Source organism: Podarcis bocagei (genome assembly GCF_964188305.1).
Source record: "Podarcis bocagei genome assembly, chromosome: 8".
Classification (NCBI taxonomy): Eukaryota; Metazoa; Chordata; class Lepidosauria; order Squamata; family Lacertidae; genus Podarcis; species Podarcis bocagei.
In genome coordinates, this window is record NC_138133.1 from 32,091,017 (window position 1) to 32,162,564 (window position 71,548).

Below are 71,548 nucleotides of genomic sequence, written 5' to 3' on the forward strand. Positions count from 1 at the left end.
AAGATCTGCTTGCATAGTGCTCCCTTCGGTCTCCAAGTACATGCCACAGTTCTGTATACATTAGCCTTGCATTTAGGCAAAAAAAAAAAGGCATTATCCATTTGTGCTTTTGCATTCTCATGCACACATAAAAACCAGTTTGACTATGTTGACACATAGGTCAATTCCATTACTGGGGTTAAGTGGAAGTATTTCCCACTCATTATATATATATATATATATATTCTGCAGTTCAATATGTTGGTCCCCCCAATTTTCTTCAGATTTGAAGGGGACATAAATTGTTGGCTAGGGTAACAAAGGCATCGTCTTCCATATTTTTTCTTCACTTTACAGTAGCATGGGATAGCATTTACGAATGCACACGTAGTACAGAGTTTTGTATTTGTCTTTGAAGTTTTCAATTCAAATCCCTGCTTTCAATTCAGCTCCTCCCAGAGTTGTTGTGAACAGAAAAGGGAAAGCTCCACATGCACCTTTGGAAGAAGACCGGGAGACAAATGTGATGAATAAATAAAACCAGGTGAAGTGCAAATGCTTGCCTAGTTTGGCAATTTGGGCTGCAACCCTATGCACTGTTACCTGAAAGCAAGCCCCACTGATCTGAACTAGCCTTGTGTCTGAGTAAGCATGCATACAACCAGGCTGCGTAAAATCACATGGCATTCACTGTATACATCAATGAAAGCAGCAACAGAAACAAGAAAGTCAACATAACTCACAATGGAAACCTTCCTTAATGGCAGATCTCATGCATGTGGTTTTATATACTTTTGCTGCTGGACCTGTCAAGGCTTTTATGTTTGTGTCGTGGCTGCTTACTACCTTAAAGGAAAGTCCGTAAAACAAATCCCCCATGAAGCAAGTGAAAATATAGCTTCTTTGACAACTGACGAGGTTATTGTCTCGAGGATGATCTGTGTCCGTCAGAGCTCTGCAGGTTTTGTTTGGTGTGTGTCTGTATTCGTTTTAACAGAGTAGCCTGTCAGAGCCCCATTTTTCAATGATGCAAGTCTCTCCCCACACAGACACACACACACAAAAGCAAAAAAAAAGCACCTGATAACGCTCTAAATAACAGGTGAGTGACTTCTGGTAGGAAGGAGATTGTCTGACCTCATTGTTTGCCTTTTCTCTCTCCCTCTTTGTTCTTCACAAATAAAGGTTTTTTAATAAACTGAAAGGTCCTCCGCTCCTGGCTGATGATAAAATGAAAGGAACCAGTGAGGTATGGTACAACGTGGCAGCAAAAAAAGAGAAGCTCATCAGAAAATAACAAAGGTGCAAGTTAAAGATAAGGCAGCTGTCAGAGATTAATCCTGCTGGCCTGATTGTTTTCTTTAATACCAAGGCCTGCAATAGCAAGCGATAAGTTTGCTGAGTAATTTGGTTTTGGGTGAGGAAATAAAATTCAGGTAAGACTCATAATTGATTTCCTTTTCTTTAGTTTTCTAAACATTAAACAAAAAAACCCCCCCATCCTCAACCTGCTTTGACTATCCCTTCATCCGTTGGCTTCCCAGCTGCACACCCATGGACAGGTTTTCTCGCTCTCATCTTCCAAAGACCCTGCTGAAGGTGAGAGAAGGTATCTTCCATAGAACTGGCACCCCAGTCACACCACACAAACAGCCAGAGACATTGAACCGCAGCTTCAAGGAAAGAACAATGCATCTCCTTGCTTGTTTTCTCCATGTTCATTTTCACAGATTTGGGGAGAAGACTATTGCAAGGTGACAAAATGAAGAGGGAAGTGAAAGGCGTTTCACAACACAACTACAGAGAAGATGCTGAGTGCTGTGGAAGTGACCAATAACTAGAAGTTACAAGGCCTCAAAGATAACGCCGACCTGCATCTATGACATGTGGGTGAAATTCAACTCGCATTTTAATCAGAGTAGACCTAATGAATGGGCCCAACTTGGTAATGTTCAATCAGCTACCACCCTACGTCTCCCTGGCATCATCCAGTAAAACTGGCCCATGACTTGGTAAAAGTTTATTCAGAGTCCCATCCCTCATAAGAACTTAGGATGAGTCCATCTGAACCAGTCTAGCATTTTCATCTCACATTGTCCAACCAGATACTTTTGGGAAACCTGTGAGGGCTTGAATGCAGAGGCACTCTTTTCACATGTGACTCCTAGTGACTAGTATTTAGAGGCATGTGGCTTCTGACAGTGGAGGCACAGCATAGCTATCATAGACCTCTCCAGAGTCCAGGTTGGCTCTTAGCTATGTCAATTCCTAATCTCACCCTCCCTTTCTCTCCTTAGCACACACTCATGCCCATAATTGCACCAGTAGACTGTTCCCATGGGGTTCCAACCTAGCACTGCCACCAGCAGTGCATTCTGATTGCCATATTCCAGGACCTACCTGTGTCCACACTGGAGACCCGAGACCTGATGAGACCTCCTCTGAAGATGGAGAAGCAGAACTTTGCCGCAGTCTCCAGCTCAGACTATGACATTGGCTTCACTATCCTGGAATAATTGTGATGGAAACAGATCATTCTGTGTAGCAAAAACACCCCTTTCATATAAGACATGCAAAACCTAGAAACAAAACTTGGCAATGAGAAAGTGGAGCTATATTTGTGGCAAAACTCTCTCTGTGTCTGTGGGTGGGTGGGTGTGTGTGTGTGTGGGTGGGTGTGTAGCAGGCTGTGTACACACACACGCGCACACACACAGCTTCAGCATCAGCCAAACCTTATTTATTGTGACAAAACGAACAGCCCCCAGGATGCTCATCCAGCAGCTAATTTCTCATCTTATCTATTATGTGAATGAGATAGGAAAACAGTTTCCTGTTTCTCACAGATATCGCAAACATGAAAGATACAGAATGAATTCCCTTGAAAGCCATGCAGTCAGATCCATCCAGACTCATTTGTTTCAATGGGAGGAATTAATGCCGTCAGGGCTGCTCGTTGATGGGAAATAAGTCTATAAACCTCTCTATAGAAGCAACCTCTAAAATGCTGAGGAGGTTGACAGACACTTTGTTATCTGTTTATTAAATACGGTGCCTGAAGATATTGTTACCATGTCACACGGCGGTAGGAGAGATACCTTTCTGCTGCTGCAACTCACTCGTACCTGCGCCGTAAGGCTCTGGTGCTAGCATTGGAATACACATGTGGCTTAGATTGTGGTTCCTTCTTCTCTTTCCTTCTGGTCCAGGCACAGTAATAAAGAAGGGATTGCACACTGTATGTACCCAGGTAAAAACTAAGAATTTAGAGAAATAGTCACATGCAACAGCAACAAAAAGAAAATGTGTGCTATGATCCTCTCTTCTCTTTAAGAACTAGACCTCTGTGATCAATACTTCAGCATCATTAGTTTGGAAAGCCGTTAGCCTGTTGGCGATGTATTTGGACACCTCTTAATAAATTGTAACCCAATTTGGCATGATGGTTCCTGAGATCAAGGAATAAGTTTTTCGTCTATATCTGGATCTAATTTTGAATCAAGATGGTGGGCTGAACAACACTTATTTTATTCACTGATTCCAAAACTATGCTATTTTTGTGTGTGTTTCATAACATGCCTGAGGCTGCTAGTAAGATATAAAGATAACACAACACAAAAGCGTGAGTGTTTTGTGGGGGAAGGTGGCCACACACTTTAAACGTGTTTTGTTTTTTTCCTGCCAGGTAAATTGATATCTCCCCTCCACGTTGTGCTTATATCTCTGAGAACCCAGCTGTCAAACTGTATGGTGGTGGCACTTTTCAAAGGCAGTTCTCCCAGCCACTGTTATTGAGTCTGCTGCTGTGTGTGTTGTTGTTGTTGTACGGCCGTCATAGGCACCTACTGGTTCTACTTAGACACTATTAACAGCAAGAGAGGCTTCTTCTCTTCCACTATGGCTGCGCAACCTTGGTAGTGGCTGTAAAGGGTTGGGGGGGTAGCTGTAATTGTGTTTAAAACTCTATTTAAAGATTCAGTTTGTAATATTTCTGAACAATTAGTTTACACACACAAACAAAAAATATTTCACAGAGGTGTGTCTCCTCTATAATAAAAACATACCTAAAGCATATATCCACATCTCTTCAAACATTCCCCCCCCCAAAAAATACAGAAATTCATTAAATCAAATACTCACAAAGTATGAAAACAGAGACCAAATGTTGGGGTTGGGGAGTATGTTCCTTTATTTAATGGCTAATTGCGTATATAACCACTTACAGAGGAAGAAGAATTCCAATGCGTTGAAGAGTCTTTTAAGGATGACCACATATGTCCGGATTCCCATATGGCGGGGAAGTAAACATTGTGCCCTTCAGATGATGTTAAACTCCAATACCCTTTACCCTAAACCAGTATGACAAGAGTTACAGAAGGCATTCGTCTGTGATAGCCTTTTAAAAAGGCAAATAAATAAATGTAAAAATCCAAATAAACAGGTGAATAAGTGTAAGGATAACTCCCTATCCATCCCAGCCAAGTCTCACCCAATAAAGAACTTCCCGTTCTTTTTGTAAGTGGCAAACAGGCATTCCCCTGCAGAAAAGCAATCCTGCTGTAAGAAGGCTGCACCAGCCCCACAATGTTATGTATGACCTGTGACCAGACTAGTGCTTCAGTCTGCAATCCAACCCCTTCTTGTGCCAAGTGAGGAGGAAGGGTTCCACAGAGCAGCAGACAATTTGTATTATTGTTCTTCCTGATTCCTGGCTAGGAGCTACCATAAAGCACAAGTTATAAGGAGGAAGACACGAGGTAGAGGAGAAATTTGCTCCAAATGCAATCTTATTAGCTGGTCCTCAACATATATTAAAGCCCTATACGGCCTAGGACCCTCGTACCTACGGGACCGCCTCTCCTGGTATGCCCCACAGAGAAACCTACGGTCTGCAAATAATAACATCCTCAAGGTCCCAGGCCTCAGAGAGGTTAGGCTGGCCTCAACTAGAGCCATGGCCTTCTCGGCTGCGGCTCCAATCTGGTGGAATGCTCTGTCACAAGAGACTAGGGCCCTGCAGGACCTGACATCTTTCCGCAGGGCCTGCAAGACAGAGTTGTTCCGCCAGGCCTTTGGTCAGGGCGCAGCCTGACTCCCTCCTCTGGCAACCTGCACAGAATTTTGCTTAATTGGTTGCCTTCAATTTGATTTAATTAATTTTTATAATGAAATATTTTTAGATTGTGTAACTATTTTACTGTTTGATTATTTGATTGTTGTTAGCCGCCCTGAGCCCGGCTTTGGCTGGGGAGGGCGGGATATAAATAAAATTTATTATTATTATTATTATTATTATTATTATTATTATTATTATTATTATTATTATTATGTGTGTGGATTAGAATGCTACTATCTCTGGGTGCGTATGTGGTTTTTTGTTTTTGCAATGCAGCATTTGTTTTAAAATGCATACAATGATGTGTCTTTTCTTTATTATTTTATTATAATACAGCCCACCCTTCACCAAATGGTACCAGGGTGGGCTACAAAAATAGAATAATTCAATTAAGCACAATGCACAATTAAAATCATAAAAATTAAAAACAACCCACAAAATAACCAGAACCAGAATAACAAATCAGCTGTGCAGAACAGTGCACAGCAATGCAGGAATGATGTGTTTTCTTTCATGGCTAAATGCATACAGGAAGGAATATTTTAAGGAAAGAGTGTGTACAAAATACATACAATTTAAATGCATTTCCCCCTATTTTTGCACAGCAAAAAACACACACCCAACAACAGACTGGAGCATGTATGTGATTTAGCACATGCAATACTGACAAGCGATGGAAATAGATGGATCTGCCCATTGCTAGAAGGTACTCGCATTGCACCAAACAACAGTGCAATTCTATACATGCCTACTTGGAAGCAGACCCCATGGCATTCATTATATTACAGCCTTAAATGCTTGGACAAGCCCCAACAGCTAACAGTTCTCAGCTTTTTAGGCTAGGATTATTGTCTCCCCAAAATGACTTATCATTGCCTTTGGGGATCTCTGAGCTCCTTATTTTAAAATTTTCTCTTTTAGATGCTTTCGACAACTGTGAAAACATAAAGGAAATGGGAGCCACAGTTCTGCCTACTCCAAATATGGGCATCTCTAATGAGACTGTTGTTGCTTCTCACAGATTTCTTAAGAGGCAACAGAGTGAAAAGTGAACGGGGTCTGGCCAATCTTCAGGCAGCAACAAAAATGAGAAATGCAGACGGGGCTGATTCTGGTGTTGCATTTGTCATCAAAGACAATTATGTGCAAAAACTGTTGTGTTGCAATGCAAAATGTGTGTGGAGCTTGTCAGAAAACAAGCAACTAGGCTTCTGCCCTACTCTGCAAAATGTGCATGGATTTGAGCCAAAATACTGCAAAGATAGTTGATTTTACCAGTGTAGAGGTTTTTCCCCCAGCCGGAACCCGCCAGAACTCACTTCATGCACCTCTCAGGTGGGTGCCATTGCCATTATAAGACAGCAATGGGAGTGTTCATGGTGAGTTTCGACACCTCTTTTTCTAAAAACAAAACGAAAACAGCACTGGGAGATATAACTTCCCTATGCAAGATTTACATACCCTCCAAGAGTCCCGATTTCCCAGGGACAGAACCGGAATTAAAAAAAGCCATCCTGGCTTCTGATTTGATCCTGGATTGTCCCTTTTCTCCCCCTAACATGCTTTTTCCATTCAAAAGGTTGCAATCACATACCATCAGCACTTGAAGTGTTTAAAGCTAAACTCCTAGCACAGTTATTATACGGGGCTCAGATTTGGACTGGTGCTCACCTTGGATCTACAGAAGCTGTTCAGTCTAAGTTCCTAAGGCAATTTTTTTGTCTGTTCCATCCTGTGTTCCCAATGCTTCATTGCGCTTGGAGGCTAATCTCCCCTCTGTTGAATTACAGATTTGGTGTAGGACATTTAATTATTGGCTTTGGCTAAATTCAAACCCCACCGGTCTACTGCCCTTAGTATTGCAAGATTGTCATGAGAGCGCTTGGACTAAAATTGTCAACCAAAAGCTTTACTTTTCTGGTTTATCACCACAACCGTTATTAACACTAGGCTTCAGTAAAGCAAATAATTTAATTACACAGCGCCTATATGATATGAAGCGACAGAATAATTTGGCAACAATAAGAAAATTTTGTCCATAGTATGATTATTTTCCCTCTAGCCATTTTGATACGTTGGCACCCTATTTGCAAAATTTAACAATTCCAAAATACAGACGTGGTTTCACTTTCGCAAGATTAAATATACTGCCTTAAGCTACACTTGAGGGTCGATTTCAAAAAATTCCGCTAGAAAAAAACGCTTATGTCCATGTGGAGATGGCAGTACTGGCAGTGTGCTTCTAGTTTGTACTGTTTTAAAGATTTGAGGAGTGAGGTTATCACCCCTCTACTACTATTAATACTAGGTTGCTCAACCATTGCTACTGTGTCCTTTCTTCTAGCAGATCAAGATAATCAGGTGACAGCAAAAACTGCAAACCTTTTAGCAGGGGCAATTAGAATAAGATCTATTATTTGATTCTTGATGTAAACCTCCAGAATGTATTTTGTATAGTTAAGTTTTTATCTCTATCTTCAGTACATTGTATTTTATTTTATTGCTATGGCTAGTGCCTGGTGTAAATAAATATTATTCTGATTCTGATCCTGCTCTCTATTTCCCCTTGTCCCTATTTCTTCACTGTAGTAACCTTGGCAGTGACTACATCATCTGGGAGTAGTATTGCATTTGCCCAAGGCCAAAGCATAGCAAACCTGGCACAATACTTAGAGCACTGATGCAATATTCACCAGCATACCACGAGGAAAGATGTGCAGACTGTATCAAAATCCATGTGCTCTTAATGCACACACACACAACCACAACCCACCCCATCCTGATTTGACAGGCCTTCAGGATATAGTATTTGAGGTATGCAAGACTCCATTCCATTCATGGACAATGTTGAATGAAAACCAAAGTGTTATTTTGAAATGCTTTTATAATATTCTGTGGTCACAAGAGCATTTAAAAAAGAACATTGGATTGTATCCAAAGTTGTTCAAGAGCAAGTGGAAAGGATTTCCACACACACAAAGGGACTCCAGCTCCCGGCTGCAGACCTCTGTGAACCCTCAAAATCTCATTTGATGTGAGGTGGGCTGCGGGGGGGGGGGGGGCAGCGGGGAGAAATAGAGGAAAACAGAGCCTGGTTGCCTGGTCACATAACATTGGATTCCACCCTATGCATATGTGCAGTTCATGCACCAACCTCTACCTTGTAGGACAACATCAATGTGGGAGATACTAATGAGAAATAAATGTTATCAGCTAGAAAAATCTGCTTCATTTAACAATCATTTAAGTGTCATTCAACCAATTGTTCACCCTTCTCTGCTTCTGTAATCCACCAGGGCTTTGCGGATGAAACTGAGGACTGCTGAGCAAAATCAAAGCCAGAGAAGCTTATAACTGGCTGATAACTTCAGCCAGGAAATGTTTCATAAACTCTTTTGATAGAGTGAGATATTCATTTTAAAACTGCTGGCTTTATAAATTTTACATCTACTTGTTTTTAAAATTTGAGTGTATCTATATTTTTTAATGAACATTTTCTATGGTTTTATGTAAGCCACTTAGCTGAGGTTTTTGTCAATTGAGTGGTATATAAATCCTGTCAATTCGTCAATTAAATCTCGACTTTTGCACTGCGCATAAAAAGTGAACCATGTTCACTTTAAGGACTTTGCCCCACAGAATACTGCAACCACCAGAACCCAAACAATGTGATACCAATATGATCTCATGTTATATTTCCAGTATGGGGGAAAGAAGGGGTAGAGGACCCCGTAATTTTTGATGGTTTACAAAATATATCTGGCAAAACATTTGGGGGAAAAGGTGAATTGCAGACAGTGGTAATAACTAATGAGTGAATGGTAAATAATACTTTTCTCACACTTTGTCACTTTAATGCTTTCCTGATCATTAAGGAAAGTTGATGGCTTCAACTTTCACTAATTATTAGTGTGCAAGTAAGTGACTGTTTATATAGTTATTATATTTGTATTCTGAGCTTCCTCCAAAGAGATTTGGCACATAACTGTTATCTGATTTTCACCTCAAAACGACCCTAAGAACTTCATGGCAGAGCAGAAATATAAGCTCAAATCTCCTTGCTCCAAGTACAAAATTGTTCCACTAGCACAATTACCTTTCTTATTGCAAAAATCAGAGCAAGGAAAGGATAGGAAGGAAGGCTATGCTATTGTTTTCCTACTATATGTAGTCTTTGAGGAGCAGGATTAGAACCATATTTGTCAGCAGGCACAAAGTAGCTCTCGAAATCCTGCTCTGCTGTTTTTGTGACTAATATGTGTCGTAGACTAATATGTGTGGATGAACATGCAAAGGAAAGATCAGCTCTGAAGCTCTTCTTGAACTTGTAAATTCACCAGCTGAGTTCACAGATGAAATTATTCTACAAATTTGTTGTCCAATATTTATTATGCGCAATGAATGATTGTATTACGCATGTGTGTTACTCACTGTTTATAATAAAGGTGGGAAGATTTCCTCCACTGGAACATTTTTTAATGATTCCTGTTAAGAAATATATAATATGCAGAAGTTGTAAATCTTTGTCAAAGTTTTAAAATCCACATGGATTTTCTTGGAAGGACGTTGAGCAAGAACCAGAAATTGGCTCATGCTACTCAGCACTTATTTACATGACTATCCCTGAATAAGTAATACCTGTGGAAAAAATCCTTCAAGTGCTACCTCACTAGGTGACCTTAGGCAAGTGTCTCAGATGCAGCCCCTGTCTGCACTACAGGGTTCATAATGCTTCCTGTCTCTTTTCTGCGCAATATAAAAGTGCTTTAGTCTATTTCAGCATCCTGACTGATATACCTACATCATGCAAACAAAATACCCAAATTTTGGTAGGCAGACTGACTACTTGTGGTTTTTACAGACAGGTGTAATGTCCTTCTACTGTTTTAACTATCTGCTTTGTTTTTATTTGTTGTTTTTGTTTTTAAATACCGCCACTATCATTTTTTGAAAGATGGATGGCTTATATATTATTTAAATAAACAATGAAGCGAATACCACCCAGTATTAGGATGGTTGGTTTTTAGGGGGACTTTCTTGTAAACCAAAAGCAAGTGCACAAAACTCGGTGGTTTGAAAAGATCTGAAAAGTGTTTGCAGGCTGCTTAAAAAGCAAGTATATTAGAAAAAGAACATTGTAACACATCTTTGCTTTATTTGTATCTATTTAATGATTTCTACCCTGCCATACAGTACTATAGACCCCTCTGAGAGAATAAACACACACACCCCTCCGTGGGAAGTGAAGTATGGTAAGACTCGCAAAGGACTACAATACTGTTCATATGCAGCTCTGAGATATTTTCATTAAAAAAATTGTTCCAACTTTTTCTTGCTCCAAACCAAAGAACAAGAGCAAGATATTGTGTTATGCTAGGGCTGCCATACGTCCGGATTTTCCCAGACATCACCGGGATTTCAAATGTGGAATTTCCAAAAGGCAGCGCTTTGTCCTGGATCTTAGGCAAGTCAATTAAAAAACTGAGATTTTTTGGCATTTTGGGGTATCCTGGCAACCCTATTTTATGCACTTATTAATTTGTATCTATTTATTTTAAAACTACACCCACAGAGAAATTCTGCTTTCTGTACCAGTCATGCAAAGTTTGTGGAGAGACTGCCATCCTGTGTCGGAGCCACAACATAACAGTAGATTTCTGCATTGGAGCAGATCCACAACATTTATTTAGAGGACATGACTTCCCCAAAGAATCCAGGGAAATGCAGTTTTACCTTCACAGAGCGACAATTCCCAGGATATCTGGGGGAAAGTCATCTGCTTTAAATGTGTGCTGACTGTGCTTTAAATCTGTGGAGCGGATCTCAGATGAGAGTCTGCAGATGCATCTGAGAACTTCTGAAAGGGTTGGCCTTAAAATAAATAATGCCCCGGCCTAGAAGCACATTTGGTCCGTCCCCGTCCCCCCCAAAAAATGGTGGTCAGTTTTGCAGAGCTGCCAGGTTTTGTGGCTTGTTTGCAAAACCTAGCAATATAACAGGCCCAACGGGTCCCATAATATGCCCTTGACCTCACTCCAAAGGCAGACTCCACCATTGTCTTCCGACACAGATGGATGCCATGACACTCTCAAAGTGTCAAAGGAGTCTCAAAGTGGCTAACAATCTCCTTTTCCTTCCTCCCCCACAACAAACACTCTGTGAGGTGAGTGGGGCTGAGAGACTTCAAAGAAGTGTGAGTGGCCCAAGGTCACCCAGCAGCTGCATGTGGAGGAGCGGAGACACGAACCTGGTTCACCAGATTACGAACCTACTGCTCTTAACCACTACACCACACTGGCTCTACGCTACACCACAGTGGCATATGTGGTTTTCCCCTCTCTCCATTTTATCCTCGCAGCAACCCTGTGATGTAGGTTAGGCTGAGAGATCCCAGCAGGCCCAAGGTCACCTAGTGAGGTTCATGGCTAAGTGGGAATTTGAATCGTAGCCTCTCAGGTCCCGGTCTGACGCAGCAACCACTACGCCATACTGGCTCTCTTGTGATTTATCACAGCAGATCAAAAACTCACATCACTTGTTGCCCTATCCACAGAGAACAACATTGCTTGAAACCCCCATCTCTCAGTCACTGTCCTAAAGCTGGCACAAGCCAAAGCTTGCAAGGCCATATTATGAACAGCAACAGTGCACTATGGCAAAATGGCAGAACTACCACAGGTTTTACTTCAATATTTTGGTATTGTCAGGGAACTGCCATTGGAGCCAGAGGGAGAGGGAGGAGTCCAGAGGGATTCCGGAGAGCGTCCCAGGAGGGAGAGAAGCAGCCCATCTTATGGGGAAGGAAATCAGCGTAGCACCAGTAGAGAAGGGGGGCAGATGGGGGAATCGGCGAGGTGGCTCCATGACTCTTCGCTGGAGACCAGTGGGGAGAGCACTGGCCCTCCGCTGCCCACACCCTCCTTGCGCAGAAGGCTTCCGTGCAGGGAGAGTAGGCGGCGACTAGGCGTCAAAGAACTTTTATGCTGGAAGAAGTTCAAGAAACGCCCACTGACGGATTCTGCCAGCGATTGAGACAGCCACAGGTGAATGGCTGTCCAGACAGTGAGAGTTCACCCAGGTAACCCAGCCAGTGGTGGTGCCGATTTACGCACGAGCAACCCCTAGAACCATTACAGGTATGTTTTTGGTTAGTAGCAATTCTTATATCCATTGTCCACTTGACCTGCTTGGCTAAAGAGGAAGTGTTGGAAAAAGTCCACACACAAAAATGTCTCCAACACACACACACACACACACACACACACACACACACTTGCCATCTGTAAAAGGGATGGTGAATGGGTGCTTTAATATACCTTTACTAAAAAAACACCTTGCTTTTCTGCAACAACATTTTTATTAACTTCAATTTCCAATCTGAAAAGTAAAGGCACAATATGACAGGGACTGATTGGATAAGATCAAATGGGCAGTAGTTGCTTGCGTCTGATTTTTCTTCTTTCTTAATGTGTTTGGACTATTATAGTGACTATTTATTCATTTACAGTTATTTATATCCTGCTTGTCAGGATACAGATGCTTCAAAGACAGTTTGAAAGTAATGTGAAGAGGCATTAATAAAATCATTAACAGTTTCAAATTATAACGGTTCATTTGGACTCTTCTGTCACAGGAACAGGGTCTCCATTCCCTCAGAGTTCATACAGCTGTCCTTGCTTCTTGCAGCAGCTGACTGTGTTTCTTTGTCAGTCCAGAGAAGTCATCCTGTAAAGGTAAAGGTACCCCTGCCCGTACGGGCCAGTCGTGTCCGACTCTGGGGTTGTGCGCCCATCTCACTTAAGAGGCCGGGGGCCAGCACTGTCCGGAGACACTTCCGGGTCACGTGGCCAGCGTGACGAAGCTGCTCTGGCGAGCCAGCACCAGCGCCGCACACGGAAACGCCGTTTACCTTCCTGCTATAAAGCGGTACCTATTTATCTACTTGCACCCGGGGTGCTTTCGAACTGCTAGGTTGGCAGGAGCTGGGACCGAAAGATGGGAGCTCACCCCGCCGCGGAGATTTGAACCGCCGACCATGCGATCGGCAAGCCCTAGGCGCTGAGGTTTTACCCACAGCGCCACCTGCGTCCCAACTAGCTCATCCTGAGGGGACAGCAAACACCTCACACTCATAACAATCTCCACCTTCTGGAGTCAGGGCTTATCCACACCGTGTCAAAGTTTGTCTTGTACGCTAGCCATTCCAGCATTTCACCGGTATGAACCACATGGCATTTTCACTGTCCAGGCGACATCTCAGTTTACTTAGAGCTTAAAACCCACTTTTCCTTAATCACTAGTAGTGTAAAGGGGTTTTCTAAAACAATTATATTCCACTAAGCCATGTGGCATGCGTTTGGCACATCATGGTTTAAGGATTATAGCAGATTTCCTTAGTTTCACACCCCACAACCACCTCACATATTACTTGCTGCTCCCTGCATCAATTCTTTTAAGAAAAAGCTCTTTCATGCCTTTCCCTTGGACTTATAAATAAAGTCTCACACTGGAGGGTTTCTGCTTCTTAACCCTGCCCTTACTCAGCAGCAACCTGTACACACACACACACACACACACACACACACACACACACACACAATTTTTTTATTTATTTTCCATTTAATATTATACATTCACATCATCATTATCCACTTTACGGCTTTGCCTCTTTAGAGCCTATCGACTTCCTTCCCTCCCGCCTCATGGCTTTCAAAATTAACCTTTGTATCATTGCATTTTGTACGTTTTCCAATTCTAATTGCACTCATTACAAAATAGCTCAAAATTTAAATAAAAATAGGAAGATAGAAAATTTCTCATTACAAGTCTTCAGACAACCCTGCTAGTAATGTTAACTGCTTACAATAATCTTTCAGATATCGTATAAATTTACTCCAGTCCTTTTGGAATACTTGATCATGCTGGTTTCGGGTTTCTCCTGTCAGCTTTGCCAGTTCTGCAAAGTCCATCATCTTCATCTGCTTGTTGTTTCCATTTTGGGGCTAAAAGAATTCTTGCCGCAGTTGTTGCATACATAAACAGTCTTTTATCTTCCCTTCACCCACTATAACCAGTAAAAAGGCTTCTGGTTTTTTAACAAAAGTATTTTTAAACATTTTCTTTTGCTTATTATATACCATTTCCCAGAAAGCCTTTACGTCTTTACAAGTCCACCACATGTGGTAGAAGGTATCTTCAGCAACAACCTGTTCTGACTGATTGCTTGTTGGGCTGCTGACGAGACAGCAGCCATTTTAACTGCCTCTGGCCCACGCCTTCCCACAGGGTAGTTGGGGGCAGAGGAGAGAGTCTAGCAGGAGGAGACCCTGAGATTATATTTTCCTGTCTCTCCTGGACTCGTTCCCATAGGACAATGATCAATGGCCCTATGAGGGGAGGCAACGGATCACCGGCAGCATGCTCTGAGGAGAATTTTGCCTGCCTATCTCTTGCTCTCTTGAAAATTTTCCTCACAGGGAAGTTGGCGGAAGAAGGCCCTGGTGTCATTTTCACCTGCCAACCTGCATGAATATTTCTGAGTGTGTTCATGTAAGAAAAGAGCTGAATGAATGTCCTAGAATGATGTGGCCTCTAAGATGGCTGCCTCTGGATACACTGAATGGTGGAAGAAAAGCAACTAAAGACAGAAACTGTTGGGCAGATTATGCAAGTGTCCCTATTTTCCAGGGAAAGTCCTGGATTTACTGAAGCCATCTCAGTTTCTGATTTGATCCCAGTGATGCCCATAAAGACCTATAAGCACAGCTAACTAGCCAAGCTAGAGGCCTTGTGCCTTATCTTGTGCTAGGAGCAGCTTTAGCCCCAATGTTGTAAACAACATCCCTAAGTGTCTACATTTGACAAGAGAGTCCTTTGTTTCCTTGCCTAATGAATAGATAATGAAGGAAAGACCATACATGGTATAATTAGTATTGTGTTGTAACTGTAGATTGGAGGAAGTTTGTGCATATTGCTTTAACAGATAACAGCTATGTATATAAAGCAGGCCCCACCCTTTTGGGCTTGGGTCAGCTTTTGGAGAGTGATCCCACTGAGCCATTATTGCTCGCAATAAACATCCTTTGTTTTTTCTCCACCATGTGGAGATTTACATCAGCCTCAAATGTTAATTTTGCTACACCAGAATGTCCAGCTTGTCCTTAGGATGTCCCTGTTTTCATCAAAGAAATGTTGGAGGGTATGAAGTTACACAACCCCTGAGCCAAGGAAATAAGTAACTATATAACCTTTAGAAGGCATCTGAAGGCAACCCTGTATAGGGATGTTTTTTAATGTTTAATGCATAATAATAATAATAATAATAATAATAATAATAATAATAATAATAAATAAATTTAAAAATGCAGAAGGTGTAGAAGAAGTAGAGGTTTAGCTCCATAGCCTGCAGAGAAGGAGGACGTAAGGATGACTTTATATGTGAGCAAAATTGCCTACCCTCTTTTGTTCACCAGAGGTGTTAACTTCATCTGAGCCTGGAGGGGGAGCCAGGGCTGGGGATTAGAGAAGGGGGCCATTTTGTTGGGATGGTGAGCCAAGCAAGTGAAGAGCTGTGGAGTGGCATGAGTCTAAGGACCTGGCAGAAGAGAGGAGGTGGGGCAATGCAGTTTTGTTTTTTTTTAATCAGGGCCTTTCTTGGAAGTAAGTCACAGAAAAGGAAGAGGAAGCAGAGCCTGGAGGAACTGGGCTGTGTGCAATGATGAAGGAGAAGAAACAAATTACAGGAAACAAACTAACAAATTAAACATTTCTGATACCGCTTGCTGACCTGCTTAAAAGTAACCTGATCAGCAGAGCAAATCATTCTTTACAGAGTGGCCAGCTTTTTATCTGCATCTTTAGCATGCAGTCTGTGATCTTGTCCTGGTCAGTTGGCAACCCTAATTCCACTCCTTTTCATTGACCCTACATACCATGTAATCTTAGTTATGGGGAGCCCTATGGAAGGAATAATTATAAATGGATCTTCACAGCAGTGCAACCATGTGTGTGTGTGTGTGTGTGTGCGCGCACACACACATGCACACACATTCAGAGAGAAACAGAAAATAATGCTTTGCAATTACAGTCCACAGCTGCTGCAGTTCCAATATGCTTGCTCCACACAGGTGCAGCTATTATGACAATGAATAGTACACATTAAAGGTGCCATCTATAGGGGTAATAATACTAGGGTTGAAGAGGTATTTTCATTTTCAGCCTAATGTTAGGAAGGAGAGAGAGAGAATAATGTAAAATAAAAGAAGGCAATTCACAACCATCCCTGATGGTTCAGCTGCTGCTTAGAAACATTCTGGTTTCAAAGAATTTGCAGGTAATGAGTATTAGGCCAGCATGTGAAAATCAAAGCACTAAATGGTTTAGAGGTGATTCCCTTTTAGCATCCAAAGGAGAAGGCAACATCAGGATTCATACCAAAGAAATGCCATCCTGTAAAATACCTTGGCAGAGTGCAGACCAGGTAACACTGTAGTCAGAGTGAATAAATTATTTCCACAGCTCCACCAAAGGATAAATGCCGTATTTACTAGAATGTAATGTGCACCTTTTTCTGCTAAATTACATCACGAAAATAAGCGTGTGCATCAGATTCGATGGCACATTACATTCAAGTAAATATGGTAAGTGAAGAGTCTGCAGAGCTTAATTATTAGCAGAGGTCACCAGGGCTCACCTGTTTTCAATGCCAGGAATTAACCCTGGGGCATTTGTTTTGTATTACATTTATGTCCCAAGTTTCCTCTAACGATCTTGGGGCAACTTACAAGGTCCTACTCCTCTTTGCTGCATTTGAGTTATTCACAGTTTATTCATTTGTTGTCCAAACTGCCCTTCTTCAGTTATGATTACTGGGCCATTTACCATCTAGACAACAGTACAGCAAAGCAAGAAATAATATTAAACCAATATTAAAATGCAACCATAATTTTTAAAATGCAGCTGATCTCAGTCAGAATAATATTTTCTGAAAGTCCAGCTGAAGAGATAAATTGGGAACTGGTGCCAGAAACCAAGTATTGAAGGAGGAGGAGGGCAACCAAAATGGTCAAAGGCCTGGAAACGATGCCTTATGAGGAACGGCTAAGGGAGCTGGGCATGTTTAGCCTGGAGAAGAGGAGGTTAAGGGGTGATATGATAGCCATGTTCAAATATATAAAAGGATGTCACATAGAGGAGGGAGAAAGGTTGTTTTCTGCTGTTCCAGAGAAGCGGACACAGAGCAATGGATCCAAACTACAAGAAAGAAGATTCCACCTAAACATTAGGAAGAACTTCCTGACCCCTCCCCACCTTCTCACTATATAGAAGGATCTGGCAACTTCTGTTTCAGTGTATCTGAAGAAGTGTGCATGCACACGAAAGCTCATACCAAGAACTAACTTAGTTGGTCTTTAAGGTGCTACTGGAAGGAATTTTTTTATTTTGACTATGGCAGACCAACACGGCTACCTATCTGCAACTTCCTGACAGTAAGAGCTGTTCGACAGTGGAATTTGCTGCCAAGGAGTGTGGTGGAGTCTCCTTCTTTGGAGGTCTTTAAGCAGAGGCTTGACAACCATATGTCAGGAGTGCTCTGATGGTGTTTCCTACTTGGCAGGGGGTTGGACTCGATGGCCCTTGTGGTCTCTTCCAACTCTATGATTCTATGATTCTATTCTATGATTCTAAGGTGCCAGTTGTACTTCCAAGGAAAGGAAGTTCCATAGATGGGGCACCAACTCAGAAGAGGCCCCATTGGGTTTCACTGTACAAGAGCCTTCACATAATTAATAATAATAATAATAATTTTATTATTTATACCCCACCCATCTGGCTGGGTTTCCCCAGCCACTTTAGGCAGCTCCCAACAGAATATTAAAAACATGATAAAACATAAAATATTCAAAACTTCCCTAAACAAGGCTGCCTTCTAAAAGTCAAATGGTTGTTTTATTCCTTGACATCTGATGGGATGTTCCACAAGGCAACAAGAAGGGCCTCCTCTGCAGACAGATCTCCATACATAAGCAGGCTGATATAGGAAGTATTCCAGTTTTTGGCTTCTAAGCTGTTTAGGGCATTATAAGTTAATACACATTGTATTGGGCTCAATAGTATACTGTATTGGTAATCTGTGCATACCAACTGCCAGTGTTGTTGAAATCTGGTAAACTGTGGCTAATCTTAACTATAATTTGTTTAAACCAAGCCAACTTCAAACCAACAAAGTATAAAGATGGCTTGTTTAGGATTAAAACCACACTTTAAGGTTTGAATGTACTGTAACTCTAAACTGCAGTTGATCAAAAAACAGAAGCAAAAGTGCCGGGGGGTGGGGAGCATGAAAGCCCAAGATTCACACAGGGCTCATTCTTATTATGATAGGAAAAGCCATGGTTTAGAAGGTCATCTGAAGAAAGCCATTTTCTCACTGATCTTTACAGTGGTCTGATAAAGGCAAATCTCTAAAGGAGCAAGCCTGAGGTAGTAGCTTGCCAAATAGTATCTAGTGAATTCGTGACTGAGGGGATGTTTTAAATGCTATTGCCCATAATAATCTCTAACGGCTTCTGAACGTCAGAAACCATTTGTGATAATTCCCCAACTCTCCAGCCAAAATCCATAGCTTTTAATAAAATACCACTTTATTTCATGTATCCGGAAGAGTTTGCCACCTCAGATTATGAGCATACTTGTCGTTATGAGAGCTTCTAGCCCTCATTTTAGAAATCGGTGGTCCAGAAATGTTAAGCAGTTTATTAAAGTGTTCATAGGCCACCTTTCAGGATACGTATCCTCACTCACAAGATAGCATAAAAAGCATGAAATGAAGAACAAGCATAAAATGCATGAAATGAAGAAGCATAAAAACAGATAAGATAAAATCAAAACAACTATCTAAAAGTCAACAAATGTACAGCAGTTAAAGCCATATTGTTATAACTCAGCTAAGCATCACAAAATAATTAAAAAATATTTTAGGCTACAAGTATTGGGCGGTGGAGGGGAACTGAATATGGCTAATTCACCTTATCCTCCTCCTCTGCTGGGATCTTGAGGACAGGGTAGAAATTGGGACAGAGGAACAGTTTTGCTCTCCTGTCCTTTTTCCAGTGGTTTTAAAACTGTTTACCTCTTATCGGATAGGGGTAGGGACAGCTGAAACGAAACCAGCTCTAGAGTTGGTGTGATTTATTTTGTGGTTTGGGTGTGTGACAGGGAATTGGGAAGGTTATAGATCCTTACGTTCCATTTCTTCCCTGGTCCACTCCCTACCTCTTGGTATTGCGAGGGTCCAGGTTGCAGAAGGTGTCACAGCACTGGGGAGGGGGAATATAACACTGGATCCTCTCAGAGGTCAAAGCACCTCAGAGACAGTGTTCAGAAGCATCCTATGGCCCCTGGGATACCATCCCAGGCAGGGCCATAGGATAGCAGGGTCAACTAGAAAGTTTGCTGGTTGTTGCTTTTTAACACATTCACAGAAACAAAGCAGGTGGTGGATGAGAACACTAAAACCGACAGCAGACTAAGACCACATTAGAGCACTATGGTACTACTTTAAACAATCATGGCTTCTCCCAAATAATTCTGGGAGCGGTAGTTTAAGGATGTTGAGAGTCATAAGGAGGCCACTATTCCCCTTAACAGTTTTCGGAGTTCTCCGTAAAGGGGGACCCATTGTTAAACCACTCTGTAAACCAGAGCTTTCCAAACTTTTCATGTTGGCAGCACACTTTTTAGACATGCATCATTTCGCAACACAGTAATTCAGTTTTACTAGCAAACCAGTTTAAACTAACCCCTTTCCAGTCCTGTGAGGAGCATGGGGAGCGTTTGCGTGACACACCTACACATTGCAGGCGACACACTAACGTGTCGCGACACACGGTTTGGAAAACTCTGCTGTAAACGGTAGTTCTGGGAGGAGAACAGGGGACTTCTAACCATGCTACAGCTCCCATAATTCTTTGGGGGAACCAGTGATGTTTAAAGTGGTATCATAGCGCTTTACATGAATGGTATGAATGTGGCCTAAAAAGCAGTTAACTGCATGCCATTACACATTCGCTAAAACTGTTCTCTGGATTCACAGCACACGCCAGTTTACCAGAGTTGGCAGAGCAAAAGTGCCTTAAAGGGGCCTAAAACTGAGGGGAGGGAACATTACACTCAATTTGAAACACCATAGGACATCAGCATAATGAAAACAAAACTGAATGGATAAGCTGGCTGGTATACTAGGAATGGGAAAAGGCAGCTGAACTCAAGAAAAGCCACTGGATAGAAGTAAACAGAAAGCCTGGGAAGCAACCTGGCAATAACCAGGGTTGCCAACTGGCTAGAAAAATGTGGGCCGCCCTGATAACCTGCTGGTGCCTGCACACTAAGCTACAGTTAAAAACACAGCTACAGAAAAGTTGCCAACCCAGCGACAACAGGGCAGCTGTGTCACATACAAGGTTTAGAAGGAACAGAGTTTGCAGGCTCTGTTCCTTATTTCCGAATGTCTTTGCACACCCTTGAACAGCAATACAAATGCACAGTATATCCCCCCCCCCCAATGGCACATGCTGGAATCTTTACTGTAGAGCAGCCTTCTCCAATGTTGGGCCCTCCAGTTGTTGTACAACAACTCCTATAATTCCTGATCAATGGCCGAGCTGACTGGTGTTGATGAGAATTGCAAGCAAACTATATCTAAAGCCAGTTTAGGGCACCTTGGGCCTAGAGGCCAATCCTTAAGTTTCCATAGTAACTTCTCAAGGGAGGAGGGTGGAGACACAACAAGAATAACAAGGCCGTACCTGCTCATTGGCCGCATCCCCACAGACTCCCAACAACCCCACCAGTTCTGGTGGGCATTAGCCGCCATTGTTAAAAGGAAAAGAGGCTATTCCGTTTTTGTCCTCTCCTTATGTGTCATTATCTTGCGAATGCAGTGGTTTCCCCCCTCCGAATAATTAAATCATATTCACGAGGACAGCAGATTAATTGAATTTAAATTCTGAACGACTACAGAAGCAGAGAGGCATGAGTCACTAGTCCATTCTAATGAGAAGATTTATTAAGGACCTTTCTCTGATAGACATATAGAGCAGGGTTATAAATATTTCATATTCAATTAATTGAATTTTGCCCTCCGCCTGTGATGCTGCCCTGAAACGTTAATCCACTGGGAAATAAAATCTCAAAGTAGGAAAATTTGATCATTGCAGCAGAAATGTTCTGCTACCTCAACCCCACCCCACCCCTGGCAGATAACCACAGTGCCTACCTAGGACAGAAGCCCAAGTGTCAACTGCTTCTGGATTTCTACAGAGATTGAAAAGATGACTGTTCATTAATTGAGCCGTGGCTGTATGAAATGGATGCATGTATAAGATCATAGGAGTCCTGCCTGATGCAAAGCAGATTTATAGACGCAGTTGCGATGTTGAACAACCCTCAATAAATAGGTCACATAAACCTAAGAATCCTTGGGGTGGCTAATGTTTTTGGACAACAGAAATGTTTTGGACTACAACTCCCATCAGCCCTGGCCACGGGCTATGCTGCCTGTGGCTGACAGAAGCTGAAGTTCAACAAGAACTGGTAGGCCATATATTTCTCCCTTCCTGCTTCCAACATTTCAGCGTCATGGTGATCGTTCACATATGAAATAAGGTGCTCAAGTTTAAATGGATTTGATGCTTTCTAAGGGCATGTCAACAAGACAATGCAGCAGGTCTTGCACTGTGCAATGGAACTCATTGCTTTTCACCAAGACAAGCCCTTCTCTGTAATGCTTAGGGTCGATTTGTTCTCCTCTCCCACAGACCGCCTTTAATGCAACATCAGAGCCTGTGTGTGTCCTCTGCCCATCGCCGCCATGGCACTCTTCTTTGGGCCTGCCCATATTTACATCCAGCTGAGTCAACAGAGCAATGCCACAGAGACCAGCAATCACCATCTCTGAGCCCACCCCACAAACACCATGATGTGTCAAAAAGGTAGGTTGCTGCCAGGGGCAAACTTGTTACTATGGCGCCTTGAGCGAGGCCAAAATTTGCCCACTATCCTTTGTACTGTGCTGCACTTTGGGAAGAAGGTGTGAGTGCTCTAGCAGGGTCTCAGAGCTCCTCCACCTCCTTCCCAAAGCTGGGCAAGTGCTAACTAGATTTTGGGAAGGAGGAGGGAGGACTCTAGGACCCTGTCCTTTGCCTCTTTCCCATAGCTGGGCAGGTGCCTACCCTCTCTGCTCGGTGCCCAGTAGGGGGGAATTGGTTGCGCTGCCCTAAAGCCACCTCTGTTGCCACATTTTGGGCTGGGTTCAGCTAATGAGTCCTGCCAGCAGAAGCAAGCACAAAGCACACTAGCACAAAGGGGTTGCCTGCTGCCCTCCCACTCAGGAGGCATAGGCAAACTCGGCCCTCCAGATGTTTTAGGACTACAGTTCCCATCATCTCTGGCCACTGGTCCTGTTGGCTCAGGGTAGGTTTGAGAAACCATAGAACAGCACACAGGGGGAAGAGAGGGCAGGATGTGCTGGCAGAACCTCCTTAGCACCACGGTAAATTCCTACAATAAGCTAACTTACGGAAGTTCACAGAAGGAAAAGCTTCCCATCTCTTCCCCTCACCCCACACACTCCCCTTAAAAAAACTTATCTAGAAGATCTGGGAGGGTCTCCTGAACAATGGGGGATGGGGTACAAGGGGGCTTCTATAGGAGAGGTTAATCGCCCAAAATTTGACTGAGAGGCTGGGAAACTTTCCTTCCAGTTAACTTCCTCACATTAACCTATTTTATGATCCAAGCCATTAGGCTGATTATAAGCAACCAATTATGGTTCCAAGTTCTCCAACAAAAAGCTCAACGGGAGAAACAAAAGCAATTCCACCCTCCAGGCAGCTGTGCTCTTTGCACTCCATGCTCTTTGGGGAGAATATGTCAAGTTGCTTTCAGCCATATGCTTTATTCTTTAGGAAAACAGCTACTATTCATTCTTCTGCAATGTTTTAGCAAGGATGAAGCAAGCATTTATCTGAAGTAGCTGCTGAGACACCGTTTTAATCTCATAGCAACATCATAATCACTTCCCATAAAATAAATCTCTATCCACACACAAGGATTTTTGGAAGATGTCCCAGAGTGTATTATAAAGTTCCTTGAAACCATAGCAGTGGTTTCACATCTTAAAATATTCTAGTAAATATTTCTACTTCACCATGACTGATCCGAGATAAAACAAAACATGGTGGAATCTATTTTTTTTTTTTAAAGAAGGAGGAGGGATGCACATAGTTGGCCCCAATAAATTAATGCAGAGTTGGGGGGGTAAGTAAACTTCAGAGAGTTTGGGAGTTGCCGTTATCACAAGAGGTCCTTGAAAACTCCAGGAATTGTAGCCAAGGATGGGAGAGAAACTTAGTTTGGTTTATATTTCAGTGTGATCCTCCATTAAGTCACACTTCCCAAAACAATACACAAACCAAAATGTAGCTATTTATGAAATTCACACTTCTCTGAATATTGTGGTACAATTCTCCACCAAAAAACCTGTACAAAAAAAAAGTTATGTTGGGGAAAGTGTCTTTACAAATCATCACTACCACTTGTTATACTTATTAGTCACCTTCATGAGGATTTTTTTTTCTTTTAAAAAAATTGCAAACACATGCAAAAATACAGAGAAAATGAAACAGGAAAAATGAGGAACAGAGACAAATGAGAACTGACAGATTCGTCCATTCCTAACTCAAAGCTGGCTACCTTGTAGAAAGTTGTGCTGCAGTCAGCAAGATTATGACAAGGAGACTGAAAAGATCACTTTACCTTTCATGTACCTGTCTGTATCCGGAGGTCTTCTTCAGCAGGTCCCAATCTGCCAAATGGGTGCCTCTGCCAAGTGAAATAAGGGAAAGGATGACCAGGGAGAGGGCCCTTTTGATGGTGGCACCCCAGTTGCAGAGTGCCTGCCACAAGTCTTGCTCACTTTTCAATGTTGCTTTTGATGATAGTGCACTTTATATTTTCAGTTGTCTCCCTTTCTGCTTTGGTTGGGGGAAAAACCCCAATTATGCAGCAAATTGTTATTTTCTGGTATTGTATTTTTAATTGCATGCCACCATTTTCTTTGAAAGCCACCCAGAGAACTGTGCTATATAAATACTGCAAATAAAACAAAAAATGGTATGAGAGCCACTCCCCTCCAGGCACCCACCCAGGCTCCTGCTGAACGAACACACTGCATTGCAGTTTTATATATACCAAGCCTTGGGCACAAAACAAAACAGCATTCCAGAGATGAGTTTCCACCCATAAACTCAGCATTGTTTACCATCCTGTCATGGAAGGGTCTGAAAAACAGAGAAGTGTCAAGTTCTCCCCTTGCTGTTCCAGCTCTTGGAAGAGCTCCTAGGATTCCTTCTTTCTCCAATTCATCTCCTACAACCAAGACTGGTAATAGAATCATAGAATTGTAAAGTTGGAAGGGACCCTAGTCTAACCCCCCTGCAATGCAGGAACACACAGCTGTCCCATACAGGGAGCACACCTGCGTCCTTGGTGTTATCAGCATCATGCTCTAACCAACTAAGCTGTCCACTGCTAGATGGATAGCTGCACAGGGAACCTACCTTTACACACCACCTCAGAACCTGAAGATGCTCCTCTCCCTTGACCAGACTTTGGAATGAGATTGCTTGATGATAACATTCACGTGAAGGTCTGCATTGGACACACTCTGCCTTGCACATAGCAATGGTTTACCCGGCAGAAGTCAACTCTTTCTTCATAAGCAGGGCAACCTCTTTTCTGATGTTTTGGGTGGTCATTCTCAATTCATGCAGGTAACACAGACTCAGGCATCTTCACATTCATGCATCATAAGGTAACCAGGCAAAGGGATGCAACCCATAAGAGAGAGTATATGGCTTTGCAAGCATAAGGTCTGAGGTTCAATCCCTGGCATTTCCAGGTAGGGCTGACCTCTGCCTGGAAACTTGAAGAGCTGCTGCCAGTGTTGACAAGACTAGGCTAGACAGACCAGCTGTCTCAGTAAATGGCAATTTCCTAGGTTCCTCTGGCATTGTGCTGCCAGTATCACAAAGTGAGAGCAAGAGCAAAAGCTAGACAAGTTTCTCTCTGTCCCTTCTTTTCCGACTCTGCTAATAATGTTATGAACTTCTAGCATAGAATCATAGAATTTTAGAGCTAGAAGGGACCCTGAGAGTCATCTAGTCCAAATGCAGGAATCTCAGCTAGATCATATCACATCCCAGCCTTCAGTTACCTTTTTCTCCAAACTTAAAAAACCCCAAACGCTTTCACCTTTCTGTGTTTGAAAGGTGCTCAAATCCAAACAGGGTAAAAGGGTAAAGCCTGAAACTACCCCTTGCCAAGAATGATTTTGAGTCCTTCAATTTCGTTTTAGGGGTCAGCAACTAGCAACTCCTGGGGATGAATCCAGTCTTTCCCCCTGAGATTTGTAGATCCAAAGTGGGAAAAAAGAGCAGAGACTCTTGACAATAGGATTTGCTGGCTGACAATCAGAAAGTTGTGTTCCTTTACTGCTTTTCCACACCCTTCTCCCAACCACACAAAAACAGAAGTATTTCCTTAATCCATGGCAGGGAAATCTGTGGGCCAAGGATGATGGGAGACCAGGCCCAATAGAAGCTCAGTTAGTAGAGCATGAGACACTTAATCTCGGGTCATGAGTTCAAGCCCTGCGATGGCGAAAGGTTCCTGCATTGCAGGGGGTTGGACTAGATGACCCTTGTGATCCCTTCCAACTCTACAATTCTATGAATCTCAACATCTGGAAGGTTGCCAGTTTCCTGCCCTCTCGCACAATTAAAATCAGCTCAAAAACTAAACGTAGATTGGACAAGTGTACAGCAGTGGCCACTAGATGTCACCAGTACTATATGCCATTTTTAAGCCTGCTCTTTTTCCCAATATGTGAGAAGTCACATTTTTGAAAGGGAAGCTTTTTAAACTTGTGGCATTTAGATAGATCCCTTTTTAAAAGGATCTGACAAATCAAATAAATTTGCTGTCTATCAACAGCAAATAGCCAGGAGACCTAAATGGAACTGGCGAGTTCAAAGGCGGACTGCAGCTGAAGCAGAAAGGAAGCATAGACCAGGGCATGGTGGGGTGGGGTGGGGGGTGGGGAGTCAACTAAGTTTTGCTGAGAGTAGATTCACTGAAATTAATAAGCATGGCTAAGTTTGGTCCACTGATTTCAGTGAGACTACTCTTGAGGAAATTTAGCTTGAGTAAATAAAATTTGACGATAAGGTAGTCAAACAGAGGTTGTAGCCAGACAAAAACACATGAACATAAGTAATACATAAGAATCATACATAAAAATAAAAACTTAATAAACAATCAATAAAGCATACCTATAAAACAGAATCTTAGATCTCCAGGAAGGTCACGTGGTTTTACTAATTATTCTGTTGCTACCTTTTCAATTATTTTTCATGTATTGTGATCCACCTTGAGTGTTCTTATAATGGAAGGATGGGGTATAAATACTCAAATAAATAATTATTAAAAAAATGCTCTTTGGATTTAAAAAAAAAATATTTATTTTAAAAAGCTTTACAAAGATTTGCGCTTAGAATCCCTGGATTGCAGAACAGGGTGAAAATGTCCAAAATAAATACATAATATGACCATACAGCAATTAAGTGATAACAGACAGCAGCAGTTCCCAAGGCATTCTGCTTCACTTGCACCTTCTAAAAGGTGATTTAATGCTACTCTCACATTGATCATTTGATTTGGAAAAGTCCAGCTCATTAAGATCAGAGCTTCCCCTCGCCTTTCCAAGCAGAAACTGGAAAACGTTTTTTCATCCCTCAACTTTATACAGAATTTTAATACCTTTCCCACTGTAAAACAAACCAAAAAAACTATCAAAGCAAATTCAGCTCTGAAGCATCTAGCCAAACCGGACTTTAAAAGAACAGAAGTGTGGATTGAATGTGGAACCCACTTGGGCAAAAAGATTATCATTGTGCCTAAGTAGTAGACAGGTGCAACACCCATGTCTTTCACTACCAGGGCACTCCATCCTTGAGGCTCAGTAGGCTGTCTGAATTGGGATAGGTTATAGGTGACAAGTTGGGCAGACAGAGGGAAACACTTATGAGCTAAGAGTAGGCAGGGGACAAGGAAGCAAACTTACAGGGCAAGAGGTTTGCATCAGTTCCATTAATTTTAAATTTATCCCATTCCCTTTATAAAGAAAACATATTATTTAAAAATGGAAAGAACAGGGATTAACCCTTTACGTTTTAAAAACCTACAAGCATTGTTTTGAATATTAGGAAGCATATTCTGAAACGGTTTAGTCAAGTGCTTCGCACCAAGTTCCCTGAGTTATTTTCCAAGTGCCAAAGTAATTTATCTTTGTTCGGCTATCATGAAATAATGAATGCAGGCAACATTTGAAAGGTTTGTAGTATCAGGAAAAGATTATGGAGTACAGTGGCAGTGGTGGTGGTGGGGAGAAATCACCAAAGCTCAGCATAGAAAACAGGTCTAACAGGAAGAGTTCTGGAAAAGCCTGTAGTTCTCTTTCAAACCCTGTCTAGCCCACATTTCTCACCTTGGTCTATACCTGATTTTATATCTGTATGGGCAACCACAGCAAGCCTGCTCCATGGTCTTCCCTTTCCTAATGCCTATTTCCAGTCACTCAGCATGCACTTTGTTTGTTCTAGGTTAATGGTTCTTATGGTAATTTTACCAAAGAGGACCCACCCATGTAAGTTTCCTTTTTGCAGGGAGGTACTGCCTATGTGGGCCCAATGGTCCCCACACCTGTTGACCATGAATCACAAATTCTTTGCAGCTTTTGTTGCATCCAGGAAACCCACCCATGAAATTCCTTGCAACCCACCATTTGGGAATTACAGGTACACACTACAAGTTATTTTTCACCTTTAATCATTTTATGTGGGGGTGGGGGAAGAAAAACATTTTGATGCTTAGGGCACCCATCTGCTAATGTCAAGGTGGGCGTCCGGGTCAGGTCAGCCATAACTCACAAGATGTCAGTGAAGTCAACGCTTTATACAAAGAAATAAAAAACAGCTCAGGCTGAGTCAGCACGGCAACTCTTCCCAGTAGATCCTGCCTGAATGAGGCAGTTGTGGGGAGTGAAGGTCTTCCCACATTTGCCTATGTATCCTCCTCCCCTGGGACCTTCCCAAGCAACCTGAGACTCCTTCATCTTGTCTCTCTTTGCTCTGGCCTCTTCATTCCTCCTTGTGTTCTGGGAGACTGGGGGGGGGGTGAGACTCCCTGGCTTCTTCAGCAGCCTGCCTGATCACTGCCTCTTGCCCCCCCCTCTTGAGCCTCCTTTCCTGCCTCTGACTCAGGACTTGTCTCTGCCACGGCCTCTCCCTGCTCACTAAACCCTGTTGCCTCTTCAGTTCCCGACACCTCCTCCCCGCAGTCTGCTCCCTCTTCTCCCTCTGACCACTCACTGTCATCCCACCACCAGTCCCCTCACTCTGAGCCTTCTTCCCCTGGGGGTTCCCTTGGGGGTTCCCCAGCTAGTGCCCCCCCACTTCTCTGCATCTAGCCAGTCCATGAGAGCCAACCCCCAATGTTTATCTTTCCCCTACATCTCAAAAGCACTGGATAATTAAGATTAACTTTAAGAGATGATAGACGTGTGCAAGAATTTAAATGCATTAAAGACACTCCATTATTCTCTTTAGTTTACAAAAAAATATATTATCTTCGCCCATCAAGGATGTAAACATTACTCAGTAACAAGTCTTAACTGGTAATCAGTCCATATCCTTTCTGTCCATTTAAAAAGTTTCTTAAATTAAGCCACTGCAATGGTGTATTGCTCGTACCCATTTTTCCAACGTCTCACAGAAGAAGAGCGACAATTCCCTTTTGAGGTATCATTTTGCTTTCTCGTTTATGTCAGAGTTGTGCGTGCCTTGAAGGGGAAGCTGCTGCCTTTTCATGTGTTTTTGAGATCTGATTGGAAGTACCAGCAACACAAGTACACATAAAATGTGCATATGAAAGTACAGTGACCTGTAGGGGACAAAGAAAGAAGTAGCAAGGAATATGAAGCAAGTGGAAGTCAGGTTAAAACAACCTATAATGATGACTAGTGATTGTTTTTCACTGAGATGCAACATACTGGGTTGTAGCTCTTCCTGGTCTACTAAAGCAAAGTATTTTGAAAAGGGGAACAGACCATTATGCCTCTCAAAGCAACAACTCACGATTTCTAGAAAGTGCCCTGGTCTATCTGCCAAACCTAACCTTGTATGTTTGGGCCCTGAGTTGGAGATTTACACTGCATCAAGAGTTCAGTTTTAAATTTTCACCACATCCTACTAACAAACATTCACATGGAACTTCCCTCAGTGTTGTTCTGCACCCTTCTTCCATCTACACAACAACCTGCCATCGCCATACACTATGAATTTTAAGGGAAGCAACAGATATAAAAATAAAATTGCTGAGTGCACTTTCCAACTTGGAATGAAACAAATGCATTGCCCCTTCTTATTCCTTTCAAAGTTCCGCATCAAAGGCCCAAGTATACATTTCAAATATTAACTGAGCTTCCAAAGGTGACACAGCTAGCAAATATATCCAGTTTAGCTTTCCTTCAAACCATGGTGAAACATCACCCAACATGGACCACAGGCTGGCAAATCTGAAAAAGTTATGGCCTGATGCAACCCCAAGATTTTTTAAAAAACAGCTATAATAATAGGTGGTGGCTTACTTGTATAATTTAATTGTAGGCTCAACAGCTAGCAGAACAAATGGTGCAACGGTATAGCAGACAGAGAGCTGAGTTACCAACCAGGTCACAATGTCATAGCCCATTTTGAGAGGCTTTGGGGAGACGAAGAAATGCCGGAAATTGTTCCTGACCTTTAAAAAGGCAAAAAAAAAAAAAAGTTTAAAGGCAATCTTCACATAATGGCTGCTGTCCTATCCACTTAATCATGGTGTGGTCTGGTATACCAATAAGGAATATTTGGTTTCTTCTTTCCTCTTACTAAATAAGAAAGAAGTGTCTCAGCAAGAAACTGAGGAGAACAGCAGCTGAACAGACCTGGAAGAAGTGGCTTGGGCTGCAGTCCTATACACACATATTTCCTAGCAGGCATGCATAGGATTGCATTGTAAAGTACAAAGATTCAGTAAAAGATATCTCAAAAGGCCAAAGCCAATGCAATAATTAGCATACAAACAAATGCACACCCACCACCCCAAATTGTACAGTCAAAGCAGAATACCAAGCTTACATAAATGTCTGGGAGCAGTCACAGGAGAGATGACAAAGAGAGGGGAACCATCTAAGCTACCACAACTACCAGGAACTGCAGTCAAATCCTTCTCTAGTTTCTGATTCTTTAGCAAACACTGTTGTCAGGTTTTTTTGGTAGGAACATGTTGATGATATATGATTTCCAAGAAGTGAATTTCCTTTTCCTTTTGGACATCTTCCCATCAAGCAATTACAGTGGTACCTCTGGATGCGAACGGGATCCGTTCCGGAGCCCCGTTCGGATCCTGAAGCGAACATAACACGCGACTGCACGTCTGCGCATGTGCGGGTCACATTTCGGCGCTTCCGCACATACGAGTGACCATCTGCGCATGCGCGAGTGGCGAAACCTGGAAGTAACGCGTTCTGTTACTTCCAGGTCGCCGCGGAGCACAACCTGAAAACGCTTAACCTGAAGCGTATTCATCCCGAGGTATGACTGTACAATCATGCCTTTGCACCCTGACTGGTCCTGCCATGTACTATGTGTAGGCATGGGGTCTGAAGCAGGGAGTCTCTGTACACATATTTATAACCAGGCACAATAAGCCTACATGAATGCAGCGGGCTCCTTGCTTGAGATCTCCACCCCACCCAACACACGGAGAGTGGTGGGAGGTTGACAATGGGGGCAGGGATAGCAAGCATGGCCCATAAATAGGTCAGTGTGAGATAGCTCAGAAAGCGTGGGGTTTCAGACAGAGGCAGGTTGGTATATTCAAGAAAGCACTCTGAAAACCAATAGGACTCATGCCCACAACCATGTTCCAATGACCTGAAGAGAACTGAGTGTGAATAGTTACATTTCAGATTGCACCCATTTAAAAAAAATAAAATGGAAAGGAGATACATACTGCTCTGGCTGCTAGTGTCATAAAGATCCCAGTGACAAATGTAAAATAATATCCAGGGTAGACGCCATGCCAAACAGCTGACAGAAGAAACGTTAAAGCTGTAGGGTACTGAGGAGCTCTATCATAGCAGATGCTGGGAAGAAAAGCAAAACCAAAATAATAGCATGTGCAGACAATACATGGATTGCATCTCAAATGCTTTTGAAGCTGACTTCGTAACTACGCCAGAAGGCAGGCGTTTCAAAAGCATACTTATACGAGAGGACAAAATTGGTTTCCCCAGAATGGCGAAGCAGCAACCTTGGTTTCCTGGCAGAGGGGTCGCTGCTGCTTATTGGGAGGCGGCCAGAGGTGAGGCGGCAGGGAGGTCAACTTGGTGTGGGAGCGCTGGCAGGGACAATGCAACACTTCTGCCTGGCACTGTGCCAGGCAGACCTCCCTGCCACCTTGGCCCTCCTAGTAACTAGCAGCAGGAGCCCCACTGCTGGGAAGCATCTTGCTACAGCCCCACCCCAATGGGCAAGTTGCTTCTGAATAAGGACAAGACAAGCTTCAACTAGCATAACCTGCTTTCATGGCAGTAAATGTTCAGATTTTATAATGCTGTCTTTTCTCTACCCCAGATTTTCATACCTAGAGACATCTTAAAGGATATCTTACAATTTTAAAGTGTTAGTCCATAGGCACCCAGAACATATACTTTCCAGACACAAAACTCCTATTTGAATTCCTTATAGTTTGGCCCATTTTCCTTCCTTTAACTCAATGGAGTGTTTTGAAAAAAAAAGAAATTCAAAAGAAGTATTTATGACAAGTTTCTAGATTTTTGGCATGTATAGATTTTTAATTTTTTGTAGCAGAAAAACACACACACACACACACACACACACACACTCTTTCTGATTATGTTTTTAAATGTAAGTCATGAGTGTGACTTGTAGAAATCCAAACAGGTTTTATACATGGCAAACCAATACTGTATTATACATTACTGAACAGAGCTATTTTCCATGGGAAGGAATTTTGCTGTGCGTCTGTAGGCATGTGGAAACAGAATTAATCACTTTCCAAATTAACAAAATCACTCTGACACTCTCTTGCGCAATGAGAGAGGGGGGAAATAAAGGCTTTGTTGTGGGGGAGGAATTGATGTAAAAATTCAACCTATTTAACTCAGGCACACAGAAGGCAGTGGTGACAGCAGCCCAAGCTGATATAAACAAAGCATTAATTTTAATTTTATATCTTGCCTACCATATCTGAAAATGCACCCCGGGGTATCTTAAATATAAAATCACAACATGAAAATTAAAATCTTAAGCCACCACATAAGCAACCAGTTGAGATAGCAGCAAAATCAAATGCCTGACCAGACAAGGAAGTATTCCAATAGTATAACAATATTCCAGTTTCCAATAATGGCAAGTGAGCAGGCCTGCTAGGACTCCTTGAAGAAGCCATTTCACATGCAGGGTGGCACTAGCAGGAAAGACCTGATGGTTGTAGCTTCCTACCCGACCTAGGAATACCCAGTGAAGAACACACGTCTTACCTAACATTATTGGAGTCCTAGAAAAACATACAAGGGAAGGTCCACCTAGTGGAACAGCATTGTCTCTTTTTCTTCCCCCTGTAGCCCTTCCCCAATCAGCTCTGAAGCTTGGGGGACCCCCTGGAGCCGATTATGAGGGTGTACAGCAGGGAGAAAGAGAAGCTGAAAGTCCATTGCACGTGTAGATGAAGATCACTGGATGTCTCCCACAGCTGACTGAAAGATTTAGGGCTTATTTACAGTTGCTCTTGTCCCGCTGCTTTTCCCCGGGGGAAACTGCTCTTTCTTTAATGCTTAATTGGAGTAAACAGCAATTCAGGCTTCTCCCAGATCGACATTTGCACTGATTTAGCGCTAAAGAGTGAATTTTTCCCTAGGAAAGGAATGGGGTAAGGGGGAAACTGCTCGGCCCTATGCTAGAGGGACGAGCCCTTAGTGTAGAAATAGGCTTCAGTGACAAATGTTAAAAGCCCTGTTAAATGTATGGGCAGATGAGGAGGATCATCAAAGCAGTGTAAAAGCACCTCGAGTACATTGCTCTTACCGTTTGAGCCAGGCAGTGGTTTGGATATTCCAGTTTTCTACATACATTTTAAAACTCGTTGCCATCTAGGAGAGAGGAAAGCCCCGCACATTACTGGTCTGCGTTCACGTTAAAAATGTCAGTCCAACTCATCCTCACCTATTGGATTCAAATGCTTTGCCTGTGCTTCTTTCACTACCCTAGAACTTTGAAGTCTGTAATTTATCTTAAGTAGTACACAGAGATGAGGTTTGCAATTTATTTTAAAAGATAAGAAGCATAACCTTTTTACACCAGCAAAACCCTAAATGGTAAATCCAGAGGCTAATGTTTGTTTTACAGCACAATTCTAACCATGCCTATTCACATATAAGCCAAATTAAATTCAGTGGGCTTTACTACTAAGTTGGGATCAAAGTCCATCCTTAAATTGTTTGGATTCTCACAATCCATATTTCATTTAATATAATAATCCCTTGTAGAGAATTTATCAGTATAATTTTTTATGTGAAGGGTAAGATTACTGCTTTTTACAACAGAACTGTGCATAACAAGAGGCCCTTGCTGAAAATGTCAGATATTTGAGTTCAAATTCTTCAAGTTAACAAGCCAAGGGTGAGACATGGTCATGAGGTTCTATTTAAAAGCAGCAGCAGCCGCCGCTTTTTGTGGTTTTACATTTTTAAAATTTAATACACACACCAAAAAATGTTTCTAATAATCTAAAATACAAAATAACTTTTGTTTGCACGCATATCTGTGTAGCAATAAGAATTTTTCTCTGGGTGTAATGATCTTATCAGGCTCATGCTATTCCTTTCTCATGATGTTTTCTTTTAAACTTACCTCAATGTTCCTGATATTCAAATTAGACAGAAGGTCCCAGTGGAAATTGCCTGTCTTGTCAACACCACTGAACCCATAGCCAGCTGCATTGTTGACTGCATCTGCTATAATTGCAAAAAAACAAGAGTCTTAGGCTGAAATCCAAAGACCTGCTTTATGCATGCCCAAGGACTTTGGCGTGCCCAGTGGGACCAGCACATACACATACACTCACACACACCACAAAGAGACTACAATGCCATATTAAATTTCTCCTGGTTTAAAAGAGCCTTCCTTTGTGGCATGGAGAGCTGCTGCTTGAGCTCTCCATGCCACACACTAAGATTTATTTTTAAAAACAACAGGAGCTTCAAAGCCCCTTTGGGTATTTGGAACTAGTCGCAGAACCACAGAACTGTAGAGTCGGAAAGGACCATGAGGGCCATCTAGTCCAACCCCCTACAGTGCATGAATATTTTGCTCAGTGTGGGGCTTGAACCCATGGACCTGAGATGAAGAGTCTCATGCTCTACCAACTGAGAGCAGAAACAGTGTTCACTGGAGCAGAAGCCACAATTTCATAAGAGTAATGCATAAAATGTCAGTTAACAAAATGACTACCTGTGTAAGAACATCATAATGAGTTGAATCCAGAATAAATAAGTTGGAACTTGGGTCCCACTGAAATCAATGAGAAAAGTTAACAATCATGAAGTTGAGTGGAATCATAGAATCATAGAGTTGGAATAGACCACAAGGGCCATCGAGTCCAACCCCCTGCCAAGCAGGAAACACCATCAGAGCACTCCTGACATATGGTTGTCAAGCCTCTGCTTAAAGACCTCCAAAGCAGGAGACTCCACCACACTCCTTGGCAGCAAATTCCACTGTCAAACAGCTCTTACTGTCAGGAAGTTCTTCCTAATGTTTAGGTGGAATCTTCTTTCTTGTAGTTTGGATCCATTGCTCCGTGTCCGCTTCTCTGGAACAGCAGAAAACAACCTTTCTCCCTCCTCTATGTGACATCCTTTTATATATTTGAACATGGCTATCATATCACCCCTTAACCTCCTCTTCTCCAGGCTAAACATGCCCAGCTCCCTTAGCCGTTCCTCATAAGGCATCGTTTCCAGGCCTTTGACCATTTTGGTTGCCCTCCTCTGGACACGTTCCAGTTTGTCAGTGTCCTTCTTGAACTGTGGTGCCCAGAACTGGACACAGTACTCCAGTTGAGGTCTGACCAGAGCAGAACACAGTGGCACTATTACCTCCCTTGATCTAGATGCTGTACTCCTATTGATGCAGCCCAGAATTGCATTGCCTTTTTTAGCTGCCGCGTCACACTGTTGGCTCATGTCAAGTCTGTGGTCAACCAAGACTCCTAGATCCTTTTCACATGTACTGCTCTCAAGCCAGGTGTCACCCATCTTGTATTTGTGCCTCTCATTTTTTTTGCCCAAGTGCAATACTTTACATTTCTCCCTGTTAAAGTTCATCTTGTTTGTTTTGTGTGGCTTTGATTGCAAACAAAAGTTCAAGTCACTTAGTCTGGACCAGTGACATTTTATTTAGAAACTCATCCCACTTTATTTAGAAATTAAGAAAGTAATGCAAGAACATATGACAAGCCTCCTGGATCAGGACAATGGCCAATCTTGTGCAGCATCCTGTCTGCATATTGGCCAACCAGATGCCTGTGGGAAAACTGCAAGCAGGACCTGTTCCCCACACCCCTCTGTGGTTTCCAGCAGCTGGTGTTCAGAAGCATTACTTCTTCAACTGTGGAGGCAATTGCAGAACCATTATAACTAGTAGCCATCGACAGCCTTACCCTCCATGAATTTGGCACTACAGTCATGAACCCAATATTACAGACTTCTTTTTTTGGAAGACGCCTGCGCATAAATTTGTTTTATGTGTGTAGATCAGTGCACGCTGATCAATGCACAGTCTTCACAGTAAGGCCCTACAGTGGTACCTCGGGATACATACGCTTCAGGTTACAGACGCTTCAGGTTACAGACTCTGCTAACCCAGAAATAGTACCTCGGGTTAAGAACTTTGCTTCAGGATGAGAACAGAAATCGTGCAGCGGCAGCGGGAGGCCCCATTAGCTAAAGTGGTGCTTCAGGTTAAGAACAGTTTCAGGCCCCATTAGCTAAAGTGGTGCTTCAGGTTAAGAACAGTTTCAGGTTAAGAACAGACCTCCAGAATGAATTAAGTACTTAACCCGAGGTACCACTGTATTCTGATGGCATGAGTATCACGACGACCGGTAGATTCTTATCTGCTGCAGCCTTCACAGCTGTTGTAACATACTGCTTGTTATCATCCGCCTGTTCTGCCATTGAGGACTTCTTGGATCATTCTTTGTCTATCTCCTCCCCTTTGACCTTACTGCCTTGGGTGACCCTGCTGGGAGTATGAGACTCCCAACGGCTTCGCTCATAGGGTCATAGGAACGTGCAAGCCTATTCACCACAACAAGGTGATGATGAAGTGAGTGACCTTCTCTCACTGTTCAAACCCTGTTTACGGAAGACAATCTTATTCGGCTACAAGTGATTGCCAAGAAAAAGAAGATTATCGACTTCTGCTACAGCATCTCTGCCTCTGAAGAAGCAACTTCAAAGCTCTGATCGCCCACTGATTAAAGCCACTTCACTGCAGCTTGTGTTAGCAGAGCACTTTTGAAGACTGGCTTCTTAGTTTCGATTCCAACTAAAGTTCAGCAGTTAACATTAGGACAAAAATGAACTTATCTCTCCCGCCCCCCTTTCATGAGCAGAGAATTCAGTAATTGACTCTCGCACAAAAGCATGCCTGTCCTACTTCACAAGCAAGAACTGCTTAGCAGCAGCTATATTTGATCAACAGGCTATTCTGTGTCACTAGATAAAATTTGTTGAGAAAGCGAGGAAAGGCCACTGCTGCCCAAATGATATTTTGGTGTCCAGGACGAAGAACAATGAGAAGTCTTGCCCACTGCTATGCAGAAGAGGACGCTGCTGTCCCCAAAAAACCTCAATGCAAAGCAAAATGTTGTTTACAGCCCTGGTTGTTCCAGACACCCAATTCTACATTTTTGTTTCCAATTTAAGCAGCTATTCTCCAATGTCTTCTCTTCTTTGCACAAACCTTTCTGTGCTGCACTGCACCCTGCCTGTGGGATTGCTCAGATGTGGACTGCACAGGTGGAATTGTGGGTGGGAAGCGGCAGGCGTCCCTGGCTTTAGAAAGTAGGGTGGACTGGGGGACTGCTGATCCTTTCCAATACACACTTGGAATTAGGGAGGGGTGTCAATTTGTCAGTTTCAGTCTCTCTCAGTTACCCCTTTCCCCAGTCTTTAAATTGGTTCTCCACATTATCCCATCAACTTGCAAATTTAATTGAAAGAAGTCCTTATGAAAATTCAACAGTATTTTACTGCACATTTCTCTTAATACATACATTTCTGCAGATCAATGTTTCCTAAAGTAATGCATTTTGTATGCTATTTTTACTATGAAAGGCCTTTTTTATGCACACTTTGCCCTAGCGCATGAGTTTTTTGATACACATTACTTGAAGGGAGAACAGTATTGCAGAATTCAGAGAAGTGATGATTTCAAAGGATGGCTGTGTTTTGGTTCATGAGTTGTCCCAGAAAGTGCAAATTCACCAAGTGTGAATTTAATCTAAGTCCCCCGCCATCCTTACCTGGAATAGTGATATATGACATTCTAGTGAACTGAAAAAGGAAGGGACAGTCTAAAGAATGTAAGCATGCCTAAAGAACAATAGGGTAATTCTTGAGATATGTCCCATATATTGGGACTTTTCCATGCCTTATATTCTTTACATTTTTCTCAGACTGGTCAACATTTGTGTCTCTCTAATCACAATTTTTGATCACGAAATCTGTTGGGGGGGAGGGGCTTCTGCTCCATGTCCCACTTGTGGGAACTTGTACATTTTGTAGTGGCATGAAAAAGTGACTTTTTCCCTGAGATGTCTAGCTATGTAGTGCTGCAGCAATGAAACTGCTAGCACATTTGCGAAACTAAGCAGTGTCCAGGATGGTTTCAAATTGCAATGCCGGTGGGGGTTGAACTAGATGACCCTCAGGGTCCCTTTACAACTCTCCAGTGGTTCTATGTAATGTTCTCCCTGTGATGGCCTGGGACTTGGGCTGGGACTCGGAACCAGAGGAGTCTCGGTCCACACCGGATCCTCTGCCTCAGGCGGCATCTGAACTAAGTCTGGGGCCTGATTCTGAAGAGCCCCAGTCTGCACAGGTTCCCCTGCAACAAGCACCAGCTGGGCCGAGTCAGGGGCCTGAGCCTGCCCTGGCTCCAGATGCGGGGATTACCTCGTTGCCTTCAGCTGGGCCATCGCTTACAGCTGCTCCACTACCGGTTGGGTCAGGAGAGGCTGAGGCGGCCTCTGGGTCTAGTAACCCACCGACATCTCCCGAGCTGCAGAGACTAAGGTCTGAGAGAAGGAGAGACCTGAGTACTCGCAGGAGGAGTGCTCACCTTTGGGCGAGACAGGGAGGTGAGTCACCGGGGGATCAGGACCAACTGTTACTCTGACAAAGATAAAAGGCTGCCGGACCCCGCCCCAGGTTGCGGGAGCAACATTGCTGCTTGCTGGAACCTGTCTGTTACCCTGTGCCTGACCTAGCTTGGTTTCCTGCCTTGGCCCTGTTGGACTGACTCCTCGTGGAATCCTTGGATTCGGGACCGGACCTGGACCGTGTTGCTTGGGTTAACCCCCGGGCCCAGCACACTCCCCTCAGATATTTGTGATTTTATGGTTGTATATGGTATTGTCAATGTATGGATTGTAGCCAGCCCTGAGATATAGGGCAGGCTAGAAACAAAGTGTGGGATTCAACAAATGAGCCCCACTAGCAGAAGCCAGTGCAGGGGCTCCTACTAATGCAATGGGGCCTTCTCCCTCTCTACTCCCCCCGCACGCCCCTACTGGACTTGGGAATGGGGCTGGGAGAACCCACAGAACAGCACATGGAGGAGGGAGAAGGGGGATTGTTCTGTCTGGCAAGCTGAAAAGCTTGCGCTGGCTGAACTACTTCTATTACCAATACCCTAGCAGAAAGAGTAGTAATTAATCACACTTGTTCCTAGATATAGCCATGCTATCTGAATGTATGAAAAGAAACATCACTTCAACCTCAAGAGTGTGTATACATTTTTTAGAAAGAAGAGGTATATCAACCTTACCGAGTGTCCATGCAAAGTAGTATTTTGGCTTTGAAGCTTGCATGGCAACATATAGGAAGCCAAGTCTGGACCAGAACGAAGACTTGCTGATGAACTGGTTATCAACAAGATAAGTCGCCGGGAAGCTCTTGGTAAGGGTCAGGAACAAAAGCGAAGATACAAGTGTGATGGAAAGTTTGCGCAGCACAGCTCCCTAGAAGAAGAAGAAGAAAATGAGTGCCATCAGTGGTGAGAGAAGGCAAAATGTTTCTCCCCTATAAAATACTCAGAGGTAACTGGCCAATGAAAAGTATCATCCATTGCTTACACTTACTATTTTGCAAAGAGGAATTGGTAGCACAAAAATGGAGTGGTTCATTAACCCCGAGACTAATCACAAAGCAAGTGAGAAGTTGGCAGCAGTTGAGGGTGCGGAGCATTGCACACAAAACCATAAGCTCCCACTATGCACTAGTGAAGACAGTGCAGAGCACAGCCACCTTCGTTCACTGAACACCATTTTGGTAATGCTGGTGTTCCACTTAGGAGTCATTCTTTCTTGCAGAATCAGTGCCAGGGCGGGTGCAGCAAATATTGCTTCAATAACATTACTTTCTTAGACAGGTGCACCCCCAAACAAACAGGTGAAATAAGCATCTATATCCCTGGAAACTTGCTTGACTTCAAGCATCTCTTGAGTGCTGGGATCTGTGCAGACACTAGAGGGGAGGAGTTTACTGAAAAGTAGATCATGGCATGTTAGAAAAGAGGATGCATGACCCAGAGAAAGCAAGTCCATTTGTCTTGTGAGGTCAGATAGCTTCTGTCTCCCCCACCATCTGATTACCCTTAGATTTGGCTTCCTAGGAGTTCAAAGCAATGGCACTTTGATGATGATGTCATCATTATTTTATTATTTGTACCCTGCCCATCTGGCCAGGTTACCCCATGACACCACTGTTGGCCTGTGAAAGTTATGAGTTTGGACAATTAAGACGGAACAGGGGAAAGTTACAGAGGAGACAATTGTCAAAACTGCTTTTGAAAGCTGCCCCAAACTGACACAAAGGAGTAGAGTATGAAAATATATTTTTTGAATTTATGTCCCATCCTATCAAGCAGCTGAATAGATGAAATTAAAAAGTATTTAACTAGAGCAGCAGCTGCTGCAAAAATGACTGAAGAGTTTGAAAGTAAGTTCTTAGTACTTTACAACCTACCACTGGAGAAGGATCAGGGACTCCATCGTGACCTTTTTGTTTCCAGCTGACTTCTGATAGCTTCATCTGCACATGTCTCCCTTCGATGAAAGCTATGTAGTCCTTGAAATTGCTGCATGGGCCAGCTATGATACTCAGGAAGTTGAGCTGATAGCTCAGATATTCCAGTAATGAAGGCCTTGTTCTACCAAAACAACCACACAATAATTATTTCAAAATCTGATTTAAAAAAAATGTGGGGGAAGCGTAGATGGTTTACTCCTTTAAAAGTATTATGGGGAGCAATTCTGAGCGTGGAAGAAGTTGGGTTGAACACAAAGTCACTGTATTTCTATGTGCTTGTTTTCAGGGCAGTGGGCATGTGTTCAAGCTACTTCTGGATCAGTCTGTCTTTACTCAAAGACAACAAAATAATATATACACAAGACACAAAGTTGATATGACACAGGAGATCCATTATCAAAGCCTCTACTAGGCATGGATAGATGAGTCTATTTCTGGCCTATGTCAGTTTTGCATGTGCTCATTTATAAATTCATCCCATCCTATTGCCACATCAATCAGTGCTGTTGCTATTTTTCAGAAAAGCAACACATATTTTTTAACCTGGAAGAACTCCTGCATATTAAGCCACATAATGAAAACTTCCACTTAAGTTATTCTATATAAACGCACAGAAACAATACAATCCAGGTGTGGGTTTTTTGGGGTGGGGTGGGGAGGGGAACAATTCAGTAAAATAGATGCTTTCTTACTTTATAGCAAGCAGGTTTTGTTCAGCAGTTAGTTCTTCAACTTTCCGGCCTATTCCTAGCAAGAATAAGCGACACAAGAATCAAATCACATGTTGGAGGACGATGGGGATGGTACATATAATTGTCAAATATGCTGCTAGTGTTAGCAAGTATATTAATAAATACTGTATGTTTTCACACATTTATTCTTGGCCTCTTCTCCATGGCCTACTTTCTAACATCAGTTTATTACCAAGTTAAGAAACCTCCAATCAGACAATTTTCCACCCTTGGCAATGAATGCATGTTTCTTTCTGAGTTGTTCTGGAAGATGCACAAGTCCTTATTTCCATGATTTTAGTTTTTCTTCCTTCCCCACTCTTAAATAAAAACAGGAGCAAACTACTGCTTAGTTCTGTACCCAAGTGGGGGGGGGGATGGGCAAATGTTTTTTGAGAAGCAATGCGAGATAGGTAAGATTCCATAAATGTGACCTAGTTATCAAACCAAGCAAGAGAATCATGACAACCATCAGGATCTCCATACTAGACCACAAACCTGGAATTTAGCAGATCTGGTTACGAAGCCTCAATTCTCTTCTAAGTATAGAGAAAGCAGCAGAGCAAAAGGTGGTGGGCGGGTAGGTGGGTGTTTCAGCTTTCCTTTCCTATTCTTAATTCCAAGCAAAGGCAGCCAGACTAACTGCAAAAAGATGACTTAATATCTTGGCAATTTCAGCATAAACTTTCAACTTTTCCTAAAAGGTTGCCAGTGTATATTTAGAGAGCTTTGTGCAGAAGACACTGGAAGCCCCTTTGTTTCTGTGGTATCACTGTACCAGCATTTGCTTTAAACAGAAGTTGCTTCATGTCCACATGGCAATGGTTCTGTGACATTGCCACTACCTTCCCTCAAGCACAACCCTTTCCTTTCCCCATTTTGAGGCGAGATGGCCAGAACCATACACAGTACTCCAAATGTGGTCTCCCATCATGGATCTGAATAACAGCATATGATATAGGCAGCTTTATTTTCCAACACCTTTCCTAATGATCCCTAGCATGGAATTTGCCTTTTTTTTCACTGCGTCCACATCTTCATCGAGTTACGGTATCTGATTATAAGGTTTCGTTCCTGGTCCATTGCTGCGAGTTCAAAACCCATGAGCGTATATACGAAGTTGAGATATTTTTTTGCCTCAACATGCATCATTTCACACTTGTTTACACTGAATTGAATTTGCCACCCCCACCCCCAATGCATTCAATTTGAAGAGGTCCTTCTGGAGCTCTTCACAATCTCCTTTTGTTTTAATGAAGTAGGCTTGGAAAAGCACAGAAATAAAAGAGCAGAGATTGTAGGGGAAGGGCTGAATCCATTGTCTTGCAGAATGACATTTGCTGTGCAATCGAACTTCCCACTTCCTTTACTCCCCCTGCACCTCCCCAAATCTGTTTGGGCGAGTTGGGGGAACGAACCCTGAGCAGATTTGGGGGATGAGAGGGAGAGCAAGTTCCATTGCGCCAGCAGCCATGAACACAATGACTTCCTTGGATATACCGTAACCTACAGGAGAGGTGAATGGTAAATTGTCATTCCATTGTGTGGGATAAGAATGAGCGAGATATTGCAGTGATGTGAAAAACCCTAGTGTGGACAGGCCCTGGGCTGGAAAATGTATCTTTTCTTACCATCATGCACTTGGAAGGCAAGAGTAGTGATCTTCTGTATTACAATCATCAACGGACTATAATGAAATACAGGAAAACAGTGTGCATCACATGTTGCATGGTACAACATTTGATTACATATTTTCACATTCTGGCTTAAAGGAGCTCAAAGCCATGTACTTGGGAGTTATCCACATCACAACAGAGAGAGGTTTGGAAAGATCATCCAATGACCTATCAGTCTGAATGGGGATATGAACTTGGGTTTCCCTGGCCCAAGTCCAACACTCTATCCACGATGCCATATTGCCACATGAACTTTAATACCAAATAAGACCAACTAACAGGCTATATAGATCACTTCTACTCAAGCATGCGCTGAACTACAATGACTATTATTTTAACATTTTTACTGCAAAACATTACACATTTCCTAACTTGGTGTACTGCACTTAAGTTGACAGAAGTATTCACAGAGGTCTTTGCCACTTAAGGCACAGAAATGCAATTAAATATGGGGCATGAAGGAACTATTAAAGGACAATGAAGTAAATATGAATGCACTTAATCTGTTCTTAATGGGTCTTCATGCATCAGGTCTTGACTACGGAAATGAACACTTTACAGGGCTTGAAGACTGTTCAGAAAGTGTAAGTCCAATGTGGGGAACCTTTGGTTGTTGTTGCTGAACGTCAACTTCCATTAGCCCCAGAAAGCATGGCCAATGGTCAAAGATGATGGGAGTTGTGGTTCAGTTACATTTGGATGGTCAGAAGTTCTCCACACATACTATGGTATAGAACAGAGTGGCTTACCTCCTGGTGGGGTGGGCAAAGAGACACAACAATACAACAAAGTGTCTTGTTGATTTACCAGTAGTGTTGTTTAATGCTTTTTCCTATCTTTCCAGTGTTTCATTGCATTCTTATGTTTGTTATTGTCTTAGTCATATTTGTAAATGGTGCTGAAAGACTGGGGAGGTAGGTAGAGCTATTTGGAATAGGTAAATAATATGTGCTAGCTCTGAACAGTCTCATACACATTGTGTGGTGCAAATACCCACATCCTCAATTAGGAATGAGATAGAAACACACACAGGAGGGAGAATACCCCACACCTTCTGACAAGTTGCTTGTATGCTGTTTACAGCTGACCACAAGTTTGTGCACAAATGTCTGAAAGTTCTCCACTACTTTTGGAGGCTCCCCTGTGATTTAGAAGCCTGATTTTCAGGGCACTCGCTTGTTTGAGGAGTCTCAATGAGTAGCAGAGGTTCATTGCTTCAGAGCCTCATGCATAAACGCACAGACAATTGTAAACAAAACACAACTGACGTGTTGTGGGGGTGGGACTTCCCGTGTTTGTTTACATGTGAACGATTCAAAAGCACTAAGGTTGCCCACTAATCCGTATCTGAAACAGATAGTAAGGAGGTTTCTGATTATGTGTGAAGACCTAACAGAGGCAAGGCTCCCCAGCTGGCAAGGAATCTGAAAACAGATCAGGGTGCTCAATCACATCAGAAGCCACTGACTATTCCTCTGAACCACCACCAGTTGTTATCATTTGAAAGCAAACATGCGAGAAGTTCAGAAACATTAAGAGCACACATAGAAGAGAGCAACTCACCGACACAATCCTCTTGGCATAAGAGAAGACATGCAGTTACAGAGAGAAGTAGTAGTATGAATTAAATGCAAACACCAACAGGTAGAACATATCGACAAGCAGAAAGGGTGTTAATGTTTTAATATTGAAGCAAGTAGAAACCAAAAACAGAGAGGATGAAACTGAGCAATATGCAAAACTATATTTTACTTTATTCACAGGTTCGCAATTAAAAGTAATCATGCTGTGCTCGACCGATTATTTTTAATATGATGCCTATCCTATTTCTACCTCTGCCCAGGTAGGTTCATTTAAATCTTTTGGACTTAAATGGGGTTTGATATGTCCCAAGTGAACTGCTACAGCAAGATGGCAGAATAATCAAAGCAGTACAAGACTGCCTTGTCCACAAGAACAACTGTCGCACATTGAAACACATTGGACCTCTTATACACCTCAGTAAATGTCCATGTTGTGAATTGGCGGGGGGGGGGCAGTTAACCTGTATGCCTGAGTCCCCTTCTTATTCCTGGATCCAGCAAGGATGCAATTGCTGGAATAGCCAGGCCAACTTCTTGGTGAGTTAATGGTGAGTGTGGGCCGTTAAGGTAACAAACAAAGTGATTTCTATGTATTATTGAATACAAACATTTTAATTTTACAAATTATTTCCTCTTTCTTCCATATCCCTGCTTCCTTGTGTTTTTAAGACTGTAAAGCCTGCAGGCAGGGATTGTTTTGCTTTAATTAATCTGGGAGCCTTTTTGGTTGAAGAGGGGCCTGCAAATACTCTAAATAAAAGAAATAAATAACTTTTATCACTACTTACCCAGAGAAATCTGTAGTGAGAATACCATAGTGGAATATGTATATCCGGCTAATGTGGCATAATGTGAGATATCCCATAGCTACCATAAAAGAGTACCTGTAATAATAGACATTTAATACACAAAACGTAAGTCTTACCAAGAACAACTGTAATAAAAAAAACCCTCAAAACAACTGACTCCCAAACCAACATGTTGATTCTGCCACATCAAGGGGTTTGGGACTTTAAAGCTTAATATGTAGCATCAAAAGGTTGTGTAACTACGGTAACTCTTGCAAGTCCATATCACTTTCCTAGAACTTCCTACCCACTAAGTACATCCAAATAATGATTACTGGTCTCCCATGCATAGCAATATATTTGTCCCCAGTCATACCAGAAAAAACAGTCCTGCCTTCATGCCATATTGCAGACATTAAAAAAAACAACCTCCAATTTTTTTAAAAAGCTGTCAATATAGAAGAAAGCTGATGTTAATGACAGCAAAAGGAGCCACTGACGCTTGTACTCAAATGACTTCTCTAGACTGGAACTAGAGATCAGAACAACCAAACAAAATGGTAAGCCATTGACTTAATTGATCTTTTAAAAACACCCACTCTCACAGACGTTTTTTGAAATCTAAAACACTGGCAAGGATACGGACAAGAACATAAATTGTCATCATATGTAAGGTTCTTTAAAGGCTTCCGTGGCTCAGAGATAGTATGCCTTTTGTCAGGGAACTGACATCGGAGACCAGCAGAGAGAGAAGTCGCCCTGACAGTGCAGGAGAGGGAACCAGCAAGGAGAGAGAGAGGGTTTCCGAGGGGGAAGGGAATCAAGATGACACCAAGAAGGAAGGAGGGAATCAGAGCACTTTGGAGGGAAGGCTCAGGGACTCTTCCAGTGAGATCAGTGGGGAGAGTGCCGGACCACCGCTGGGCACGCCTACTCTGCACAGAAGGCTTCCACGCAGGGAGGCTAGGCGGAGACTGGCTGTCAAGGAATTCTTATGTTGGAAAAAGTTTAGGAAACACCCACTAACGGATTCTGCCAGCGACTGAAGCAGACGCACAGGGGTGCGCTTCAGTTAGGGAAAGGTTTAAACAAACAAGCAGTTTAGGGAAGTCGGTGACTTACACACAAGCAACTACAATTCCCATTACACCTTTCATTGGACAGAACACTTATTTATTTTATTTATTACACACACACACCCCAGAACTGCTTGCTTGAACCAGGGACAGCGGAATGGGAATGAACGTGAAGAAAGGCAAAGCAAATCTTTTGGTGCAAAGAGTTCCACAATCTGGGTGCTGCCACGCCACTATCAGCTAACTGCACATCAGCTCCAATGAAAGGAGGTGGGGAAAAGGACACAGTTATAATAAAAAAAGGATAACCTAAAACACGTTGCTTACAGTAGCCATGAAACCTCACCTGTGAATGTTGGGAATGCTAGCCACATTCAGGATGCTGTAACTTATCATCACTAGCATGAAAATATGGATGGAGTACCTTAAAAACAAGAAAACAAGTTTCATATTCAAAGATCAATGATGGATACCAGGGGAGGGCAAAAACCTTTTATAAAGTAAATAAGCAATATAGAACGATAGAGCAAACACAAGCTCCACTCTCCTCCAACCCTGCATTCTACAATTGCCTAACTAGATCCCTTTTCAAGTTACGGTATTTGTTCCCAAATCACTGAGTTTTTGGATACATCTCTCTCTAAAGCACTACTTGCTGATAAAACAATTCCAAATTTGTTTCAGGGGTTCCCATAGTTGCTCAACAGCATGCCTTAAAGCAGTGTTTCCCAAACTTTTTTGGGCAACGGCACACCTGTTTACTGAAAAAAAATCTCGCGGCACACCACCATTAAAGCCCCGCCCCGTGACGTCAGCGCGCAGCGTCACGCCGGGAGGGACGCACAAAAGTGAAAGTTTTTTCCCTCCCCCCTCAGTCCCTCGCTCGGAATTCAGCTCGTTTGGGGCATCGCTCCGGCTGCTCCCTCTCCCGCCGCGCAGGAGCGATGCCTCTCTCTGGCTCTCCCTCCGCGCAGGCTGAGGGAGGGAGGGAGGGGCGTGTGTGACCCGTCTCTGCTGGGAGACCAAACCCAGCGAGGCAGAGTCGCGCGGAGGCGCCCAGGCAGCGCTGCCGGCTGCGAGGAGGAGCGCCAGGCAGCAGCAGGAGGCGCGGCCTCTCCTCGCCGCCCCCGCCCCGCCTCTCGCCGCCCGACTCGCCCGCCTCCCTCCAGGCATCTTGCGGCACACCAGCCGGTGTCTCACGGCACACTCGTGTGCCGCGGAACACCGGTTGGGAAACACTGCCTTAAAGCACGGAGAGCGTGCATCTCTCTCCACGACTCTATGCATCATCATCTTTGTTGCAATTATTAGTTATTTAGACAGCAATTACTCACCAACCAAAGCAGAAAACAGCAAAATATACTCCAAATATGGTGGCAAATGCGTGACGAACAGCAGAGCTGGCATGGCTGGGACTTAAGTACAAGCGAAACCAAAAGGCGGCCAAGAGTGCAAAGAGCTGACAAGCAACAAAATTGACCTAAGGAAACATGAAAACAGATTGCAATTGACTTTTGTTTGTCAGCATTCTCCTCACTGCCAAGAAAGACCTCTTGGGTACAATCCTGGACAAGTCGTCGCGTATTTTCCCCGCACAACTTAGCACTGCATTTTAAAGAATGGGTGCAGAAGTAATTTGGAGCTGCTTCCTCAAAAATATTCAAAAGACACCTAAAGTTCCCAGGAGGATATTTCAGAGAAAGAGGTTTCAGACCTTCACATTTTATTTCAGGTGAAAGGAGCCTCTTCATAATTTGAGCTAGATCTAGGCTACATTACAGTGGTACCTTGGTTTACAACCATAACCCGTTCCGGAGGTCCATTTGTAAACCAAAACAGGTTGTAACCCAAGGCGCGTTTTCGCCAATGGGGCCTTCAAAAAAAATTGGTTCGTAATCCAAAAAAAATTAAAAAATGGGTTGCAATCCAAAAAACGGTTGCAAACCAGGACACGCACTTCCGGGTTTGACGTGCTTGTAATCCAAAATGTATGCAAACCAAGACATATGCAAACCACTGTACCACTGTAGTTGAATACAGATCTCAATGAAAAGAATGAAAGAGGAATGGAACCATCATAGGCATGTCTTATCAGAAGTCAATCTCACTGAATTCAAGGGAGCTTTTCCCAGGGACTTGTGAATAGGACCAGGTAAGTGAATGTGTGTGTGGTAGTTCATTATTAGTCTGGATCCAGCAAATTGTTTTCAGGGATACGCCCAGGGTGTTTTTTATATCTACACCGAAAAATGTAAAACATGAATGTGACAGATGTGTGTCTTGTACTGGAACACTTGATTAGGTCCGGCTCCCTGTCAAGTATATACTCAGTGGTGGCAAATCCAGGTTTTTCTTGCATAATTCATTAAACTGCCCAGCGAGCAAGCCAATAGCAAAAGAAGTTTGCTATGGCTAGTTATCCATATCTCCTGCAGTTGTTGTTTTTTAACTGGTACATTTAGGACAAAGCACATTAAGGCAAATGCACAGGCACACTTAATGAAAAACCTAATTTACCACATAGAATTGCTCCCTTTCAAGAATAAGAAAATGTCCAAAGGTGAAAAATTATTAACAGGAAAGCCTCAAAAGAGAATTACAAACAAGTTCCCAAGAAAGTTTGCAATTTAACAGAGAAGTCATGGAAATCTGAGAAATATATGGTACATGTGCATTGGGAAAAGGAAGAGTGTTGCTTGTAGGAACTTAAATGGCAAAGCAGAAAATTGGATAGTTCCCTAGATGCCTACATAAGAAATCAACAGAAGTACATTGTGGCTTCTTGTGAGACCAAAAACTGTAGAAGACAAACATTCATATTCCAAAGAGGAAGAATTTCCTGTAATGTGTGCATGTACACCTGCATACTTTCATGGCATACATGATACGTCATGGTATACTTAATTTCTTCTATACATATAGAATATCAGTGGGTCATGTTAAGCTAAACCCACTAAATGTTTAATATAGGAATATGCTAGGATGAGCTACTTCTGCTATCAAGGCGTTGTGATTCTTAAGTTGTCTACATAAAATGAAGCAGATTGATATTTCAGAAAAGGTTTCAAATCAGGACTGCCCCCATCAAATGCTATTGGCCTACAACTCCCCTTGCCTGGGACTGATGGGAGTTAGAATCCATATCTGGCTTATAATAGTCTGCTGAAAAAAAGACAGCATCCATATAAATACTGTAAGTGATTTTGTACAGCACATATGTGTTTGTTTGTTTTTAAAGCCGGAGTGTTATTTTAAAATGGAAAATTACAGTCTTCCAAGGAGGGCATAAAAATATGCACACACATTAGTTTGAAACAATTACACTTTGTAGTCATCTTTCTTAATTTCATGCATGAGCTCTCACACGGTAAATCTGACTGTGTTGTGGACTGAAGTCTTGCTTCCAGCAGTAAGTTCTGCTTCTCTCCCAATTTAAAAAACCTTCTGAGATCTGAACTCAAAAAATAAAAACAGATGTTCTTGTGAGATTACCATGATGAAACAGCTGAAGGAATAATCACTAGCAGCCCTGGCAGAGAAACTGCAGAACAGATGACAGAGTCCTTAGTCAACAAAAAAAAAATAAAGAGGAAAATCCTTAGTCAGCAGCGGTGTGAAGAGGAGAAATGTTTAAAAGTAAATCTGAAGAATTAAGCGTTACAATGTATGTTTGTTGACTCTGATACCGTAATCGTTTCTACTCAGGGTTTTTTTAAATGACTGAATGAATGAGTGGCTTTGATCCAGATGCAATTTTATTTGCTTCTAAAAAAAGTCACGCTGAGCTGCCATTTCTTTGAATATCGCCCAAGAGTTTCTGAAGTGTTCGGCTATGAGCAACAAAGTTCTGCCACTATTCCACAGGATGGAAATTGCAGAATGCACGAAGAAGTATACATTTCCTACAAGGGAGACACAAAACTCTTGATTCCTGAGTATGCGAAAGCTGTCCAATATTAAAAGCGTGGAGAGTATGTGTGGGCTGCTCCTTCTCCTTCCTCTCTCTCAAGTTTTGGGAGTGCTTGCTCCAAATCAATTTCAGTTTGAGGTGTGCAGGTAGAGACTCATGACACTTGAACCCCAGAAAATTGGGATTCTAAAATGCACAGGAGCTTCTGTTAAAAGAGGAGGCTCCTTGCTTCACCCAACCATCCTCTAACTTGTGCAGGGCAATGAGAATGACAAGGAGGGACAGAGTTAGCTATGCTCATCCCCACAGCACCCCACTCTCCCAGTCACACAATTACACAGTGCCCGAATGCCTGAAGGAGACTCCAGCTTGGCCCAAAGTTTCTAGTTTCTGAAGTGTCACACATTATTCAATATTAACCGACATATTGCCCCGGGAAAGGCGTTTTCCTGCAGGGGAGGTGTTTTCATTTTGGCCCACAAACCAGATCCAGCTCCCACCCCTGACTTATAGGAAGTGAATGGAGCATTTCTGCAGTTTCTGCAGCCTGCCCTTACTTTGCTTGTAGGCAATCTTGTTTGCGTTAACAACTGTTACTTCAGTGTCATTGTGGTGTTTGGCACATAGCAACCAAAATAAACAGGAGGAAATGCATAGTATAATTTTATATAATGAAGAATTTTAAATGAGAGACTAGAGATAAAAGGGGAGTTGTTTCAGAAACCCTATAATTTATACGCTGAAAATGATGGAATAGAGGATTATTTCTATGGTTATGACTTTATTTGTTTGTGTAATGTCAGTATGGGTCAGAATGGAAACTTTCATGAAAGGATAATATTTGGTGTAGTGATTGATAAAACACGCTGCAAACTTGAAGCATCTAAGCACCAAACTTTTACGTATAATGGAATTATGTTTCTGTAAGAAAATATGTGGTATGGGAATAGCTCTGGGCTACTTCATCATGAAGGACTGAGGGTAGAAATGTGTTTGTTTTCTCACTAAATGAAAACTCATTTTTTCCTTGGGCAAATAAGAAGGCAGCACCTTTTGGCAAACAAATGTTCAGTAAGCTTAGGCACAGACATGTTTGCATTCTGTTATGACAATACTGATAGGATTGTTATGAGTTTGTGGGTGCTAGACACTCCTAAATTCCTGGAACCAGTAGGTGTTAGAATTTAATCAAGGATCCAGGTGTTAAAACTCTGGGTACCAGACCCGTGTATGTATTAATCCAGACCCGTGTGTATTAGGCTGTGTGCTAGACACGCCTAATAATTTAATTAAGCCAAGTGTTAAAGGATAATTAAGCTAGGCTAAACTTCCTGGATTGAGCTGATAGCCTGGGAATGGGCCATTAAGAACAAAGGATCAAGGGACTCTGCATGAGATGGCAAATTGATGAGACCCCACCCTCCCTCAACAGATAAAGCCAGAGTTTAGAGAGATTAGAGTGAGAGTTGCTGCAATGTGTCCTAGAGAGAAAGAGGCAAAGCATGATGCTTGATCTCTTCTTGAGCCCTGTCCTAAACTGTGCCTATGGAAGAAACAAGCCCTTCTTGGAGTGCTGATGCTATGAACCCCTCCAACGTAAGCTCAGGTTGTATATATATGTAAAAAAACCAAACAACTACATATATAACAAAAAATCTGAAGAAGTGTGCATGCACACGAAAGCTCATACCAAGAACTAACTTAGTTGGTCTTTAAGGTGCTACTGGAAGGAATTTTTTATTTATTTATATATAACAAAGACACCACAGCCTCCAGTGTGCCTCATTCCCAAAGGAAACATGGATCTTGGATGAGCCCCTGGAATCTCACACCACTCGGATTGGGGTGGCCTGCAGCAGTATTGAACTAGACTTTGCCACTCTCCTTCCTGACAGTCAGGGTGGAGTTGCCAAGCCCTGTGGTGCATTCCAAAGGCAAAGCACTTGACTTTCAGAGGCAGTTAAAAATCTCTGTGCAACAGTCATGCTGCGGAGGTGGTTGAACTTGACTCTGCTTCCAGGAAGAAAGAAAGGAATGTCAGGGGGGAAAGTCAACAGGGTGAGAGTTATACCAATGAATGTTTCTTTCAATCCATCCTGTTGACTTTTTTCAATGTCTGCATCATCCTATATTCTACATTCGCTTTAATCTTCTGCAGCGGCCCTTATTGAACTCAGTGATTAAAGAAAGGAGATTCAAATTCACAGAATTCATGTGAAGTAAAGAAAATTAAATTTGCCATGTATTTTGTTGGTTCTACAGAAGCATGGTTCCCATTTCTTATGTGTGTTATACATGCAAGTCATTCACAGTAGGGCAATTCTAAAGGCTGCTAAGCACACATATGTTTGCTCAAGCAATCCCCCAAGTAGGTTATTGACCCCTTTAAGATATGGTGCTTACTGTTAGTGGTTGATTTCACTTAGATTCTATGTAGATTCTAATACTTATTTTATGTGTTTTTAGCGTTTTAGAGTTTTATTCTGTAATCTGCTTTGGGATCCGTGGATGGTAAACATTCCAGAAATGTTTTTAATATACAGTGGTATCTCGGGTTAAGTACTTAATTCGTTCTGGAGGTCTGTTCTTAACCTGAAACTGTTCTTAACCTGAAGCACCACTTTAGCTAATGGGACCTCCTGCTGCCGCCGTGCTGCCGGAGCATGATTTCTGTTCTGATCCTGAAGCAAAGTTCTTAACCTGAAGCACTATTTCTGGGTTAGCAGAGTCTGTAACCTGAGGCGTATGTAACCTGAAGTGTATGTAACCTGAGGTACCACTGTAAACGAATTCTAATTCCAGTGCAAGACAAACTGCAGTAGCCTTATAATAAATAGTTTAAGACGTGAATAAATTAAACTCTCCACCCCACATAAAATGAAAATCCTATTGGCCCCGCCCCTTTATTCAACAAATCCACCAGTAAACATGTGAACATTTCAAGGAATTGTTTTCAGAAAGAAGCTGACAAACATGCCCCTTATTACCCAATTCCTCAAACCCCCAAATCTTCCCTTCCCTTAGCTACATGCATATACTGTAGTTTCAACCTTCACTTAAGACAGGCAAACTAAACAACAAACAGAGACTCAGGTATATACACACTCCTCACCTCCCCACCCCCGTGATTGTAAGATTGCATCATTATTATTTTCTTCCACACTAAGCGGATTGAACCAAATATCACACACAAATAATTTCTGTTTTCAGCTCCCTTTTTCTAATTAAGTTTAAAAAAGCAAGCAAGCCTCAAACAGCAGACCCTGCAAAACTAAAACCAACTCATCCTTGTTCCAGAGAGTCCTTTTTTGTGCTGCTTTTAAAACCTAGTACACTGAATCCTTTGCTGCCTGGTTTATCTCTCAGCACAATCTGTAAGTGGAGCCCATTTTTCCCCCAGTTAGTGGAACAAATAGTATCACCACCACAAGCTTCCTCATTGCTGAGGGAATACAGAAAGGGCAGCAAGTTCATGGCTGCCTCAGAAAAATCTAACAAGGAAAGACCAATCACATTTGCTGCCAGGAAAAGAGCAAGCCTCCCACGAGCCTTGAAAGAAAATACATCACCACTGAGCTGCACATCCCATGTTATAGTTGCATTGCCCTCCCACCGCCACCCAAGTACATCTGGCACAGGAGATTTTGTGCTACCACAATATGTTATTCTTACTCATTTCAAAAGTTCCTATCCCAACTATTTCTGCAAAGAGACTCCAGGTGACTAACAAACAGTGAGAAAAACAGAACAAAACGAACAGAATCACCTAAAAATACTTCAATATATACATTCAAATTCCAGCAGCACTGAAAGAATATGGAACTAAGCCAACAAAAAGTACACAACCAAAGGGCTTTTAAAAACGTCAGGTCTTTACCAACCGCCTGAAGCAGCATGGTGACAGGGCATTTCAATAAGGTGGGTGCCGCAAAAGGCCTTACCTCTTAGTTAATACCAGACTTTGCTGCTGTGGCAAAGAGATGGCCAGCAGGACCCGCAATGATTACTGTCATGTAAAGGATGAACATAAGTTTAGTGGCGTAGATTAAACCCAATCGCTCTAAAAACTTGTATAACAATTCTGGGACAAATTGATCATCAGGGGGCCCAAAGTCAACAAACCAGCCTTGATATATAAAATACTCTTAAGATATTTAGTTCAATACTTGCAGCAATAAAAGATTATTCTTCTCAAGACCTAACTGCTGTTGTGCCGTTGGATTGTGGCATACCTGCCACCGTGTTAGCCAAGGTGAAACTATTGTGCCACACTCACACTAGTATGGACTATAGTACTAATGAAGGTATCCATGCCTTCGTGGTAAACTTTTGAACTGAGGAGCAAGAAATAGCATAGTTCAAGTGAGTCAGGCAGGTTCTATAATCAAACCTACGGGTATTTCTTTCTATAAGCTCCACAAACTCTTCAGTGCCACAGGTTGCCTACCCATGTGTTAAACTAGTGACACAGACAAGTGGTTTGTTTGATTTACCAAGTGCAGAAACAACACAGTAAACAACCGTATCTATATTACATCGAATTTGTCTTATTAGCTGAAATGTTTATAACAAAGCAAACTGAATTAAGGCACATGAAGAACTTTGGGCACTCTATTGCCAAAGCCAGCTCAAAAGTTACAATTCCTGGGAGTAAGCCTCACTCAGTGGGATTATGTCTGAGTGAATATAAATAAAATCAGACTCTAAAGCTGACATCCTGTCTGGCGAGAGTATTAATAACTACTCACTATTTCAGATCTGAATTCCTGAAATTAGATTCCAGTTCCACCAATGTTAAGGTGGAGACTTTATTGTCTTTAAAAACAACAACAACAACAACCTGTAAGCAGGTCAAGATGAATTCAAGGAATGGACAAATAATAATAAGGACAAACGAAAACAAACTGATTCATGCATACACTCTGAAACTGTACTAGTGTTTTCTCAATCCAAAAGCCACTTGCTCAGCTGTAGCACTTCCGGCTGTTTTCTACACAGATGCTTAAGAGTTTTTTGGGTTTTTTTAACAGTTTGTGAACTGCAGCTTTAAGAATAACTTATATACAAAGGCAATGTGCTTATGCACATCTACCTGGGAATAAACCCTCTTCCATAGCAGTGGGACTGATTTCAGTGCCAACCCAATATTTCGCTGCCTGAGGACATGATCCACACCCCAAATGCCACTAACAGAAGCTACTCCAACTGGCGGTTCAGTCTTACTTCAACGTTGGTGACAAGACAACACCCTCTCCCACACCTAAGTAGCAGGCAGGTTTGCACAGCTCTGTCCTCCAACATCTTGCTTGCTGTCACCCATTCACCGCCCACCAGCACCTGTGTCCTGAGGCAGTAGTCACATTCTGCCTAACGGTAGGGATGACTCTGCTTAATAAGGACATCTTAATCAAGGATCCACATGCACAATGGGAAAGGGGTAATTTTCAGGAATGAGAAGTGTCCCTGAAATGCATCTAAACCTTGACAGCATGTCCTCCTAACCCATAAAGTGATGGCTCCATACAAGGGACAGGTGATATTATGGTTGTCAGCCTCATCTATGCACATGATCACATGATCTATGCATAGAGCAACAAGACAAATCTCTGGCCCACGGAGCTCACATTCTGAACATATAACAAAGGGAAGGGCAGGTTGTAGAAGCAGGGAAGGAAGGTGGCGTGATGTAAACATAATAAGAAAGCACCTTCATTTCAAAGACAGGCTTAGTTTCAATTTAGTTGCCATGGGAAAACTTCCACAACAATACTTTCTTTTTTTGGTTGCTACTTCCTGTTCATTTAGGCTGCTGCTTCCTGCACATGTGAGCATCAACGGCACACTGCATCACTTGCACCTAGTGACTGAGATTAATTACTAGTCAAACAACACACCCCATCATGCTTTCTTACACAGCCTTGTATCTGTCAAGTTTTTCCAACGGTGACCCATCTTTAATACCACATTAGGAAGAAAAAAATCACAAGAACAGGCAAGTCTCACAGGTCTCCTGACTTTAAGCTCCTGTCTTCTGGGAGAGGCACTTGACAAGCGGTACACCTAATGACAGAAAATTGGAAGAGTTTTTGCAAATCAACCAAACCCAACTCTTCCTGCTTTATCATTTCTGCGGGGGGGGGGGCGAGTGTAAAAAAGCTAAGGTAAATCGGTGCCATAGATATGACTCACCTTAGGTTTACCTGTGACTCACTTTGGGGTCCCAACCCATTCGATGAAACCCAATACATTATCGCCATAAGGCACACCGATTGCTACCATGCAAATAAAGCCACAGTTCTGAAACCTGAGCCTTTCCAAGCTATTGCGGGTGCAATCCTACGCTCGCTTATTTGGAAATAAACCCCGTTAAGCTCAGCAGGAGTGAACATGCTCAAAGACTGGGCTTTTCGTTCTTTATCATTGTCCCACAGAAAATCACCCTTCCGTAGACGGGGAAGAAAAAACAACAAACGCGATCAATAGGGAGGAAAAAAAGTCCTGTTCGGTCAATTTCTCTTTTGAATGAAAAACAACCACCCGGATTTCCACCACGTGCCACAATCCCCAAGAATCGCGAGCTGCTCCTTTGCCTGCTTGCAAACTTCTCCGCGTTCCCCTCACCTGGTCCAGCGGGATGCCCAAGAAGTCACTCAGCGGGTGCAAAAGGGTGGACCCCGTGGTCCTATAAGGGATCCGGGCCGCCTCTGCCATCGCGCATCCCGGCTCGCCTGCAGCCTCTGCCCTCCCTCCGGCGCCCCGCCTGCCCTTGCCCGCGGCACTGGCGCCCTGCGCTCCCTCCCTCCCCGGGCGCAGACACCCATCCCAGACACGTGCGCCTCGGGCCAATGCAGGCGCTGGCGGGCCGAGGCTCCGCCTTTCGCGCGGCCTCTTCCTCTTCTTCCCGGTCTGCCGCGAAAACAGCCGCTCTCGCCCGAGGAGGGGAGAAGAAGAAGAAGAGGAAGACGGGGACTGGGCGGCCGGGCGGGGCTCTGGCTCCTTCCCAGCCCCTCGAGCCCGGCGCTCGCCTTGCTCCTCGGGCCGCGCCCGGCTGGCTGGAGCTGGGCGGGCGCCGCCGCCTTTGCGCAGCACAAGGCGTTCCTCTTCTCTGTCCCTTGTCGGTCTCGCTGCGAGGCAGAACCTGTTTTGCTTGCCAGGGGCTGGTTTCGACGCTGAATCCTTCGAGGGCTGCCCTCGAACTCTCAGTCAGCCCTCCAGATCCGGCTTGGTGGCGCTTTGGCACTCTTCGCATGCTCCAAAGCAACGTCGTCCTCCTCCTCGCTTTGGTTTTGGAGGAGCCCTGCTGGACCAGACTAAAAGCCCGTTGAGGCCAGCATCCTTTTGCCGTGGTGGCCAAGCAGGTGCCTATGGGATGCCATGGGGGGGGGAGTAGGGGCACAGTTCCCCCCCCCCCCATTAAGTAAATTAATAAAAATAGGTTCTGCTCCCAATAACATAAAACCTGACACACACACCCCAGTATAAATCCAGGCTATGCGCCTGTGTGATGCTCACAAGCAGGGAATTTGCTCAGTAGCTTTCTCCAGACTTGGGATTCTCCCAGTATGCAGAGGCATACTACCTCCAACAGAAGAACTAGAATATAGCCATCGTGGCTAGTAGCCATTGACAGTTTAATCCTCCATAACAACACAATGGCAATTCATTATTTTTACCCCACCCATCTGGCTGGGTTTCCCCAGCTACTCTGTGTGGCTTCCAACAAAATATTCAAAATACAGTACGATAAATCATATTCAAACATTAAAAACTTCCCTAAACAGGGCTGCCATGAATTTGTCTAACTTTTTTAAGGCCATCCAAGTTGGTGGCCATAACTATAATAGTATTGCATTGTTGGAAGGGACCTTGAGGGTCATCTAGTCCAACCCCCTACAAAACAGGAATCTCAACTAAAGCATCCATGACAGATGACCATTGCAACTTCTGCTTAAAAACAAATTCCATAGTTTAACTATGCACTATGTGAAGAAGTACTGAATTTTCCAACATTCACGTTCATTGGAAGGCCCTGAGTTTTCGTTTTATGAAAAAGGAAGAAAAACTTTTTCTTATTCCTATCTCCGCACCCCATGTTTAAATCTGTACACTTCTGTCACGCCCTCCCCCTTACTTACTTACTTGCTTTCTTTAATTAATTAAAATCCTCCAATTTTGTAACCTTTCCTGTTGGAGGATGTTTCTTCATACAGTTATTTCCTCATCGATTTTATTTTCAGTCTGTGTGTCTGTGAATAAGTTGCAGAGTTAAGGTTTGGCAAGGCTTGGGTCCAGGTCAAACCTTAGTTCTCAGCCCTCGTGCATCAAATAATAGTAAACAGGATCTTTGAGCATGTGCAAAGTATTTCTGTCTCTCCACTAAACAGCCACACTGCTGGGGTCTCTCGCACCACCCACTCAACTAAGAATGGAGACTGGGCTTCCAGACACACTTGAACTTCAGCCCCTTTTATTGCAGGCTTTGAAATTTTATTTTAAAGGTTAAAGTGGCAACTGCAAGAGAAGGCTGCCTCCCAGTTCTGTCACTTTCCCTGTTAGGCTTCTCGTCTCACTCCAGTTCTGTACAAAGCAGAATTGTAATTTAATTTAATGTCAGCTTTTGCTGGAAGCTGTCAGGCAGAATAATTCTGTCCCACCCCCCTCAGGATGATTCCAGTTTGCAAAACCTGAAGGCAGAAAGAGTCTATTGACAACAATGTTGAGAGGGTGCCCAGTGACATGCCCTCTTGACTCCTGCCCATTGTAGCTGACCAAAGCTAGCTAGGGTTTCTCAGACTATCTCAGCTTCATAGAATATATAGTGCAAGTTCATATTACACAAAATAACAGATTCATTAGGTTCAAGGCAGCTTACAATACAAGAGTTCTGCCTTGATGCCAAGTCAATTCAGAAAGGAAGTAGAGTGGGATTTCTTGCAGATGCAAACCTGGAGGCTAAGCATGTTTGATTACTTAACATACTCTAAATAATGCTATTTTTTTTGTTTATTCCTCAAGATGTACTGTTAACATTTTTTATTGCAAAACTGTTTTCTTAAAACAAATTATTTGCTTGGTATAGTTACTATTACAAATATAAGGTAAACTGAGCCCCTTGGGCTTGCCGATTGGAAGGTCGGCGTTTCGAATCCCTGCAACGGGGTGAGCTCCCATTGCTCTGTTCCAGCTTCTGCCAACCTAGTAATTCAAATTCACACCAGTGCAAGTAGAAAACTAGGTACTTAAATAGGTACTTAACCATCCAGGGGTCCTTTACCTTTTTACCTTATTACAAATATTTGTAAACTTTTTGTTCCTTTATCTAGTATACATTTTCTTCTTATTCTTTGTATATGTTTTCTCTTATTTAATTTGCTTCTTAATTTTCGATGGGATGCTGCCATATATGTAATTTCATTGACCCATAAAAATATGTTTGTTTGTTTTCAAAAGAGCGCATTTTTTGAATGTATATTCCAAGGTGGATTGGCCAAGAGGAAACGTGGCTTTGGGGCTAAAAAAAGTTACTCATCCCACAAGTCAAAGCCATCCTTCGGATTGCATCTGAAAATACACTGTAAGCCTTTGCAAATCTTTCAGCAAAAGCAAAATATATTCATTACGGCACAAGGCTGTTAATAATCAGGCTGTTGAACCACCTGGAACTTTCTGAATTCCTTTTAAACACGGCCTGTTTACAATAACCTGACCTGTACATTGTCCAAGTGTATATAACTAGCTAGGTCATTCTTCTTCTGAAGAAGAAGAGTTTGGATTTGATATCGTGCTTTATCACTTCCCAAAGGAGTCTCAAAGCGGCTAACATTCTCCTTTCCCTTCCTCCCCCACAACAAACACTCTGTGAGGTGAGTGGGGCTGAGAGACTTCAAAGAAGTGTGATTGGCCCAAGGTCACCCAGCAGCTGCATGTGGAGGAGCGGAGACGCGAACCCGGTTCACCAGATTACAAATCTACCGCTCTTAACCACTACACCACACTGGCTCTCTGGGGACCAGCTGCTACACCAAACAACTCAGACTTGGTGGAAGGTGATTTGTGCCATGGATGGCACTTGTGAAAGGATGAATCTAAAACGGGGGTAACTGAGGTGGTAGCCTCTAGGTGTTGCAGGATGCGTAACTCCTATCAGACCGGTCAGTCTGCTCTCTGGTCAGGGAGGATGAAAGCTGGAGTTCGGTGCCATTTGGAGAGAGTCCTGTGTCTACCTGTGACCAAAGAGTATACCCATGCTGCAAACCTGATCCTTACAGGGCAGGGCAACCTCTGTTACTGCTGTCATCGGTTTACCTGGATTAAGCTTTGTGGTATTAACGTTCATCCATCCTCATTATGGACTCCTGACACTTGTTGATACTTGTTCATCTGGATACAGTGAAAAGCAGAAACAGCCTGCATACATACTATACTTTTAAAGCACATTTCCTTCCTCAAAGAATTCTGGACATTGTAGTTTGTTAAGGTTGGTGAGGAGTATAACTTGAGGGGTAAACTACAGTCTCCAGAATTACTTGGGGCAGTGTGTGGGTGTGTACAAAGCCTCAGAGGTCAGTGTCACATTACCTCATACCTCTGGAGTCCTCCAATATATACATAAATGCATATACTCAGGCTGCTTAAAAAAGAAAAGAAAAGCAGAAGAGAATACAAAAAACAAGTGGGGCCCTGTAACAAAATGTTGCAGTGATAAGTTCTTCCATTCCGATCAGAACTCCATTCTCTCCTTGCTTTTTACTCTCCCTGCCCCAACTGCCAGCCGGCATTCCAAATTATCAAGTATCAACCCAAGCTACATGAAGTGATTTGCAGGTGTTTTCACCTGACAACTGTAACGTGTGTGCCCTAGGCCTTTGAATGTTTTTCTAAAGGTGTTCTGAGCAATTTGCTTCTGAAAGAGCAATTGCTTTTTGAAATGTATCTGAATGTATTCTAAAGCAATAACGATTGACTGAATTGCACTTTTAGAAATTGCAAAAGTTCCTTTACACAGGTGTGTGTTGTGTTGTATGTCTTTCTCTATGTGTGTATCTCTCTTTTAGGGGGAATCACCTGTGAAGCTATGACCCCTGCTGGTGGATGTGTAGAACATCTATGCGTTTGTTTCTAAATGTAAAATGGAAGCTATCAATGTGCCCTAAGTGGATTGAGAGATGACTGCTTCTTGAATAGGGTAGTTGTTACATTTTAAGACAAATGGCCAAACAACTACGTTCCCTCCCACACCACTGAACTTCTTTTAAATTTTAGACACACACACACACACACACACACAAAATATGAGTACAGTGGTACCTCCGGTTACAAACTTAATTCGTTCCGGAGGTCCATTCTTAACCTGAAACTGTTCTTAACCTGAAGCACCACTTTAGTTAATGGGGCCTCCCGCTGCTGCTGCAAGATTTCTGTTCTCATCCTGAAGCAAAGTTCTTAACCCGAGGTACTATTTCTGGGTTAGCGGAGTGTGTAACCTGAAGCGTATGTAACCAGAAGCTTATGTAACCCAAGGTACCACTGTACTAGTTTACAGCACTATTGAACTTTTTTGGGAGCAAAATAAACTAATCTACCAGTGAAAGCAACTGTCCTTTTCATCAAATTAATCATTACACTTCCTGCAGTTTTGCACACTCAAACCACACCAATCAAAGATGATTCTTTAGGACAGGAATGGTTAAAATCTTTTTGTCTGAGGGCCACATTGACCAATGGTCCATCTTCCAGGGGCCACATGTAGAAGTAGAACATGGCCTAATAGTAGAAGGGGACACTGCCAGCCATTAATGTTTTAAAAAAGGAAACATTTGGGTGGGGTGCCACAAAGCACTTTGGGCTGCACAGAATCACATGTGGGGAATTGTGGAAATGGTGGGGGGGGGAGAGAAATTACTTGTTTTAAAATGGGCAAACTTTGGGGGGCTTTGAGGTAGCACAAAAACTTTGGGCATCACAGTATTACAGCAGGGAACCTATAAAGCGATTGGTAACCAGGTGTATGTGTAGACAAGCAGACAGACAGACAGCTCTCTCTCTCTCTCTCTCTCTCTCTCTCTCTCTCTCTCTCTCTCTCTCACACACACACACACACACACACACACACACACACAGGCAAAAAAGGTTTTTGGCATCTTGACATCCCATATGGAGACAGAAGCAGTCAGAACAAAATTACATTTATTCCTCCCCTGCTGCAAGCTTTTAAAGACAAAGGGGGGGGGGTCTTAAGGCATCACAAATTCTTGGGGTGGGGGCTGCATGAAGTTCTGGGGCCACAGGTTAGCCACCTCTCCTCTAGAAGCATCCTGCATTTCTGGAAGCAGTTTCCTGGGTTGTTGTTTTCCCAGCCCCTTTGCTGTAACAGAGCACTTGTTTTATAAAGTTTCATAGGTCTTTTTTGTTATCTTTTGCATTGGGGCAGAAGAGCTGCTCACCGAAATTTGTTTCTTTGCTTTATCTTATATTTGAAAAAGGCCACTCTTTCCTCCCCTGTGTGCCATTCACTACAACAGAACTTCTAAGATCCCCCCCCCTTCTGTAGTGTCAATAACAAAGCAATATGGGCACTTTTTAAAAAAAGCAAAAGAGGATTGTATAAACATGAATGTGGAATGACAATCAGAAGAACTTTTACAGCCTCTGTTTTGTAACCATGGGGTTATCACCGTGTGAAACTGATAATGAACTGGATCTGTGTGTTTTGTTTTGTTTTTTAGCTTGTCTTTGCTGTGTGTTGGGCAAAAACTAGAGAGACCTGGATTTAAATCCACACTCAGCTATTAAGCTACGTGGGTGACAGGAATGGTTGGAATTGTTTATCCTAGTCTACCTCATAGGGTTATTATGAAGATAAATGGGGTTGTGGAAGAGAACCACGTACATTGCCAAATGCTCCTTAGTACCTATCATCTGTTGCAGCATCCTTGTGTGGGGTTTGTATATGGGTAGTGGTGTACTGGGGCTTGCGACATAGCCCATAATGTGTCATGGTCATTGTATTCATTTGCAAAGCCCTCCATCACTTAGGGTATCTTAACGGACCTCTTGAACCCTTTCACCCCAGTGCAGTCACTGAGATTCATCTGCAGGAGCTGTTGGGCATACCCTGAGCTGGTGAGACTCATCTGACAGTAACAAGAAATTGAGCCTTTAGTGTCATTGGCCCGGTCAGTGGTGTGTGGTGAAATTTTCGTAGGGGAACAGATAGGGCCAGAGGCTCCCGCTTATGAGGGCAATGTTGTATGTCTGAGCATTGTGTCTTTCTTCCTAAGCTGGGCAGAAGCTTCCTAGGCTTTGGGAAGGAGTCGCCAGGGGAACATCTAGGATAGTCCCCCTAGTCCATTGACTGCAGACCACTGGGCCCAGTCCAGTGTGATGCTCTGCCAATAGAGATTTAGCAGCATCTTCTGTGTTAACCTTTGAACACCTGCTGAAACTTTTCTTCTAAGCTTATGAAGGCAATTAAGAAAACATCTTTCTGTAACAGTTGATGATCTCTAATTTAAATTGGACTTTGATGTCTTCTGTGATATAGCCATATACAGTGCTTTTTTCTGGGGGGGGGGGTACGCATACCCCTAAACATTTAGTGAATCTTTGTACTTTTGCCGATCAGAGGTTGGTGGGTCGAATCCCCACAACAGGGTGAGCTCCCGTTGTTCAGTCCCAGCTCCTGCCCACCTAGCAGTTCGAAAGCACGTCAAAGTGCAAGTAGGTACCGCTCTGGCGAGAAGGTAAACGGTGTTTCCGTGCACTGCTCTGGTTTTGCCAGAAGCAGCTTAGTCATGCTGGCCACATGACCTGGAAGCTGTCTGCGGACAAATGCCAGCTCCCTTGGCCAGTAAAGCGACATGAGCGCTGCAACCCCAGAGTCGTCTGTGACTGGACCTAATGGTCTGGGGTACCTTTACCTTTACCTTATGCTGGGACCCCCACCCTCTGGTTTACAACGCCATCCTGCTAGTGAATTTTCAGCAATTCAGCAGCTGTATGGGTACAGTGTTGTACAATGGTAACTCAGGTTACATATGCTTCAGGTTACATATGCTTCAGGTTACACACTCCGCTAACCCAGAAATAGTGCTTCAGGTTAAGAACTTTGCTTCAGGATGAGAACAGAAATCGTGCTCCGGCGGCGCAGCGGCAGCGGGAAGCCCCATTAGCTAAAGTGGTGCTTCAGGTTAAGAACAGTTTCAGGTTAAGAACGGACCTCCAGAACGAATTAAGTACTTAACCCGAGGTACCACTGTATAGGCATACCTAGGAAGCTGAATCCCATGTAGTACAGCAGTGGTATTTCTGCCACAGGCAATATGCAAAGGTAAAGGTAAAGGATGCCTGGATGGTTAAGTCCATTTAAAGTTGACTATGGGGTGTGGCGCTCATCTCGCTTTCAGACTGAGGGAGCCGGTGTTTGTCCACAGATAGCTTTCCAGGTCATGTGACCAGCATTACTAAAATGGTTCTAGTGCAATGGGACACCGTGACGAGTGCCAGAGTGCATGGAAAAGAGGTTTACCTTCCAGGTGCAGCGGTACCTATTTACCTATTTGCACTGGTGTGCTTTCGAACTGTTAGGTTAGCAGAAACTGGGACAGAGCAATGGGAGCTCCCTCCTGGATTTGAACCACCAACCTTCTGATCAGCAAGCCCAAGAGGCTCAGTGGTTTAGACCACAGCGCCACCCGCATGCCTTGCCGCAGCCAATAGTGCATATCTTCAATATAGGCACACAGCCTTATTTGTAAGTCAATGTGGTTTCCTAATTAGATTTGAACAACTGTTTATGAACTACAAAGAGGCATCAATGGGAAATTTGATTTAGCTCAATAATTTAAATAGGCCTTTGTTTCCTCACTGATTTCAGTTGTCTTGATTTAAATCAACCCACTTTGCTTTCGGTATGTATTGTTTTCAGTTTCTTATAAGCTACATTGGAGAAGTTAAGTCAAAAAGTAAATGACCAATATTTCAATTAAATAAAAGTGGCAAACTTTTCCATTTCAGGAAATACGCCCAAAGTTGCACAAGGGCGTATTCGCAAAAGCTAAAGAAATAGTTAGCTGATAAAAGTCTTACCAGAAATAGGAAGCCAGTGCTTAACAGGAAGTCAATAGTCCTTCCACTTTCAAGGAGAAAAGAATAAAAATTGAAAGGGAATAACCCACTTTTATAGTAACAGATGGACTAGTGCCTTTGCCAAAAGTAGGATTGAGGGTTTTTTTTCTTAATCCCAGTTTAATTTGCTACATACATTCCAGTTAACCTACATTCGATTTGTTAGATAGGAAGCTGCAAATTTGCTTTAGTGACATCCTATACACAGTTTCTTTCTGCAGAAACTAGCAAAAAGGAGAATTCAAAATGAGCTCTATTATTTATTTCATATGTTCAATGCCTTACAGAAAAATCTTAAGGTGATTTACAGTAAAAAAAAGAGAGAAAGATACGGTGTAGATATCAAAAATTACAAAAGGAAATTAAGATTACAACAAGGCCTTATAGAACAATAAAAACAAACCCCAGTCTCCCCAACACTTCAGTATAATCACCATTAATCATTCTGGCTGCTTCTGTTCTTGATAGATAATATCTTGAGGAAATGCTGTTGACCGGTGCTTTTAAAATACATTCTTTGCTGCTTTAAAATACATTGTTTAGGCTACAAATGTACTATGGATATACATCACCCACAATGCCTGAAGAATAGTTCTGTGAAACTCTCTAAGATTTTTTAAAGATTATTATTTATAAAAAACCTCAACGTACATCTTACAAAGAAACATAAGTAAACAAGGCAGGTCACAAGGAGCTTACAGTGTAAATGAGAATCATGGAAGTAATAACAGAGGGAATAAAAGGCAACAAATTCCCAAAAGAGGGGAAGACTGGAAGCTGAGTAAAAGGTAGCATAGAATCAATGTGGCAAACAAAATTACACCTATTTGAGCTAAGTGTGAGTGGTAGAGCAACATATGGTGAGCAGGCATCTATTTGTACAACAGGGCTTCTTCTTTTCCTACCTCCTTCAGCCTCCCATGTGCCCCCTAAATCTGCTCTAGGGGGTTAAGGAACCCTCCAGAGCAGACTGGGGCCCCACTGCACACATGGATTTAGGAAGAAAGGGCACTTCTTTATGCTGAGTCAGACCATTGGTCCACCAAGCTCACTAATGTCCACCTTCATTGGTTGCAGCTTTCCAGGATTTTAGACCAAAGACTCTCCAAGCCCTACCCAGAGATGCCAGGGATTAAATCTGGGACCTTAACACATAAGCAGATGGTCTATGATCCCTGAGTCATGGCATTCCCCCTTTCCATGGCTTTGATCAAATGTTTTGAAAAGATCTGAAGGCTGAAAGAGAGAGAGATTGAAATAATGAAGACTTTTATCCAAGGGGCAGAGAGGGAGAGGTGCATTTTCATATTGTACAGGGAGAAGCTGTGATCTGGTGGCAGGTTGGGTGGGAGAAGCAGAGGCAGAGAGGCAGGGGAGAGAGAAAAATCAAAGCCAGAGTTTCATGGCTGGTCAAAAGGAGGGATGGCAATGCTGTCATTTCATAAGATAAAGGTAAAGGGGCCCCTGACCATTAGGTCCAGTCGTGGCCGACTCTGGGGTTGCGGTGCTCATCTCACTTTATTGGCTGAGGGAGCCAGCGTACAGCTTCCGCGTCATGTGGCCAGCATGACTAAGCCGCTTCTGGCGAACCAGAGCAGCGCACGGAAACGCTGTTTACCTTCCCAACCAGAGTGATACCTATTTATCTAATTGCACTTTGAGGTGCTTTCGAACTGCTAGGTTGGCAGGAGCAGGGACCGAGCAACGGGAGCTCACCCCGTCGTGGGGATTCAAACTGCCGACCTTCTGATCAGCAAGTCCTAGGCTCTGTGATTTAACCCACAGCGCCACCCGCGTCCCTCATTTCTCTCTCATTTTGTCTCTCATTTCATAGAGAGTCTAATAAAGGAGAGGACAGTTGCTTAGGAAAGATATGTAGTTCAGTTTTAGACATGCGAGTTAGGATAGTGATCTAGGGTTTCTAGACTTCAGGCTGAATCCCAGGCCTGTGATTGGTTTGAGGAATCTGAAAAGCCTTAGCAGGAGATGGAGAAGTTAAGCAAGCAAAATCAAAAGGGATTAATAAATTAGCAATAGTTCTAATTACTTTTCAACGTGACCTGTTCAATGCAGTATCCTCCAGACTTCCAAATTCAATGCAAGGGAATATGGTCACAACACTTTTTCTCTGCACAAAATGCCTATGGAAGAACATTCGAGATAAAAAGAAAATAACTTATATTACAATGGACAGGAAAGAAGAGGTTCACATCATCTGGGGAAGTACATTCTGGAATGTAAAAGGGTATGTTTGAACAATATTTGTTTATAATTTAAACAACAACAGCTGTCATTTGGATCACTTCTTGTCTTGGGTAAATAATTGCAAATCTGTTTCATAGAATTGTAGAGTTGGAAGGCACACACCAAGTGTCATCTCGTCCAACCCCCTAGCAATGCAGCAATGGAAACAAAAGTTACTAGGCTACATTCATTTTCATAACACCTGGCAAGTCTAGACAAGACTTATTTACAGCGCTGTCATATACATATAATGTCTGATTAAGATCCCTGAGGTCAATGGGACTGACCAATCGCATCACAGATAACTCAGTTCTGCCCCTCCAGCCTCCCCCCACCCCTGCTAACATAAATTCTGGCTATCCCCATGTCCCAGAATCTGGTACGTCACTGAAAGACTCGATCAAACTTATTCGAAGTACTGTATGTCTCATTGAAATCAGTGCTTACTTATGCAAAAAAAAGTCTAAGACCGCGCTATAAAATGTAATTTCTGACGAGTTCTGAGTTCTCCCATTCACTCACTTGTGAGACCAATTTCGCTGGCCTTCAGCCAGGCACCTGCGGGCTTTCCCTGCCTTTTCCAAGCTCGGGAACGCGCGCAGCTCAGCGCCAGAAGCAGGAGCAGGAGGAGGGAAAGCAGTCAGCCCGGCGTACGGAATCCCAGCCGCTCAGAAGGGAATCCCCCGAAGCCACAGCCAATGGACAAGCACTATGCAAAGCAGGGCAACCCCGCGCCTCCGCAGCCCAATGAGGAGCCGGCAAAGTCCCGAAGCCCCTCGCGATTGGAAGGCCCGGCCGAAAGAGCAAACCAATGAGACGGCGCTGCAGGCTCGGCGTGGCGAGTGGGCCTGGCTATGCAAATCCGATTTGAAAAGCGGGCGGGAAATCTGAGTTTCGCGGGAGGCTCTTGGCGCGTAACCCTTCTCCCTTCCCTTCATTCATTGTCAGCGGCAGCCGCTGCCGCTGCTTCCTGGAGCCATTTTCCAGGCAGCCCCAGCGCGCGGCAGCGGCCGGGCTCCATCCGTGGCATCTGCCCGCCGCGCGGGCTCGCTCGCTCTCGCGACGCCGCCTCCGGCAGCCGCAGACCCCCCGCTACCCCCGGCCCGGACCATTTCGAGTCCGGCGCGGGCATCGAGCGGCGAAAGAGCCCGGCAGGCCGGGCGGGGGGCGGCGGCGGCGGCGACGGAGCAGCGCCAAGGGTGGGAGGAGACTCCGCTCCGGGCGCAGGCAGACCCACAAGGGGAAGGATGCGGAGGAGAGCACTGCAGCCGCACGCCCTCGGTGCTCGCCCGCCCTCGGCTCCCATGGACTCCGCGGCGGCGGCCTCCGCCGTCGCCGTCAGCTTCCCTGCTCGCTTCGCTCCCGCCGCTGCTTTCCTCCAGATCCGCAGCAGTTCCGGGGCATCCGCGCTGGGGGCGCCTTGGGTCTCCTCCTGCTTTCCCGGGGCGGCGGGCGGCGGGGCGGCGGGCGCCCGGCCCAGTCTCGTGGGCAGCGGCAGCGCCTTGTGCTGCACCCCGCACGGGCCCGCCGGACGGACCGTGTTGCTGCAGCCCGCCCTGGAAAGTGCAGGCCGACCCTCGGTAAATGCCTCCCTCCCTCCCCAATCTTGTGCATGTCTGGCGGGGCTCAGCCCTCCTCCCACACCGGGGGGTGGGAGAGGAAGCCCGCCTGCCTTGGATCGTTCTGTTTTGCTAGAAACTTTATTACTGTATTATGATTATTATTATTTCCTGGCCCCTCTTGGCGCAGGTTGGGTTCTTGTGGGCCGGGATTGTGGGGGGAGGGAAGCGATCAGAGTCTTCCCCACCCGGTGCAAAAAAACACGCAGGGGGGCCGCGGGTGCCGTTCCCTTGAGGAAGAGGGTCGCGGGGGGGAGGCGTCTGTTGCGCCCGTCTCCCCCCTCAATTTCTGGTGGCTGGAACAAAGAGAGCGTAGCAGAGGCCGGTGCTGCAAGCAGCGTGCTTGCCGGACTGGGACACCCGTAACATCGGATCGGGGTGCGCGGGGCACGGGACCTCGGCTCTTGTGTGCGGCTGCACTGGAGGGGGCGGCCGTGGGGAGGGGACGCGCCATCCGGCTGCCCACCGCCTTCCCTGGGGGCGGCGGGGGGTTCAGGGTCTGCCTCGGCAGCATGGCCGTGGGGGAAGGGGGAGGCTCTCTGTCCCGCTGGTCTCCTTTTCGCTTCACCCCCGGACTCGGCGGCGGTGACGTTTCGCACACGTGCGCCGAGGCCGCGTCTGTGACTGGGAGCCGGGCGAAGGAGGGAGAGGGAAGGAGGGGGGCGCGGAGCCGAGCGGGGGGAGGGGGACACACAAACGCGCGCGCACACACACACACGCTCCTTCTTCCTCTGGCCTGGGCAACCGCGCAGCGCAGCGCACACCCGGACACACAACAGCGCGCGTGTGCCCGGGTCTCTGCCTTCCTCCCTCTCTCGCACACGCGGCCCTTCCTGCTTCTCAACTCTGGGAGCTGCCGGGGGGCACCGCTAGGCTTGGAAATGCCCCTGCAGCAGGTAGGCTGGGGGAGGGGGGGCGTGTGGGCTCTTTGGGGGTGCGGTGGGGGGGTGCCGGGCACTTTCAGAACTGGCCGCCCGCTGAAGGAACTATGTTTCAGTCTCCCGGCAGAGTTTCTCAAAATTCAAGCACTGTCCTTTTCCTGGGGGGGCATTAAAGTTGGGTTGCTAGGTTATATTTAAACAGTACCCCCTCACTTCCCCCCTCACTTGCCCCTCGACTGGAATGACCGTGGGGTCACCCTCCCCGCCCCTGGATGCGGTGTTTTCCTTCCTGTGGCTGAGCTGAGTTGGGCCTCTGCCTGTCACTGGAGATGACTCCCTGAAAGTTGGGACGGTTCAAGTAACTGCTTCAGGCCACCGTTGCCTGTGTGCCGCTTCATGTTTGAAATGACTTCAGGGCTTGGGTGTGGGGTCAGGATGTGTGGGGTGAGCTTGGGTCAGTGCGGGGTTTCAAACTGAAACTTCCACTTGTCCTGTTTCCAACTCTTCTTCTCCCCCCCCCCTCCTTCCTGTTAAGTATAATTCGATTATAATTTCTTTACTGATAAGGTGGTGGAAGGGTGATCTCTGTGAGGAATGGAATGTTTTTCCCCCCTTTTAAGTTGGAAAAACCCTGTTGTGTTAGGCTTATAAACTGGGGGAATGTGGTTTGTAGGCTACAGAATAATTAAGTTACTGCACCCTCTCGACTTCTCTGAAGCTGTTCCTGGAGGCCTTTTTGTACCTGTTTGTTATAACCTATAAACTTTCCACAGGAGTTGGTAGTTCAGAAGCAAAATGAAGTTTGGATATACAAGTGGCAGTGGGGAGATAAGAGACAGGAATAGAACCCCATTTTTCTTCTTGCTGTGTAAGGAAATGTAGGCCTGCAAAATAGGACACAGCCATAAAATGGGGAATCTGCTAGGTGTGGTCTTCAACTTTGGGGCAGCCCTATTTTGGGCCTTCCTGGACCAGAAGGCCTTTTCTGTTACAGTTTGTTGAGTTTTGAGCCTTTCTATGGGTATTGTCAGGTAGCTAAGTAGACTTACACTGATAGGTTTGAAAAGAGTGCCTGACAGTATGTATGCATGCTTGTGGGAATGACCCTTCTTGCCCCAATCACCACGACATTGTTTTGATGATGTAGGATACCACACCACTTATTTTGTATGATCTAACATTTGAACCTTTCTTTTTTAGGCTGAGGCTTATACCCACGACATGACTGTTGCCTTGATCATCACTGTTTTGTTTTTTGT

The 71,548-nt window shown here is 43.6% G+C and overlaps 2 protein-coding genes and 4 long non-coding RNA genes across 8 annotated transcripts in view; 2 read left to right on the forward strand and 4 right to left on the reverse strand.

Moving 5' to 3' along the window:
• The window catches only part of LOC308594031, a 4,887-nt gene extending 4,749 nt beyond the window's left edge, over positions 1-138 (reverse strand). Inside the window, exon 1 of the long non-coding RNA XR_014011245.1 lies at positions 1-138. This exon is cut by the window's left edge and continues 403 nt beyond it. This is a non-coding gene — a long non-coding RNA (uncharacterized lncRNA).
• Positions 139-6,409: 6,271 nt separating this feature from the next.
• Positions 6,410-14,612, reverse strand: LOC308594058. The gene is made up of 3 exons (XR_014011276.1): positions 14,254-14,612; positions 9,527-9,580; positions 6,410-6,871 (listed from the first exon to the last, which is right to left on the reverse strand). It is a non-coding gene; the product is annotated as an uncharacterized lncRNA (long non-coding RNA).
• An 876-nt stretch (positions 14,613-15,488) lies between these two features.
• Positions 15,489-25,275, forward strand: LOC308593994. The gene is made up of 3 exons (XR_014011198.1): positions 15,489-15,706; positions 21,913-22,086; positions 23,768-25,275. It is a non-coding gene; the product is annotated as an uncharacterized lncRNA (long non-coding RNA).
• Positions 25,276-26,658: 1,383 nt separating this feature from the next.
• MBOAT1 (membrane bound glycerophospholipid O-acyltransferase 1) lies at positions 26,659-57,205 on the reverse strand. 2 transcript variants are annotated; one of them, XM_081206463.1, is made up of 13 exons: positions 57,041-57,205; positions 47,844-47,989; positions 46,856-46,933; positions 45,434-45,529; positions 43,018-43,073; positions 41,348-41,402; positions 40,593-40,776; positions 39,394-39,586; positions 34,189-34,292; positions 33,364-33,428; positions 31,268-31,400; positions 29,862-30,013; positions 26,659-29,155 (listed from the first exon to the last, which is right to left on the reverse strand). In XM_081206463.1, exons 1-13 carry the CDS (start codon positions 57,128-57,130, stop codon positions 29,017-29,019), a joined length of 1,491 nt encoding a protein of 496 aa, XP_081062589.1. In that variant the 5' UTR covers positions 57,131-57,205; the 3' UTR covers positions 26,659-29,016. The 2 variants fall into 2 exon arrangements, with proteins under 2 accessions (XP_081062589.1, XP_081062590.1); XM_081206464.1 differs by lacking the exon at positions 47,844-47,989 and having other exon boundaries at positions 57,041-57,141.
• An 8,446-nt stretch (positions 57,206-65,651) lies between these two features.
• Positions 65,652-68,626, reverse strand: LOC308594066. Its single transcript, XR_014011285.1, has 3 exons — positions 68,312-68,626; positions 67,593-67,686; positions 65,652-66,781 (listed from the first exon to the last, which is right to left on the reverse strand). It is a non-coding gene; the product is annotated as an uncharacterized lncRNA (long non-coding RNA).
• Positions 68,627-68,628: 2 nt separating this feature from the next.
• Positions 68,629-71,548, forward strand: part of E2F3 (E2F transcription factor 3) — a 25,878-nt gene continuing 22,958 nt past the window's right edge. The window contains exon 1 of one of the 2 annotated variants that reach the window (XM_081206421.1): positions 68,629-69,369. In XM_081206421.1, coding sequence (XP_081062547.1) covers positions 68,644-69,369 — 726 coding nt within the window. In that variant the 5' untranslated portion in view covers positions 68,629-68,643. Of the gene's footprint in view, positions 69,370-70,075; positions 70,305-71,548 lie in introns of those variants that run through there. The other variant, XM_081206422.1, reaches the window with a different exon arrangement.

Bases quoted from the DNA above. Each gene is read 5' to 3' on its own strand.
- MBOAT1 (XM_081206463.1), bottom strand. From the start codon at position 57,130: ATGGCAGAGGCGGCCCGGATCCCTTATAGGACCACGGGGTCCACCCTT. The intron at 33,429-34,188 runs GTAAGTTTAAAA...CCTCTCTCCTAG, and splicing joins TGAATATCAGGAACATTGAG to ATGGCAACGAGTTTTAAAAT. The intron at 30,014-31,267 runs GTATGTATCTCC...GCCTTTTTAAAG, and splicing joins TGACACTAGCAGCCAGAGCA to GTCAGGAACAATTTCCGGCA.